Genomic DNA, 72,089 nt, shown 5'->3' with positions numbered 1-72,089 from the left:
CTAACCTTAAGGGTTAAGGTTAGGGTCAGGTATCGAAGAGTCACACATGGGAAATGGAGAGTCCTGCTTCTTTGAATTCTCTGTCTGTCCTCTTCTTATCTGCATATTGTTATGTCTATCCTGGGCAACTTTTATATCTTTATGAATTGACTGCATCTTCTGCTCCATGTTGTCAAGCATCTGTCTGGACATCTCGACCCTAATCAATGGGTTGGACCAAGTTAATGGAGTTACGCAATCTTGTCCATACAGAGCTTTAAAAGGGCTCATCCCGATACTTCGGTGATAAGAAGCATTGTAGGCGAACTCGACCAGGTGCAGATAGCTTAGCCACTTCTTGGTTTCCCTGCCACTTCTTGGTTTCCTTAGCCACTTCTTGGTTTCCCTGCCCACCACAGCATGACCGAAGTATATCTTCGATTACTTGGTTTACCCTTTCACTTTGACCATCGGTCTCAGGGTGATTAGCTGTGTTGAGACCCAAGAAAGTTCCCACTGCTTTGAAAAATGCAGTCCAGAACCTTGAAGTAAACTTGGGATCTCTATCACTTACTATTCTCCTGGGTAGGCCATGTAATCTGAAGATTTCTTTGAGGAACACTCTGGCCACATCCACTATAGTGTAGGTTTCTTTTACTGGAATCAGATGGGCAACTTTGGTTAGTCTGTCAACTACCACGAAAATGGAGTTGTAACTTGATTGCACTGAAGGTAATCCAGTGATAAAGTCCATACTGATACATTCCCACTTCATCTGGGGGATGTCCAATGGATGTAACTTCCCAGGCATTTTTACTCTTTCATCTTTGACTTTCTGGCATGTCAAACATTGACGTACATGATTCAGTACATCCTTTTTTAGACCAGGCCAAAAGAAGCTTTTCTTTATAGACATGTAGGTTTTGATGAAACCTGGATGTCCTGCTATAAGGCTGTCATGGGATTCATTCAAAATTTGACCCTTGGTTCCCTCATCATTGGGAATGCATAGCCTGCTATTATAATACATAATGCCATCATCCAGATTGTACCGTTGAACTCTTTTCAACTCCTAAGGAGTTTTGCTTTCCTGCATAAGTAGGGTAGCAATAGGGCCAAAGAATCTATCCTGCATGATCTTCTCTCTTGCTTCAATAATCATTTGATACTACAATAATTGCAAGCAAGGAGGCTTTTCTGCTAAGGGCATCTACTACAACATTTTCTTTGCCTGGCCGGTACTTAATTTCAAAATCAAACTCCTATAAGGTTTGCATCCACCTTCTTTGGCGCATGTTGAGGTTCTTCTGAGTAAAGATCCACTCTAAGCTCTGATAATCTGTCATCAAAGAGAATCTTTTTCCCAGTAGGTAATGTCTCCACAACTTTAAGGCATAGACTACTGAAAGTAATTCCAGGTCGTGGACAGCAAAATTCCTCTCATGCATTCTGAGCTTTCGGGATTCATAGGCCACTACATGACCTTCCTGCATGAGTGCACCTCCCAGAGCAAAACCACTTGCATCGGTTATTACTACCTCAAAGGGTAGAGAGAAATCTAGCAGCTTCAGAATGAGACTGGCACTCTGGCACCTAGCAAACCACTGAAATGGGGTATTCTTTTTGAGAAGGCTAGTCAGGGGGGACGCTATGAGAGCATACTTTGGTATAAAAATTCTATACCAACCAGTCAATCCCAAGAATCCTCTGACTTCTTTCACTATCTTTGGTTCAAGCCAATGTATGACTGCTTGGACTTTTGTGGAATCTGGAGAAATTCCATCTTTAGATACCAGAAAGACCAAGTATTCAATGTGGTCGGTAGAGAAAGTGCATTTGCTCTTTTTGGCAAAGAGTTGGTGCTTCCTTAGAATCTCAAGAACTTTTCGGACATGAGTCTCAGCCTCATTCTTTGAGTAAATCAGAATGTCATCAAAGAAAACTAGAACAAAATCATCCAAGTATTCTCTGAGGATGTCCTGCATTAGGCGATTGAATGTAGCTAGGGCATTAGTTAATCTGAACGGCATGACAATAAATTCATAATGCCCATAGCGAGTATTGATGGCTGTTTTCGGTATATCTTGATCATTGATCCTGATCTGGTAATACCCGGATTTGAGATCTATCTTTGTGAAGATTTGGGCTCCATTTAGCCTGTCCAGAAGCTCATCAATTCTTGGGATAGGATACTTATTCTAAACTATCTGATTTAGACCTTTGTAGTCCACACAGAGTCTAAGCGTTCCATCTTTCTTTTTCTGAAAGAGAACTAGTGCACCCCAAGGTGAAACACTGAGTCTTACAAACCCTTATTCTAACAGCTGCCTAAGCTGTTCCTTGAGTTTGATGGCTGTTCCTTGAGTTTGATGGCTTCAAGAATTGGCATTTTGTACGTGCGCAAGGCTACTGGCTAAGCTCCGGCGGGGGTCAATTCAATCATATGATCTACTTCTCGGATTGGAGGCATTTCAGTTAGCTTTGCTGGGAATAGATCATCAAATTCATTTAACCATTCTGGTTCTTTAGCCTTAAGCTTTAAGTCTACTGGGTTCATTTTGACAACATAAATTTGCTGCTTCTTTCTAAGTCCTTTGAGCAACCTAGAAGCTTTTACTAACTGAAGGTCTGGGGATCCGGAAACTCCAGTTCCTTGAACTTTGTTCCCGTGAAGGTCATGGAAGGAAATGGTTCCATTGTGACAGTGTATGTCAGCTTGATTTTTGTGGAGCCAATCCATTCCAAGGATCCCGTCAAAAACTCCCAGAGGTAAGACTTTGAACTGACAGTCGGTTACATTACCATCTAGATTGAACTAGATAAGATCTGTCTCATGGTGAGTGAAAAGAGTCTTCCCACTGGCCAATTCAACTTGCATAGGTTTCCCTGGTTTCTGTTCGAAGACTAGCTTACGCAAGCATCCAGGGGAAATGAATGAATGAGAACTGCCTGAATCAATCAAAAGCTTAAAAGGCTTACCTTAATATTCTGCTGGAGTATGGATGACTGAGAGCTGACGGTTAGGTCCTTGGTTTTCAATTGCAGCAAAGATCTGCCCTCTTTCCTCTTCTACTACATCTGAAATTGTGACTACTCTGGCTGCTGCAGTCTGAGGTGGAACTCTTTCTCTTTGGTTGCCCCAGTTCTGGGAAGGAGTTCTGAGGTTACTCTGGACAGAGGCAGATGGCTGAGCTGGAGTTCTTCTAGGGTTTCCTTGGCTTGGGCGAGACGGCGGACCCTGATTAGACTGGTATGAAGGGGTTGGTCTCTGAACTCGGGGTCCCTGACTTCCCTGTCCCCTTGACATGGCAGGAGTCGCGGGCAGTCTTTCAGCTGGTGACCAAAACCTTGGCATCCAAAACATCGGTTTTCACTTCTAAGCTCATCCCTCTGATTTCTTGAAAGAGGTGGGGCTCCTGAGAAACTATTCTGGGGGAAGGGTCTTCCTTCACTTTGGAATCTTTTTGTATCCTGATTCTGATTCGGGCCTTGCGGTGTCTTCGAGGGTGCCAAAGTTTGAATTACTTCCCTGGGCTTGGAATCTTTTAAAGTTAGAGGGTGCAGGCTTTGGCGGGACCTTTACTGCAAAGGCTTTGGCAAAATCCTTTGCCATTCTTACAGCTTCAGCCATGGACACTGGCTTGGCATTTTTGACTAGTGTGTCCAAGGGTTCGTTCATTCCCCGAATGAACCTTGCCATGAGTTGTTCTTCATCTAGAGGTGGTGAATATTTGAGTAGAAGAGCAAAGGCCTTCTGATATTCCTCAATGGTTTTACTCTCTTGCTTTAGCTCTAAGAATTCGTTCATTTTGATTTCCAAAAATCAAGGGGGAAAAAATCTCTTTCTCAAATAGGTTTTTAGGTTGTTCCAGGATTGAGTATTTCTATCTAGACGGTTGGTGTCACAGTGGTTCCTCTGTGCTACCCTGGCTGTTTCCACTATTTTCAGCCGGGCAAGAGCCATTTTGCTCCGCTCATTGTAGCGTGTGACGTCAAAGTATTCTTCCATGGCTTCCACCCATTTCTCCACAGCCTCGCCCTGGTTCTCCCCTTCTCCTTTGAAGGGTCCTGGCTAAGTCCTATGAAGAGCCTTGCGAACATCAGGGTCAAGTTTGTCATCTTCAGAGAGAGGGTCTGGCTGACGGCCACGGTTTCCTCGTCTCATGATTCTGCCAAAAATTTATATATTATTAAATTTTTATTTTGATATCATCCACGAGATCCTAAGACTTAAGAGGTTCGAAAAACAGTTTCTTAAACAAGACAATGATTTTATTGGAGATCTATGACATATGTCCGATAACATACTTTTCTTTATCAGATCGTCCGTAAACAATCACTTATACAACAGGGAATTTTTTTTACAATCACTTATACAACAGGGATTTTTTTTTTCTCCAAAAAACATTTCTATATGTATATAAAAGTTGCAATATGTACATAGAGCAGCTCGGCTCCAGAATCACTACCTCAATCGTAATCGTATAAAGAAGCGAAATTGCGAAGAAGACATACCATGGTACACACGATTCATTACACAAAGAGGTGCTATGATTCTATTTCTAGGAATAAAGCGGCTAAAAAGTCTAAAAAATCAGCATGAAGTTTTGAAGCTCCTGGGTGAATGATCAAAGAGTTGAACATGCTGAACAAGCCCTAGTCTTATCAGAATCATGGCCGAGGAAATATTTTGCATGAGCCTCTGACGACGCTGACTGGTACTAATATTAATACACCGTCCTCCATTGAACCACATATACCGACGTTGCTCAAGAGGATCAGGAAACTAAAGACTCTCAAAATGGCGAGCAAGTCTCACTCTGCTCATTCAGGACGTAGTAGAGTTGATGAGGTGCTCAAATGCAAAAGCTATCATATCCTGACTCTGAGAGAGTCTAGGAATTCCAGATAGGTTTGGGGTGTCCATCTATAAATTTCCAATTCAACTTATAAGTTTTCAATTTTTGAAGTTCACTCACAAAGTATTAACAAGTGAAAAACATTTCTTTCCCAGATTTCTATTAAAAATTTGAGCAATTTCTGCTGATGTTACTTAAATTTACAACAGCGCTCTGATACCAGCTCTGAGGTCCCTCTGCCCTCTCCGCGCGCCACCGGACTCTCGGTAGCTGACAGCGGAAGGAGCTCCCTCTTGCGCGGGGCAGGGTTTCTCACTCGGGGCCTCGCCCTCAAATGTCCGAGCACGAGACTAAGTTGGTGGTCATTCCGAAAACCAAAACTGGGAAATTCCACCTTTTTGAATTTTTCTTAACAAGTTTTCTAACGAGATCAAAATCTAAACTATCCTCCACCTGAGTAAACAAAAAAGAAGAAACTATCACTGATATAATTTGATCATCTGAGCAATTCAACGCTTTTTTCCTAATCAAGATCAGGCACAGCCGTTGATCCACTCAATTGAGAAATTTATCAGGGAATTAACTAACTACTCGAATCCTAGCGTAATCCTAAGATTTTTCAGTTGTTTGATTATTAAAACTCCACTGATTCAAGCTAACCCCATCCGGCCCCTAGGTTAGCCACCACCCTACCCACTGGAATCGGTAGAACCAAACAAGTACTCACCCACCCATAATTGAATGCCTTTCTTAACTTTAGCTTTAGAAAACAGATATGCACACACTCCTCTTTAAAACTTTAATTTATAAAACAATCCATTGACAAAACAATTACTGGGTACAGATGTCACAACTCAAAATTTCCATTCAATCCTTGTTTCTCACAACACAGTATCACTCTGGACTCTCCATTGAGACCAGCCAGTCATAAGTTTCTTATCATCATACATATATATCTTCCACGACATATGCATGGGTGTCCTCGGCACCGCAAGCCCATGCATCGCCTGGTCAGAACCCTCAAGGATCCTCCTTAGGTGTCTTGGCACTTCACTCAGGGACCACTTCGTCAGCCCTCATCCATTGTACCGGAAGCGCACCATTTTAACCATACCGAGGCTGGTCAAGACCTCGCCAGGCTTTGCCGCGTGAGCTGTCCTTTAAGCACTCCCCGCCAGCTATTGCAACCGAACTTCCCTTAGAAAACACATATGCCAAATGCTCCCTCCAACATTCTGGCGTAAGACAGTCCTTTAAGAAAACAGGGTTTCTATGCAAGTTTTTAGTTTTGATTTTGTTTGAATACCATAAATAAATCTTAAATCTGTATCCCAATACTTCTAGATCTAGGTCTGAATTCTAAACAGAATTCCTCGAATTCTGTTAACTTGATCCTCAGATCAAAATCAAAAGTCTTAACTTAGTTTCAGATTCGATGGGTGATTTAAGTGCATTTTTCTTGAACTGGGCACATCGTCATTGCTTGAAATTGACGAGGGAATTAGGTCTTGGTCAATAGTCTGAATCAGAGTTTTGGGTCTGGAAAGGGTCTTCCTAAACTATCTTTCTTGAAAGGTAATATTTCAATTTCTCTTTTTCTAAATTTCATTCATTGAATATTTGCTTACAGATTTCTAAACTAAACATGAATTCCTATGAGGAATAAAATTATCATTTATCTCAATCTCCGACTTCGATAGTTTATTTGAATTTTGTCATTACCATCTTAGTGAATATGAAAGGTACAATTTCCTCTCACAGATTATCTACTTATTCATTTTTCAAATTTTTACGAAAATCAAACAGAGGATTAAAGAGAACCCTTATTTAAATATAAAAATTCTATATGCATCTATTTATGCATAAAATCTAATTCTGATGAAAGTCACACTTTTATCATCATATAAATCATTTATGATGAAAATCACTCTTTTAATATGAAAGAATTTCTTTTATGCATCCATTTATGCATAAAAATCATTTATGATGAAAATCACACTTTTAATATAAAACAAATATCTTTTATGCATATGTTTATGCATGCAAATTATTTATGATGAAAATAACTCTTTTAATAAAAAATTATCTTTTATGCCTATGTTTATGCATACAAATCATTCATGATGAAAATCACTCTTTTAATATAAAAGAATTTCTTTTATGCATAAAAATCATTTATGATAAAAATCACACTTTTAATAAATAAAATATCTTTTATGCATACAAATCATTTATGATGAAAATCACTCTTTTAATATAAAAGAATTTCTTTTATGCATCCATTTATGCATAAAAATTATTTATGATAAAAATCACACTTTTAATATAAAAAATTATCTTTTATGCATAGGTTTATGCATACAAATCATTTATGATGAAAATCACTCTTTTAATATAAAAGAATTTTTTTGATGCATCCATTTATGCATAAAAATCATTTATGATGAAAATAACACTTTTATAATCAAAATAAAAATTTCAATATGCTTCCTTCTATACATAGAATTTAATTCTAAAGAAAGTAATATTTTTTAATAAAATATTTTTAGTATGCATTTTTCTATACCTAGGATGAAAAATAACACTTTAAGAATACATATACGATGGAAATTACTCTTTTTGAATAAAAAAAGTAAAACTTATTTTTCATAATTTTAGAAAATTTTGCTATAACCTCCTTTGTATGGCTAACCATTTTTCAAATTTTAACTCTCTATAATTAATTAGAATTTCACCAAGAGTATTTAAATCATTCTAATGTAAACATTTTCTACCTATCAAAGAGAAACATTATGAAAACTTGATTTTATCCATTAATCATTCATCTAGGATAAAGAATGGTTGGATTTACTAAAGAAGAGAGGGGAATGCCAATGAGGCATAACATCATATTCAATTTAGAGAAGACAAAATCATAAAAAACCATAAAATGAATAGAAGAAAGAGAGAATTTCCAACTTACGAAGGAATTTGAGAGCTTTCCTTTGGCTTGATGGTTTGAGGGCTCTACTCTTGTTTGAAACAAGAGTGGCCACCAATCTTTAGAAGAGGGAAGGTCGAAAACTAATGATTTATGAGTAAATTCATAGTTTTTGGCTCTTGGGAGAAGTAGGGTAACAGTGCAAAAACACTATTAAGCTTCAACAAAGGAAAAGGCTTCTATTTATAGGAAAAAGTGAGCTTCTAACCAAGCCAACTGATTCTAGAATTTTCCAGATCAGTTTGGTCAATTTTTGACCATTTTTGGGTAACTAGTTTAGTTCACTTTTTGGATCTAGTTGAAACAGGAGAGAGGAGAGATAAAAATATCTCATTATTTGGGAGTTTAAAACTCTCCCACACATGTGAAATAGGTGTCTCCTTCATGAGGGGAATTCCCCCATACTGAGGTGTCAAAAATGCATCATTTCTTCTAAATATCTCTCTTTTTGAACTATTAACCTTGTCCTTGGTCAACTCTTCATCTTATGTGAGTATTTACTCATTTTTGGGAGATTTTCCTTTTATTCTTCCATTTATCTCCTCCCTACATTTGGATAAATCTTATTGGTCCATAGGAACCTTAATTTAATTTTTTTCAAAAATCTGGACCCCTAGGATAAGGCCTCTTGAACAGATTATACTTAATTTCTAATGCACCTTTTGGAAGTCTTTTTGAACTTCTATTTCAGGGGAACTTATTTTAATAAGATGAGAAATTTTTCTATCTAAAAATATTCGAAATCTGAATAATCTCTCTCTAGAATATTTTCTCTCTCTAGGCCAAAACTGGTAGAAACAAGATCTTTTATATTTTTGAGGAGGGATTTGATTACAGGGGAAGATGCTGGACTTCTTGATAGGCTAGGGAGGAATTTACATACTATATAAATATAGTGATGTGCCACATAACCATCATAAGTCAACCTCTACACAGGGTTTTTGACTCTTCCAGATCTTCGTAACTTTGTATTCATGGCTTCCATAGCCTTCTTCACACCAGGTGTCCTCATTGCTGGAATCCCAAGCTCCTCATGAAGGCTCATATCCAAGCCACTAGAATTTTTATAATATCAACAACAAGAGAATGCCCTACAGAAATATCAAGCATACTAAGAGGCTCAACCACTTTCTCTTTGCCTTTATGTGATGTACCAACTACATTTTTAGGACTAATATTATGATGCAGCCTGCCACTCCATGGTCTATCACAACACAACCACTAGATGAGGACTCTCCTGGTCCACTCAATGATTGTGATTGCTGACTTGCATTCTTTGCAACCACATTTCCACTCACATAAGCCCCAACAACATCTTCTTCAGCAGCATACCAGCTACTCATCTCATCAAATACAACATCACTGGCTACCCTCAATTCACATGTAGCAGGATTATAACATCTATATCCCTTTTGCTCGAGGTAATACCCAATAAACACACATTCAACAGCATACGAGCTACTCATCTCATCAAATGCAACATCGCTGGCTACTCTCAATTCACATGTAGCAGGATTATAACATCTATATCCCTTTTGCTCGAGGTAATACCCAATAAACACACATTTTTCTACCTTTGGATCCTGCTTGGTACCTAACTCATCTGGCACATGCACATATGCAATACATCCACAAAAACTTTCAAGTGAGACAAATTTGGTTTCCTGCTAGTAAACCTCTCCTCTGGTATTACATCATGTATGGCTATAGTAGGAGTCTTGTTCATGATATAAAATGTTGTAGACATAGCCTCAACCCAATATCTATTCGACATATTCTTCTCTGTCATCAATGCTCGTGCTATTTCTGTAATGTGTCTATTTTTTTGCTTAGCAACCCCATTTTGCTGCGGAGTGTATCTACATGTAAATTGTCTTTGAATGCCATTATTTCACAAGAATTCAGAGAACTCATTGGAGAATTATTCTCCCCCTCCATCTGACCTTAGGCACTTCACATGCTTTCCTATCTGTTTTTCGGCCACCATAACTCTAAAATTCTGAAAAATGAGTGAGCACTCACTCTTCTCCTTCATGAAGTACACCCACACTTTCCTCGTGTGGTCATGAATGTTATGTAGTACCTATAGCCACCCATAGACATAGTCTTCGTAGGACTCCATACATCTGAATGCACAACATCTAGCACATTCCTGCTCCCATTTGTGTCATGTGGAAATGCATGTTTTGTTTGCTTTCCAAATGGACATGCTTCACAAACTTTCTGCATACCTTCGACTTTAAACTTAGGTAGCCCTGTCTCACAATTTCTTTAGTCTGCATAGACTTCATTCTTTGCACATTTACATGCCCAATTCTCTTATGCCAAATGTTTGTATCTGCACCAACTCTTGAACCATTTGTAAACATTGCAGCACACTCACTTCAGGCGTATTTACATTTATTGTAAACATTCTATCCACTCTGTTGCCTTTTGCAACCAACCAACACTTATTTTAAACTCTTCTACATAACAACCATCAGGGTTAAACTAAACCTACAAACCCTACTCAATCATCTAGCCAGCAGAAACCAGATCCTTTATAGTAATGTTTAGAACATGAAGTACATCTGCAAGGTACTTCACTTTACCATCGTGCATAGACAATGGCACATCTTTAACATGGGCAATCAGATGAGCAGTGTCATCCCCTATTTCAACAAAACCTGGTCTTTCAAGACTAGGTTTTGTTAAAATAGGGGATGACACTGCCAATCCCCTTTTTCAACAAAACCTGGTCTTGAAAGACCAAGTTTTAGAAAATGAAGTACATCTGCAAGGTACTTCACTTTACCATCCTACATAAACAACGGCACATCTCCAACATGGGCAATCGGATGAGGAGTGTCATCCCATGTTTCAACAAAACCGTCTTTCCAGACTCTTCATTTCCTTGAACTACTCACCATGACTTGTCATGTGGTTCAAAGCACCTGAATCAATATACCATACATCAACCTTACATGCTGCTACATCATTTCCAGACATAGCATTGACCACATGCAAACAACCTCTCAGTATCCTCATTATTTCTGCTAGAGGATGCATAGTTGTTTTGCTGCACTTTTCCATTTTGCATGTCACTTTGCTTCTTATAGAAATCTTCCTGCACATGCCCAGGCTTACCACAATAAAAACAACCTCGTATATCATTATGCTGCCTTTGCCAATTATCACGACTTCGTTGACTCCCCCTACCTCTTCCACCTATAAGTTATTATTGTGAATCCTCGGATTGTTGCTGATGTGCTGAACATAATTTTGATTACCTGTTCGGCCACCACCTTGGCCACGTCCATGACCTCTACCTCATCCTCTACTTGTACCTGTGTAGAAGGCTTGCTGCTCTAAACTATTTCTGTTTTGTGAAGACTATTGATCTACACCCAAGTTCTTCTCTTCAATGATCAGCATGACACCAAATCTATGAAGTTGGGAATGTTCTCCTCAGTCTGAATAGACGTCTAGAATGCCTTGTAGTGTGGCCTGAGACCATGCAGACACACTTCCACCTTATCATTATCATCAACAGAAACACTAATTGATGCAAGGGATTCCACATGCCCTTAATCTTCAAAGCATAATCATTCATAGACATATTCTTCTTCTCCACAGTATGAAGCTCATTCTTCAACTGAATCTTTTGTGTCTTGTTGTTGGTTTCATACAACTTCACCAAGGTGTCCCATGCCTCCTTAGGTGACTTGGCATCCTGTATATGCCCAATCATAGTGTCTTGTATGCTGATAGAAAGCCAATACATGACTTTCCTTGCTCCTTGATTCCAATCCTTGAACTCTTTTATATCTACAGTAGTTGGATTAATCTCCAGTATCTCCAGTGCCTCTTCATGTTCACCTTCAATGTAGTCTTAGTAACCTTTTCCCATCAGGAAATTGGTCAATCTAAACCTCCAAGAATGGAAGTTGTTCTTGTGAAGCTTCTTTGCAACAATTCGGTTTATTCCATCGTTTGACATCTTTTCTGCAACACAAATTTACCAATAACAACACTCTTGCTTGACCTTCACAAACTGTTGTATTCTCTATAGGCACTAGTAGCGGTACTATACTGCACCCAAATTGTCACAACCAGTGACCTTACTTTGCATACATACACTCAATGGCAACTTTGAGACCTCTTTGCAGTACAAACAATGTTTGCACAACTAATCGCCCTTCTTGCAGTTTAAAAAACAGAGTTCTACAGAGAATCGAAACCTACCCGCAATGCTTGTGAATGCCTGTGCTGTGAATTGAATAACGGAGGTCCAGATGAGCCCAAAACGCATTTTCAGCCCTGAAAAAATTTGACCAACGGGCGATATCATGAAAATATGCAAGGGAGAAGAGAGCTTGAGCTCTTGCAAGCACACACACACTCACATAAACTCTAGAAGAGAACACATGCAAGGTGAGAGGCTGAAAATCCTTCTTCTTCTTTACTCAACAAAAGAGGTCTACAAAGAAGATAAAGTGACTAACACACATAATAGAGTATATAAAAGCGGTCCATAATGTGAACACGCTAAGAGGAGTGGGTAGATGTGGACTAGTTAGTATAGTCTAGCTGTAGAATCTTTGGCGAAGATATGTCAGTGTGCCAGCTACCAAAACCACCAGTGATATAAATGTCAAACGGTCCTGCAGGCACCTCGTGAGTGTCAGCTCATATTGAGCTTGACATCTCAACAAATTATTAACGGTTTTAACCTTTGAACCTTTTTCCCTTAGCCCCAATGTTATTTACAAGATATTTTGGTGTATTATTTTCAACAGATGTGTGTGTGTGTGTGTGTGTGTGTGTGTGTGTGTGTGTGAGAGAGAGAGAGAGAGAGAGAGAGAGAGAGAGAGAGAGAGAGAGAGAGAGGTGAGGTATGTGTGTGTGTGTGTGTGAGAGAGAGAGAGAGAGAGAGGTGATGTGTGTGTGTGTATGTGAGTGAGAAAGAAAGAAAGTTATATTAATGTCTTCAAAAGGCCAAATTGGCCTATGAGACCAAATTGTTAGAATAATATCCATGTTGTTGTGGTCATCAAAAATACAAAGAGAAGAGCTAAAATAAAAATCTAGACTAAGAAGTAGAACATTTGATTCCAATGATGTGTGATCACCTTGGTGTACTCCCTCTAGTAAGCAATGGACCATGTAGAATGTTAACCATGGGGCAATCTATGGCCACTGAGATGAGACCTCCTAGGTCCGTCGGATCCAATGGCTTAGAGCAGAAGACATGGTGCCGCTATGCAATATGTCTCTAATACGGCTTTATCTCCTAGAGGGATTCCTTCATCGTGGGGGATATGGGTATCAAAAAGGTTATGATCATGGCTTGACGAGGTGGCATATAGGGGGAGAGGATCTCTGACAAGAAGCTCCTTATGTCTGTGCACCTCCATAGCAATCCTCATGGCATGTGACATGTGGACATCCATGTAGGTGGGTCTATGGATGAAATCATCCTCAGTGAGCCTAAGAAAGTGATCTCTTTAGAAGGCCATCTTAGTGCCCAACTCCTCTACTAGTGTGATTTAAGTATCTTGTATGTGTTGTTTGAAGAGGTCTAGCTAGGTGGCCCAGTTTATCTCCTCATGTGTGTTTTGCAAAAATAGGAATGTAAGATCATATTCCAGAGTTTGAAGCTCATGCATCTATAGACCATGTAATGTGAACCACTAAAAGACACTAGAAAACCAAGACTGATCTCCCTACTATGCCAGCCGCCCATGAGGACTCCATGGCTAATCTAGGGTATCTATGTGGGCTCACCTCCTCTACTCAATTGATGTATGTGACTGTCTAAAAGAGAGACTCCACCATCACTGGTGGTTCTAGAAACTCTACCCTAATGATAGTATGTGGTACAAATGGTTTACCTCCGATCGTGCATGAGAACATCATGACCTGGGGTCTCTCAATCTTCTACAACATCTCCTTGAAAAGTTTTAGACCCCAAAAGGGTGCACCATATATCAATGTTGGGGTGACTATTGTGTCGAAGAGCCAAGCCCTTGTCCTTAGCTCCAAGAAGTGTGCCTAGAAGGACTTTTGCTCAAGGAGCACTAGAGTTGCATATCTTTATGTGAGGTAAGCCTATGTTGTGTTGGTGTCATAGCGTATTCAGGACCACTGAATACCACACCAAGGTATGTATATGAACTAATAATCTCCACTAGATCTCATCTATATGTAAAGCTACGATCTCCCAAAGATGGGTTGCAGAGCTGTGGAAGACCATTGGTCTTGTCGAGGTTAATTGTCAGATCTCTCTTTGTGCAGAACTCTTGTAAAGAATCTAGGTGTCTCTATAACCCCTCTAGTGAGTCGGAAATAAATACAATGTCATCTGCATATAATAGAAATGGGATGAATATGTCACCTAGGCTCGCTCCATAGCCCTTGGATCTATCTCAATGAAGTCAAAGATCTCATCAATGTATAGCCGAAATAAAGTTGGGGAAAGTGGACAGCCCTGCTTCACCCCAATCATACTAGTTATCTCGTATGACATCCCACCAGGGGCCCACATCCAAAGATGGCCTCATAGAGTGCTATGATGTCCCAAATCATTTCAGATGGCACTCCCATATCCTGTAATCTCCTAAGTAGGCGAGCATGTGGCACAGTGTCAAATGCTTTGCAAAAGCCCACAAAGTAGCAATATACCTTCTTTCCCTATGCTTTCCCCTCCTCAATGATGGCCCTATATGTGCTTCTTTCTGAGCTGGGGATATTTGTATCATTGTTTTATATGTTGATGACCTCATTCCTTAAAAGCTCGTCGGAGACTGAGTTGGTCACACAGGTTTAGATAAAGCTTTCACACGCATTTGAGAAGACTAATCTTGGCCTTCTTCATTATTTTCTTGCTATGGAGGTTTGGTATAGTGAGATGATTGTATTTTCATTTCTCAAGAGAAGTACCTATAGAAGCTTCTTTCCCTTTATGGTTTATCTGATTATACACTTCTCTTGTCCCATCATAAACCCATTTAATGCCAAACTATTCAAGGAGGATGATACACCCTTGGTTGATGCCACAGAGTATTGGGGGCAGATAGTTGTCTCATTTCTTTATTTTTCCAACACACAACCAAATATCTCCTATTCCATGAAGTGCTCTTGGTTAGTTCTCATCAGCATGTAGAGGAAGCATCTGTAACCATAGACATCATGTAGAAGCATGGAAAGAGCATGGGCCTCAATGTTTAACATGTACAAAATTGGTCACAGCCTTTGAAGGTTGTAAGGACCCAAATGGCAACAAGGAGGACTTAAGGAAAAGCTGTCAACAGCCATACAAGAGCCCCACATATCTGCAGCATCACTGAGAGTCTTCTTTCAACCCTAAACACTATCTTGGAACATGTTTATGCAAAACGCATATAGAAGAGAGAGAAGAGAGAGAGAGAGAGAGATAGTTCAGTATCAGTATATTTATAATGTAAAAAAAGGTATTACAATCTTACAGCCATAGACTACCTTCATGAAAAGGTGTAAAACCTAATTTATCCCTAGATCTAGGACCCAATCCAAGGTTGGATTGAATGATAAAAATGATGAGTTTCCTTGCCTTATATAGGCCAGGCGCTGGACAAGCACACATTAAATTGCCAACTGATTTGCCTTCTACTCACTCATGCATTGGCCGACGGGTCTTCCATGTCCTCCACTAGTCATTCCCTACCCAGAGCAGCAACATATGCTCCTAATTTGGTTTTAAGCTAGTTTTTTTTATCTTGTTGCCCTTTAGAATTAGTCATGGGGTCATCCGTGCACGTCTTACATATGACATCCCTCTCTGCTAAACTTGATGATGGGATTCCAATCTCTATTCTTGGATTACCCTCATCATCCCATTATCTATTCCCAGAGTCCCAAACCTATCATCCTTCCCATCTTGCCAACCTTTTCACTAAAAACCCTACCCAATCTCTGAATCCACTCTAACTCTCATGAAGATCTCTGCATCTGTTCCATCTTATCCCCATGCCCTATCCCTGAACACTTTCTCTAGTTTTCTTTCCCGAGGATTGCTGGCTAACGGCTCCTCCATGTCCTCCACAAATCATTCCTATGAACGGGAAGCCATGTCCTCCACACTCCACCAAGAGCTGCCACCATCATCTCTGACTGCTCCGACCCCGCTATCATCACCGTTGTGCTCCAGCCACTCTAAAAGATTCCTCCCTAGCCCCTCAAGATGTCCAGTTTCTTCCCCTGTAATCAATCCCCTTTTTAGAATAATAAAAGATCTTGTTTCTACCTGGCTTAGAGAGAGAAAATATTCTAGAGAGAGGTAACTCAATTTTTAGATATCTTTGGATGGAAAAATATCCTTTCCTATTAAACTAAATTCCCCTGAAAGAGAAGTTTAAAAAGAATTTTCTAAGGTGCATTAGAAATAAATTATAATCTGCTCAAAGGCCTTAGCCTAAGGGTACAGATTTTCTGAAAATTTTGGATTAAGGTTCTCAGGAACCAATTAGATTAATCCAAATGTAGGGAGGAGATAAATTGAAGAAATAAAGAAAAACCCCCCAAAAATGAGTAAATACTCACATAAGATGAAGAGTGGACTAAGGACAAAGGAAAATAGTTAAAAATCTGATTTTTGACACCTCAAAATGGGGATTCCCCCTTATGAAGGAGACACTGCCTCTTTTCTCATCATTGCTTTCCATTTTAAATCAATAAAATGAGATATTTCATCTCTCCTCTCTCCTTATTCAAGTCTAGTTCCAAAAAGTAAGCTAAACTGACCCAAAAATAGTCGAAAATTGATCAAACTGATCTGGAAAATTCTAGAATCAGTTTGCTTGGTTTGAGGCTCACTTTTTCCTATAGATAGAAGCCTCCCGCTTTGTAAAAGCTTAATAGTGTTTATGCACTATTACTCTACTCCTCCCCCCAAAGCCAAAAACATTGAATTCATTTGATAATTCACTTGTTTTTAACTAATTCCTCTACAAAGAATTGGTGAACACTCTTGATCCAAACAAGAGTAGAACCCTCAATCCCTCAAGCCAAAGGAAAGCTCACAAAACTCCATGTAAGTTATTAATTTTACTTTTTTATAATTTTAATCTATGGTTTTCTGAATTCTTTGCTTTTTAATGTGATTACGGATTATAAGCCTTGATGAAAAGGCTTCCCCCTTCTCTTCATTAAGAATTTCAGCCTTTTTTTATCCTAAAATGAGTAACAAAGAAATTGAGTTAAACTTTTCCTATTGATTAAACTGTAGAAGTGAAAAATTGATTAGATTAGAGTGCTTTATTTCATCTTGGGATAAATTTTAAAGTAAATTTAGAATGTATTAAAATTGAGAAATGGTCAGCCATACAAAGGAGGTTATGGTAAAATTTTCTTAAATTTTGTGGAAATAAGTTCTATCTTTATGTTATTCAAAAAGAATAATCCCCACCATTTGTGCATTCTAAAAGAAATTCTTTTTATTTTAAAAGTGTTATTCTTATTTTATGCATAAATAGATGTATAAAAGGATTTTCTTTTATTATAAAAGTGTTATTTTCATTAGATTCAATTTCTATGCATAGAAAGATGCATATTGGTTATTTTTTTATTATAAAAGTGTTATTTTCATCAGATTCAATTTCTATGCATAGAAAGATGCTTATTGGAGATTTTTTTATTATAAAAGTGTTATTTTCATCAGATTCAATTTCTATGCATAGAAAGATGCATATTGGAAATTTTTTTATTATAAAAGTGTTATTTTCATTACATTCAATTTCTATGCACATAAAGATGCATATTGAATTTTTTTTTTGTTATAAAAGTGTTATTTTCATTAGATTCAATTTCTATGCATAGAAAGATGCATATTGGAAATCTTTTTATTTTAAGAGTGTTATTTCTATTAAATTGATTTTATGCATAAATAGATGCATAAAGAATTTTTATATCAAAATTAGATTCTCTTTAATTCTATGTTTAATTTCCATGAATATTTGATAAATGAATAAGTAAATACTCTGAGAGGGAAAATTCTATCGTTCATGTTCACTAGGTTTGTAAAAAAAAAATCAGGAAATATATCGAAGTCGAAATATTCAGATAAATGATGAATTTATTCCTCATCGAAATTTGTGTGATTAATTTAGAAATCAATTAAGGGAATATTTAATGAATGAAATTCAGTAAATTAGTAATTGAAATATCACCCCCCCTTTTCGAGAAAGATAATTCAGGAAGAAAAAGAGATGTGAGGTAAATAGAAGTGATGAGATGTGTGATGTGAATTAGATGGATGTGAATGAAGGGATGAATAGATGTGATGTGAATAGACGTGATGAGATGTGAGGTAAATAGATGTGATGAGATGTGTGATGTGAATTAGATAGATGTGAATAAAGGGATGGATAGATGTGATGTGAATAGAGGTGATGAGATGTGAGGTAAATAGATGTGTGATGTGAATCAAATAGATGTGAATGAAGGGATGGAAAGATGTGATGAGATGTGTGATGTGAATCAGATAGATGTGAATGAAGGGATGGATAGATGTGATGAGAATAGAGGTGATGAGATGTGAGGTGAATAGATGTGATGAGATGTGTGATGTGAATCAGATAGATGTGCATGAATGGATGGATAGATGTGCATGAATGGATAGATGTGATGTGAATAGGGGTGAAGAGATGTGAGTTGAATAGATGTGAGAATAGATGTGATGAGATGTGATGTCATGTGAATCAGGATGTAAATGAATGATATAAGATGTGAGTGGATGTATGTGAAAGAATGGATGTGAATGTGATGTGGATGTGTATGCAAAGGAATGTGATGTGATGAAAAATGATGTGATGTGACATGAATATATGTGGATGTGAAGTTATAGATATGAATGTATAAATAGATGTGGGTACTCGTACAGGTGAATGATTGGATGGATGTGTATGAATGAGATATGGTGTGGAAAGAAGTGATGTGATATAATGTGGATAGAATGTATGTGATGGGATGGTTATGAGAATGTATGTGGTGGTATGAATGAACGAATGTGATGGATATGAATGAATGAGATGTGATGGGTGTAAATGGATGTGATGTAATTGAATGTGACAGACGAGAATTAATATGGTGTCATGTGAATTGTGATGTGATGAGAAAGGGAATACAAACGAAATAAATGAGGAATGATATGGAACAATGTGGAAAGACAAGAGTTCGCTATAGAAACTGTATTTATGACCTGTTTTTTTTTAAGACTATTTTATGTCAGGAATGCTAGGGAAGCATTTTGACCGTCTTGTGAATGAGGTCGTGGAGACCTAATCTGATAAAGTTGTAACAGCTGACGGAGAGTCAATGGAGGACATCTCATGTAGCAACGTTGGCCGAGGTTTTTGACCAGCCTCAGTTTGATAAAAATGGTGAGCTTCCAGTATGGTGGATGAGTAACCCAAGAAGCGGCCTATGAGTGAAGCGCTAGGTGACCTGCGAAGGATCCTAGAGGGTGCTGACCATACGGTGCTTGGGCTCTGGGTCGTTTGAAGGTACCCACATGTGCATCGTGGAAGATATTAGAACAAGGAGTAAGAGTTGTTTCTGAATTCGGGCATGGATCTGGTTGATTGACCTTGCTGGTCCTCAAACGGATGAGTCCATGGTTCTTTTATATGGATCTGTTGGTTGATCTTGATGATCTTCAACGAGGATTCCATTTTGATATGTGAATATTGCCGAGTACTATGAGCTAGGAACCATCGAAAAGACCCCTGAGTGGACAGGTGGTGAGCGTTCTGGTTGCCAATGATGGCATAGGTACACTGAGGAAGGAATGATTGAAAATTAGAATTCAATTGAAAATTTTTTGGAGGATTATGAGTAGTGACTATCATTTCATTAAATGATTATTTTAAAGACAACTGAATCTGTGAAAAAGGCAATTTCATATTGGGTGTGTAAGTGGTGTGACTAGTTTTAAGTTTGCATGAATATCCGGCTAGGGGGCTTGGGAACTCTTTTCCTTGGTACCCGGGACAAAACCTAACTAAATTCCTAATTGGATCCCATCACTACAGTGGTTGGGCGGTTGGCTTAACCCATGGGACTGGATGGGGTTAGGCTGGACTGATGGATCCCTAAATTGAGACTTAATTATGTTATGGTACGATAGATGAAGTAAATCCCAGAAAAAAATTGTTCTATGGAAAATAATAAACGGCTGTGCCCTCTCAATGAGGAAAAAAACATTGGTCTCTATGATCCAAGCGCAATCTTTCCTTGATCTAACTATGGGACTTACGGGTTTGATCAGATCAGTTCAGTTAGTTAAGACTTTTTTACTACGTTAGAAAAAAATTATCTTAGAGGAATCGCCCGTGCTTTCTGGGCAATGGGAAGTTTTTTCGGGTCTGGATTTGAAAGAACCGATGGATTAGTCTCTTGTTCGGATATCCGTGGGCGAGGCCCCGAGTGAGGGACCCTGGCCCGCCACACAAGAAGTGTTACTTCTGCCGCTAGACTACTACTTTCGCTGCTAGCGACCCTAAATTCATTGTGCGGTGGGGACAGGGACCTTACATCTGGTATCAGCGCAAATTTGGCTATAGTGGATCAACTGAGAAGCCAAAAATGTCAAAAATTGATGAAGTAGCAGTAAAAGATTCAAATTATGTGATAAATTCATACAAATTGTTATTTAGACTGAAACTCATAAATTGGTAGTTGTGTCTTCAGATGGAAGTACTGCACTTATATGGAATCCCTGACTTGCTTGAGGCCTAGACATGATGGTATTTACCTTATAATTCCAAGGATCATGACTACCCGTATATACCGAGGGTATAACTACAGCTCTTGACTTACAGTATATACGAGTAAATCTAAGATCTTTAAATTATAAGCAAAAATGCTATCCAGATGATGAATTCGAATGTGGTTGATATGATTTTAAAATTCTGGTTGAGAACTGATGAGTTGATTTGGATTCTGATTGAAAAATGATGATTCCTGAATTTTGGTTGAAATGTAATAAGTTGAACAAAACCTCAATGAGAATGAATGGGACGAGTCCTTGTGATGATGTTCATAACTAGAATGATGATAATGACTTCAGCAAATCACTATGAGATTAGTGGATTGTGCTGAGAAATTGCTACTGTTAACACTTGACCCAGTGGATCAAGCTAAGGGATGACAAATTAAAAATCTGTATAATTGAAATCCCCATGGAGGACTGTTTAGATGGAAATTTTGGTCTAATGGACCATTATTGTATTAAAGATATGAATGAATTGTTATCCGATAATGAGTTCTATATGAATATCTTTATCCCATGATTCTGTGGGAAATTGACCAATCTAAAGAACTTGAGAATCAGTTGAATCTAACATCGGATCTGAATCATAAATAAGGGACTAAATAAGAATTTTCGTATTGTGATAGGAGCATGGATCGAGGTCATGGTGGTAGAAATGATAACCCCCAACTCGACAAGGAAGAGCTTGACTTGGATGTTCGTAAAACTCTTCATAAATCGCAGCCTAGACCTTTCAAGGGTGAAGGGGAAAACTTGGGTGAGGCTGTGGAAAAGTGGATCGAAGCAATGGAAGAGTACTTCGATGTCACTGGGTACAATGAGAAGAGAAAAATGGCTCTTGCAAGACTGAAGATAGTAGAAAAAGCCAAAGTGGCATGTAGAAACCACTGCGAGACAAACCGTCTAGATCGGAATACCCAGACATGGAACGATCTCAAAAAATACCTAAGGATGAGGTTCTGTCCTCCCGGCTTTTTGGAAACAAAGATGAACGAATTCTTAGAGTTAACCCAGGGGAGCATAACTATTGAATTATATCACATTGCATTCGCTCTCCTCCTCAAATTCTTGCCACCACTGGATAAAGAACAGCTGATGTCTAGGTTCATTTGGGGACTGAACGAACCTTTGATTATCCTGGTGAAGAATGCCAAGCTAGTTTCCATGGCTAAAGCAGTGCGGATGGTGAAGGATTTCATCAAGGCCTTTGATGTTAAAGTCCTGCCAAAGCCAGCACCATCACCTTTCAAAAGGTTTTTAATTCCAGAAGGTGATTCCAACCTTCTACCGCCTAAAAGATATCAGGGTCAAGCCCAAGATATGGAAAGTTCCAGAATGGAAGAAATGTCCTTTTCTCGAAACTCAATCCCCTGGAATTCAAAAGTTCCACCCTTGAACAAGGAAGTGAAACACTATAACTGGATTTGGACATCATAGTATGGATTGCTCATTACCTTTTGGATCAAGGTTTTCGGGGAAGGGAAATCAAGGATCAAGATTCTAGACTCCAGCTCCTTCCTTCCAAAAGAGTAATTACGTTTCTTTCTGCCAAAATCAAGAAAATCCCACAGGTAGACCCTCTAACCAAACCGGAGTCTTAATCTAAAGTAATGCAAGACCTCTGTCTCAGAATAGGGAAAGGCAAAGAGATATATTTTCAAATCAGCCGTCCACTTCCAAGGCAGTAATGCTGGAAGTAATTGAAGAAGAAGATGATGATGAAAGAGATCATATTCCACCTGCGAGATGAGGACATCTCACATTTTTCAAGTGGGAGAGAATGTAAGATTCCTCCCCAGCCTCCCCAGTTTCTTCCCATGTAATCAATCCCCTTTTCAGAATAATAAAAGATCTTGTTTCTACTACCTGTTTTGGCTTAAAGAGAGAAAATGTTCTAGAGAGAGGTAACTTAGTTTTTAGATATATTTGGATGGAAAAATATCCTTTCTTACTAAACTAAATTCCCCCGAAACAAAAGTTTAAAAAGAATTTCCTAAGGTGCATTAGAAATAAATTATTATCTGCTCAAAGGCCTTAGCCTAAGGGTCCAGATTTTTTGAAAATTTTGGATTAAGGTTCTGAGGGACCAGTTAGATTAATCCAAATGTAGGGAGGAGATAAATTAAAGAAATAAAGAAAAACCCCCCAAAAATGAGTAAATATTCACATAAGATGAAGAGTGGACTAAGGACCAAGGAAAATAGTTAAAAATCTAATTTTTGACACCTCAAAATGGAGATTCCCCCTCATGAAGGAGGTGCCTTTTTTCTCATCATTACTTTCCATTTTAAATCAATAAACTGAGATATTTCATCTCTCCTCTCTCCTTATTCAAGTCTAGTTTCAAAAAGTAAGCTAAACTGACCCAGAAATAGTCAAAAAATGACCAAACTGATCTAAAAAATTCTAGAATCAGTTTGCTTGGTTTGAGGCTCACTTCTTCCTATAAATAGAAGCCTCCCCCTTTGTAAAAGCTTAATAGTGTTTATGCACTGTTACTCTACTCCTCCTAGAGCCGAAAACATTGAATTCACTTGATAATTCACTTGTTTTTGACTAATTCCTCTACAAAGAATTGGTGGCCACTCTTGATCCAAACAAGAGTACAACCCTCAAGGGAAAGCTCACAAAACTCCATGTAAGTTATTAATTCTACTTTTTTATAATTCTAATCTATCGTTTTCTGAATTCTTTGCTTTTTAATGTGATTATGGATTATAAGCCTTGATGAAAAGGCTTCCCCCTTCTCTTCATTAAGAATTTCAGCCTTTCTTTATCCTAAAATGAGTAACAAATAAATTGAGTTGAACTTTTCCTAGTGATTACTCTTTAGAAGTGAAAAATTGATTAGATTAGAGTGCTTTATTTCATCTTGGGATAAATTTTAAAGTAAATTTAGAATGTAAAAATTGAGAAATGGTCAGCCATACAAAAGAGGTTATGGCAAAATTTTTTGAAATTTTGTGGAAAGAAGTTCTATCTTTATGTTATTCAAAAAGAATAATCCCCACCGTTTATGCATTCTAAAAGAAATTCTTTTTATTTTAAAAGTGTTATTCTTAATTTATGCATAAATAGATGTATAAAAGGATTTTCTTTTATTATAAAAGTGTTATTTTCATTAGATTCAATTTCTATGCATAGAAATATGCATATTGGATATTTTTTATTGTAAAAGTGTTATTTTCATTAGATTCAATTTCTATGCATAGAAAGATGCATATTGGAGATTTTTTTATTATAAAAGTGTTATTTTCATTAGATTCAATTTCTATGCATATAAAGATGCATATTGGAGATTTTTTTATTATAAAAGTGTTATTTTCATTAGATTCAATTTCTATGCATAGAAAGATGCATATTGGAAATTTTTTATTATAAAAGTGTTATTTTCATTACATTCAATTTCTATGCATAGAAAGATGCATATTGGAAATTTTTGTAATTATAAAAGTGTTATTTTCATTAAATCCAATTTCTATGCATAGAAAGATGCATATATTGGAAATCTTTTTATTTTAAAAGTGTTATTCCTATTAAATTGATTTTATGCATAAATAGATGCATAAAGAATTTTTATATCAAAATTAGAGTCTCTTTAATTTTATGTTTAATTTTCATGAATATTTGATAAATGAATAAGTAAATACTTTGAGATGGAAAATTCTATCGTTCATATTCACTAGGTTTGTAAAGAGAAAATTCAAGAAATCTATTCAGATAAATGATTAATTTATTCCTCATCTAAATTCGTGAGAAATCAGTTAAGTGAATATTCAATGAATGAAATTCAATAAATTAGTAATTGAAATATCACTCCCTTTTCAAGAAAGATAATTCAGGAAGAAGAAGAGATGTGAGGTTAATAGAAGTGATGAGATGTGTGATGTGAATCACATGGATGTGAATGAAGGGATGAATAGATGTGATGTGAATAAAGGTGATGAGATGCGAGGTAAATAGATGTGATGAGATGTGTGATGTGAATCAGATAGATGTGAATGAAGGGATGGATAGATGTGATGTGAATAGAGGTGATGAGATGGATAGATGTGATGTGAATAGAGGTGATGAGATGTGAGGTAAATAGATGTGATGAGATGTGTGATGTGAATCAGATAGATGTGAATGAAGGGATGGATAGATGTGATGAGAATAGAGGTGATGAGATGTGAGGTGAATAGATGTGATGAGATGTGTGATGTGAATCAGATAGATGTGCATGAATGGATGGATGGATGTGAGGTGAATAGATGTGATGAGATGTGTGAATAGATGTGATGAGATGTGTGGTGAATAAATGTGATGAGATGTGTGATGTGAATCAGATAAATATGCATGAATGGATGGATGTGATGTGAATAGGGGTGAAGAGGTTTGAGGTGAATAGATGTGATGTCATGTGAATCAAGATGTAAATGAATGATATGGGATGTGAGTGGATGTATGTGAAAGAATGAATGTAAAAGAATGTGATGTGGATGTGTATGCGAAGGAATGTGATGTGATGAAAAATGATGTGATGTTTCATCAAATTTGAATTAAAGAAGAAGATATATTGAAGACTGCCTTGAGGACACACTATGACCATTATGAGTTACCTTTCCGTTTGTCCAATGCCTGTGAAATTTTCATGTGTCTCACAAATAATATTTATCATGAATATCTAGAGGATTTCATTCCTATATTTTTGGATGACATTTTTGTATATTCAGAAAATGAGAGTGATTGTGAGATTCATGTATAGGACCACAAGCTTTAATATGAAGATGTCCTATTGTTTCTTTGTAAAAAAGGATAAGATTATTTAGTTGGGTCATGTGATTTTGAGATATGGTATTCACATGGATCTAGACAAAGTCAAAGCTATGTATACAAAGCTTTCTATGGCTAAGCACAATATAAGAGAAGTTCCATAAGATCCTTTTCAAAGATAGCTATCCTTGGCGACATTTGACCAAACAAGATTCTAAATTTGTTAAGAATCAGTAAATTTTTTAAGACCACATGTTTTACCACATTGATCACCAAATCATAACCGTAGGAGCTATGGATGTTCATAGCCCATGATTGTGCACCCTACATGTGTAGATAGCATGTGCAAACAATGTCAGTAAAATTGTGCTGAAGAAAATGAGAATATGTGCAGATAATGTCAATAGAATATGTGCTAAAGAAAATGAGAAAGAAGACCCTCACACAAACACAACTATAATGTCAAATAGATCACCAAACAAGGAAAGATGGTACACCTTATAGGCATGGCTTGCTAAATATTAATGGATGGTAACAATAATCAGCAAAGCATGCTGACTAATAGATGGAAACAATACTGAGCAAACAAAGCATGCGACTGACTGATTTTGGAAAATAAGCCCACAAAAGCTCAAAGAGCATGTGAAATAAAGAAAAGAAGAGTAGATAGTAGCAAAATCAATCAGTATGCCTGAAACCAACAAACAAGCATTAACAGAAGTAGCACAATAGGTCATAGAGATTCCTGTTGATAAAACCTGATGTTGTCCTCTCTCAATGCTCCTGTTGAAATGTCAAGCTCGTATACAGCTGGAGGATAGCACATGGGTGCTGACAGAGTGACAGTATGGTAGATAGATATCGTGTGGTGTGTTTATGACCGCGTCCAGCTGGTCATGTGTGGTGTGGACATTACATTAGGTTTACTTTGTAGTGTGGACATAACACTATGTTGTGTTCCCCTTTGTGTGTGTGAGAGAGATGGTGACTATGGCTTCTCTCCTTCTTTATGGTTGATGGATATGGATTAGGGTTTGCTTCTCTTGTGTGTGTTACATCCTGCTCCTGTTTTTTATCATGGTATCAGAGCCAAGAGCTCATTAGCTGTGTTGTGAGAGTGAGTGAGAGAAGAGGGAAGAAGAAGAAAAAGCTGTGAAGGAAGCCATTGGAGCTTGGAGCAAAGGAGAAGCTGTGGAGCACACATCGGCATCAAATCTGAGAGCTAAGGACCATTGGTGAGTGTAGCAAGACCCCCTCTGCGGATTGCAGGTATCAAAGAGCAAGTTCAGTGAAGATTGAAGTGCATAAAGCAAGCAGAAAATTTCTGGTTTTGAAGCTTTCATGGAAAGCTTGTGAAGGAATGTATTTTGTCAAAAGTATTGGTGCAAATACAAAGGAAACACAGAGGTTCTCATGTATTGTGAAAGGGCACATGTATTAGCAACACTGGAGCAAACCATTGCATGAAAATTGATGCATTACAGGCAATTTGTGAAGGAAAAAATTCTGGTTTTTTGGACTCTACAAAAACAGAGAACATATGCCCGGTGGAGGATCAATTGTGGCAATTCTACTCAAAATTGAGTCAAACCCTTCATACCCATGATAGATTAGGTCATTGCTAAGAGACCTATCCACTCATTAGTGATTACCCCTCTCTCCTAGAGCTCCAAGAGAAGGCGGCGTTTTTTGGAAGAGTTTCTTGAAAAGTTTGCAATGAATTTGGTCTAATTCACTCATTTGGACACCAAATTGAATGCTTTAAAGCTTGGAGAGTTTAGCAAAGACATTGCTAAGGCCTTGTGATGCTTGGTTGCAGCTCATTTCATGTATTTGGAGCTCATTGAAGTGATTTATCAGAGGTGTGCAGGTTTGTAGAAATTCTGTCCAGAAACAGAGCATTTTTAATCAAGGCATTAATCTTTGCCTATATCAAATTGGCCTAATTCCTTTGGTACAAGTAAAGTCCTATGAGTTGCTAAACTTTTGAATCAAAAAGTTTTGGATTTGGAGAAGATTTGAAGGAGATAGAGCAATTTTAGTGAGAGGTGGTACCTGACAGGTGCAGAAAAATTCAAACCAGAGGTTACAAAAATTGGTGGTTCTCATTCCCCTTGAAGAATTGGATCAAACCCTTCTAGGATATGTTGGAGCAATGTGTTGGGAAGCTAATGCAAGTTGAATCATTGAATTTGGACAAGATTTGAAGGATTTAGAGCATAATCTTGACTGGTTATTACTGGCGAGAATTTACTGGCGAGAAAAAAACCAGAAATTTTTTTGTGAAGGAGTTTCATTTGATTTCAACTTTGATCGAGTGTACATTGTTGGTGAATCATTGTGGGATGTTAATGCACACAATTTGCAAGCATTTGATGTGATTTGGAGAGATTTGGAGCATTACAGGTACTTCGTACATTGTAATCGAAAGGGTACATCTACTCTATTTTTTTTGCAACAATGGGAGATGGTCCGATACAGATTGTTGGCGAGAAGCTTGATCGCACTAACTTTCAAGTGTGGAAGTTTCGAATGAAGAGTTTTTTGAAAGGCAAAGGTTTATGGAGTCTTGTCTCGGAGGAAGATCCGGAGCCATACTTACCTCCTCAACCAAATAATGCTCAGTTACTGGCTCACAAGCAATGGGTAGAGCGGTCTTCGAAGGTGTTGCATTATTTTTCAATATGTGTAACAGATGCCTTGCTTATTCACATCCAAGATGCAGATACACCGAAAGAAGCATGGGGTATATTGTGCCGTATGTATGAGACAGACACACTGGTGCAAGGAAGATACAACTGAAGCAACAGATTCACAGTGTCACACGAAGGAATAGGAGCATACATGAGTATGTTCAGGAAATCAAGGGTTATGCTGACTCCTTGTCATCGATCCATGCCCCGATGGATGATGATGATTTGGTTGCTCTCACATTGCGTGGTTTAGGCAAAGAATACAAATCTTTTGACACTTCCATCTCAGTAAGGTTGGGAGGAATGCCAGACTTTAATGAGCTTGTGTCCTTGCTCATTGTGGAAGAATTGAAGCTTGGCCTTGGTGGTATGAGTGTTACAGGTGGTGCATCCTCGTCAAGCAATGATGAGCATGCAAGGAATCAGGCTTTTTACTCATCTAGAGGCTTTCGAGGCAGGGGGAGATTTACCCCTCGAGGCCGTGGAGGACGTGGTTGGAATGATAGGTCTACTCAACCACAATCAAATCAGAATTTTCAGAATTCACAGTCATCATTTGGATCACGTGGAGGACGTGGATTTCAATCCCATAGGGGGAGATTTGGAGCAGGTGCTCGTGGTAGAGGACGATGGCAAGGTCCTCAACAAAATTTGAATGGGATTGAATGTTACTATTGTGGCAAACTTGGACATTTGGCAAAAGATTGTTACAAAAAGCAGAATGATGCGAGGAATGGAAGACCACAACATGGAAATTATGCATCTACCAGTAACAATGATGGGAGTTCAAACCATCTTTTTGCAATGAAGCATGTTATGGGGACAATGGATTCTCAGAATGCTCGAGATGAGTCATGGTATATGGATTCAGGTGCCTCAAACCACATGACATGTCATGGTGAGTGGTTTGAGAAGATGCAACCATTGGATACAAATGGTTATGTGGTCACAGGAGATGATACTCAGCATCTTATAACACATGTTGGCAGTGTGCCTTTGAAGATGCATGATGGAAATGTGAAAAATATGTCAGAAGTGTTATATGTACCATCCATCACAAAGAGTTTGGCATCAGTAGGACAGATGGTTGAGCAGGGACTACAAGTCAGATTCAATGAGAAAGGCTGTTTTGTGGAAGATTTTAAGCATGGCTGTAGATTGGTTGCCAAGGGCAAGAAGGAAGGAAGGTTGTTCAAATTGGATGCAGGCATACCAGAATTGAGCTCAGCCATGTTTTCAAAGAGCAATGGGATTGTGCAGGACATTGACATGTGGCACAAGAGGATTGGACATGTCAATATACAGAGATTAAAGAACATGCAAACAAGGGGCATTGTCAGTGGATTGCCTCGATTCAAATATGATGGTCATATGCATGTTTGTGAAGCCTGTCAGTTTGGGAAGCAGGCAAGGTTGAGGTTTCCTAGAGAAGGAAACATGAGTAATAGACCACTTGAGATAGTGCACAGTGATGTATGGGGCCCAGCACAAAATCCATCTATCAAAGGAAGTCTATACTATGTGACATTTATAGATGACTTCAGCAGGATGACATGGATATATTTCTTGAGAGAGAAGAGTGAAGTGCTGGAAAAATTCATGGATTTCAAGGCTCTTGTAGAAAAACAATATGGCTGTTGGATTAAGTGCCTGAGAACAGATGGAGGTGGTGAATACACCTCAAAAGCATTTGAGCATTTCTTGCGGAAGCATGGGATAAGAAGACAGTTGACATGCAGGTATACACCTCAGCAGAATGGTGTGGCTGAGAGAAAGAATCGTGTCATATGTGAAGTGGCAAGGGCAATGCTCAATGAAAAGAGCATGCCAGATTACTATTGGGCAGAAGCATGTGCTACTGCAGTGTATATCCTGAACAAATCACCTACAGCAGCCATTCATGGAAGCACGCCTGAGATGCGGCTTACAGGTTACAGGCCAGATATTGGACATCTGAAAGTCTTTGGATGTGTAGCTTATGTTCATGTGCCTGATGAAAGAAGACGGAAGTTGGATCCTAAGGCAGAGAAATGTGTATTTGTTGGATATGCACAGGATCGAAAGGCTTACAAATGCTATAACCCTCAAACTAGACAAGTAGTCATCTCACGAGATGTGGTATTCGATGAGCTTGCTAGTTGGTATAATAAAGCCAAAGATGAGGGAGTCATTGACACACTTGAGGCTAATGTGCCTGTGAACTTGCCCTCACAAGAAAGTTCTAGTTCTACTACTATGTCTGGGCCAGCAGCAGCAGAAGCTGAGAGTAGTAGCAGTGTCCATCCGTGGTGGTCAGGACGTCTGAGACATGAGAGTGTTAGCACTGGCAGTAGTGCTATGGATAAAGGCAAGAAGAAAGTTGAAGGAATTGGGATCACAGGTTATGAGTCTTCTAGCTCAGAGAGTTTGGATGAGGAGCTCGGGATACCTGTTGTACGCACACCTGGTGTTAGGCAGGACAGATATGTGCCACCACATGCTCGAGTTACAGGTGTACAGAGTGACCCGCATGCATTGCGGAGATCCCAGAGAGTCAGATATCCAGTGGAAAGATTGACATATAGAGATTTTGCTATGCATTATGCATACATGACATCTATGGTAAAGCATGTGGAACCTACATGCTATTCAGAGGCTATTGGAGAGCATGTATGGCAGAAAGCCATGGATGAAGAGATGGATGCTTTGGACAAAAATGATACATGGGAATTGGCTGAGTTACCTAAAGGAAAGAATGCAATTGGATGCAAATGGGTGTATAAGGTAAAGTGCAAGTCAGATGGCAGCCTAGAGAGACATAAGGCAAGGCTGGTCGCTAAAGGATATGCACAAACTTATGGTCTTGATTATGATGAAACTTTCAGCCCAGTGGCTAAAATGGCTACAGTGAGGTCTATCATTGCATTAGCAGCACAAAAAGGTTGGGATTTACATCAAATGGATGTAAAGAATGCTTTCTTGAATGGTGAACTACAAGAAGAGGTGTACATGGAACAGCCAGAAGGTTATGTACATCCAAAATATCCGACTTTTGTTTGCAGGTTAAAGAAAGCACTCTATGGTTTGAAACAAGCACCTCGTGCTTGGAGTGACAAGATCAGCAGATATCTTGTCAGTATTGGATTTGTGGTTGGAAATGCAAACTCTTCACTTTATGTGAAGAAGACACATGATGGTATTGTGATGATAGTCATTTATGTTGATGATTTGATTATCACAGGTGATTGTGGGAAAGGCATTGATGAGGTTAAGGCCTCTTTATGCAAAGAGTTTGATATGAAAGACCTTGGTGATTTGAGGTTCTTTCTTGGCATTGAGGTGATTAGAACAGGCAAGGGTATATGGTTGGTGCAAAGGCAATATGCACTTGACATGCTGGCAAAGTATGGTATGACAGCATGCAAACCAATGTTGACACCATTAGAGCAAAACATGAAGCTTAGGGCTGATTTGGGTGATGAGCTTGATGATATCACCATGTACAGGAAAATGGTTGGTAGCCTTATCTACATGACCATTACGAGGCCAGATCTCAGTTATGCAGTTGGTTTGGTGAGTCAGTTTATGCAGAGTCCTCGTAAACCTCACTTGGATGCTGTGAGACGGATTCTGAGATATGTCAAAACTACCGCGCATTATGGTCTTTTCTATGAGGTAGGAAAAGACATGCATGTCTATGGATATACAGATGCAGATTGGGCCGGTAGTGCATATGACAAGAGGTCTACCAGTGGCTATGTTTTCAGCCTTGGGAGTGGAGTTGTGAGTTGGAGTAGTAAAAAGCAACCTACAGTTGCTTTATCTACTACAGAGGCAGAGTATCATGGAGCAGCCATAGCTGCATGTGAGGCTATGTGGTTGAAGAAGCTGCTAGATGATGTCAGGTTACAGAGTGATATGAGGGTTGTCATTCATTGTGACAACATGAGTAGTATTCAGCTTGCTAGCAACCCAGTTTATCATGCCAGGACCAAACATATTGAGGTCCACTATCATTTCATCAGAGAGAAGGTGCTAGATGGGCATGTTGATTTGACATATGTGCAGACAGATGAGCAGGTTGCAGATATCTTTACCAAAGCACTTGGTAAGGATAAGTTCGAGTATTTCCGTACTCGATTGGGAGTCCTAGAGATGGACATGTCGAGCTTGAGGGGGAGTGTTGAAATGTCAAGCTCGTATACAGCTGGAGGATAGCACATGGGTGCTGACAGAGTGACAGTATGGTAGATAGATATCGTGTGGTGTGTTTATGACCGCGTCCAGCTGGTCATGTGTGGTGTGGACATTATTCTTGCTTTAGGTAACCCACAAAAGTTTTTATGTGAGCATATTGCAGAGCTCAATGATAAAGAGGATCAAATTGCACTAAAAGATAGAAAGCAGAGGCTAGCATCACATAGCTACCAATGCGACCAACTAAAACTCCAACTACACTCTAACTGACCAAAGCAAAGATGCTAGCTGAAGACAGAGCATTAGAATTGTAAGATGACAATATACAACTAAAAAAAGTGAGAGTTCACAACTCAACAAGAAGCTCAAAGAATTCCTCACAGACCAACTAAAACTCTAAGTGCACTCCAATTGAGTGCTCGAGGTTACAAAGTGTCAGATTAGGTGCATAGAAAAGGATGTTTATAAGAACACACTATAAGTGATAAATCTTAGACATGAAACTATTCACCAACATGAGAAAAATGAGAAAACAAAGGAAAAACTGGATCTACCCATAGAGGTGATGCATGAGTGTGGGAGGATTTGGTGTAGGATACCATGAGAGATGTCTGGTAGTAGGACCTAAAGGCTTATGAAGTCATGTACCTTCCACCTGTCACCTGTTGTTGCAGAACCCAGTTGTTGATACCCCAAAAGACCCAAACCCTCATGAAGAAAATGAAAGTGAGCAACACCATGCCTTAGCACCAACTTCCAATGTATCAATAGCCAACCACAGATGATGGTGCTAACACAAGCCAATATTAGCAAACGATTCGAAAATGAAAGATCAGCTAGTACAACTACAAGTAGAGCTGGAGGAAGAAAAGAACAAAAATTATCATGTGATAACTGATTTGGCAGAAGCACAATAGAAAGTCACTGTAGCAATGGAAAAAGTAGTTGGGCGCAGTAGGAAACAACCAGGAAGAAACTCCTTGCTCTAATGGCCAATGGATAATAGACTTGGCAAAAGCACAGTAAAAAGTTTTTGCAACAATGGAAAAATCATTTGTGCAAACAAGAAAAAACTAGGAAGAAACTCCTTTCTCTTAAATAGACACACTTAGGATTAGTGTTATGTGATCAAATGTGGATCCACATGCTGAAACAAAAAACAATTGGTGATGAGTTGATCAGGACATATATTTAAATGACCTAACAACTTTTAAAAAGGAGATACTACCAGAGAAAAAGTAGCAACAAGAAGTAATCAGCTACAAACAACATGCTTTCTAAAGAAGAGCTAGAAGAATTACAAGGTGAAACATGAACACCTACCAAAACAAAAGGAAGGAAGAAAAGGGATGCTAATTCCCTTGCTTTGCCATCACCACAATTAAGAAACCCACAGAAGTAGTTAGAAAAGGTCAAACAATCATAAAAAGAGCTAAATTCAGGCAAAGCTAAAAAATAGTATGAAAGCAATTATGGAATTTTTATAAACACTATTGAAAAGAAAAGGGATGACCACCAAAGATGGGGTATGGAAAAAGAAAAGGAGATAAACTTATATTAGATAAATTGGGCAAATGGAGACATTTTGGGAATTTGAAATTGGATGAATTTCATTAAATTTGGAAAAATTTCTACAACTTTGGGAGATTGAATGATCAAATAACGGATGGTTTTCTTCACACCATTTAGGGGTACAATGGAGTTTAATACAAGTTGATAATCACACAAATGAGTGGTGTTTATAAACACCTTTTAATATATGTTCTCCCAGAATTTTACAATGCTTTCCTGCACCATCAATAAAATCAATGAAATACCCTTTTTCAAAATATGTACAAGAAATTATGTAGAATTTGAGAAATGTAAACGGAAGAACACACTACAAGATTAGTTATGAGATTTGCAAGTCTCCAGTTCTAAGAAAGCCTTCTTGTGCTTTTGTATGCACATTCTATGAAATCTTAATCCTCTTAGTATGTGTGACTTTTCACATCCATGACCATATAACTGCATCACCACATTCCCAAACTTGTGGATCCTTCTTATTCTCTACTCAAAACTTGCTCTTCCAACAATTCTCATAGACTTCTATATCACTTAGTTCTTTTTTCTTAGAACAAGGTGCCCAATACTGAATTAGATTAGTACCTTATTGAAATTAGGTGATGTTGCATCTATCTCGATTTTTGATCGGGCAACACTAACATCTATCTCGATTTTTGATTGGCCATATAGGATAAATTGGATCAGATGGCCTCACCAAGATAAAGTTTCCTTTCTTAACATCTATCATTAGGCTAAACTCTTCCCTTGGCTTACCACTTAAAGGACCACAATAGTGATTGTTCCATTCCTCATAGCCTATGAACTCATTATTGTGCCTATCAAAGTTATCCACATGATTTGGCAATTGTGTCTTTGGCCAAAAATCTAAGCACTCTTGTCTCTTATAAAATTGGATGCTCAAGTTCCTCTAGCATATTTTTCTAGTAATCTATGACTGGTATAATATAGGGTTCATATGATGTTGTCTCACCCCTTCTATCTGCACACTTCTCCTAGAACCTAATGTAGTCCTTTATACATGCCATTACTTGCAACTAATCCCTTACAAATTCAGCCATTGGTAGCATGTCTGGAAACCATGTTGCAAGAAGTGGCCGTCCATCAGAATCTTTCTTCCACAACTCAATGCCTCCCTCCCTAGGCATCCATGCAGGTGAACTGGGATGCACTTTGTATTTCATCATTAAGTTTTATTCAAGCATGAAAAAACAAAATTGCAATGGTTTAGAAATGACCCACAAGCATATCCTTCCCATAATTAAGATAACCATCAACAAAACTCTTGAAGTTGGGGATCCTTTTAAGAAGAAATGATGTTGGTTTGGATTTGGAAGAGCATCTAAATGTCTCCATTAGATGTGGAAAAGTGAATGTTTGACCCACTCTCAATTTCTCTCACACACACAATTCTCTCCACCTCTCTCTCTCTCTCGCTCTCTCTCAAACACCTCTCTCTCTCTCTCGCTCTCTCTCAAACACCTACACACACTGAGAATGGCAGTGATGCCATTCTCCCCTTCAATCAAAATGATGGGATGTCCTGACAAAGGCACCTCTCTCTCTCTCTCTCTCTCTCTCTCTCTCTCTCTCTCTCTCTCTCTCTCTCTCTCTCTCTCTCTCTCGCTCACACAGACACATACACATCCACACACACCCACACCCACACACACACACACAATGTTCTCTCCACACCTTTGTCTCTCTCTCGAACACCTACACACACTCCTCTCTCTCTCTCTCTCTCTCTCTCTCTCTCTCTCTCTCTCTCACATGCACACACAAACAATTCTCTTTCTCTCTTTATTCTTTAATTAGTTTCAAGTCTAATTAGTGTTTAGATTCTAGTTTATGTTTAATTAGTATTTACAATCTAATTAGTATTTGATTAGTTTTTTTGATTACTACTTAATTGGTTTAGTTTAGAGTTATCTAGTTTAGATTCTAGTTTGTGTTTAATTAGTATTTACAATCTAATTAGTATTTGATTAGTTTTTTGATTACTACTTAATTGGTTTAGTTTAGAGTTATCTAGTTTAAAATTATTATATGGATACGAATTAATCCTAATCTTATGGAACTTTATTTATGTTTGTATGTGTATGTACATATACATAAAAAAACAATCTACAAAGGAAGTGCACCTATGATTGTAGTTTCACTAGTGTCAATTGTGCATGCGCATTCGCCTTTACATGCCCAAAATTATGAAAATACCGGGAGGGAATCGTTTGGGATATTGGACAGGCAATGTTTGAATTCATGAGGGAAATTTTAAAACTAGGGTTTTGGAATCCAAGGAGGGAAATTCAAAATTCAATGGGTAGACATTGGTGCCATACTCATACTCAAAAGGAGGGAGAATGGGGATTAAAATTAAAATTCAAATTGGGAATACTATTGCCATTCTCCAAAACGCCATCGAGGAGAATGGCAGTGGTGCCATTCTCCCCATGAAGGTGATGAGAGGCCTTGAGAATGGCACCACTGCCATTCTTCCTTGAATGTAAGGGAGAATGATAGTCCTGCCATTCTCCCCTTCAAGGTGATGGGAGTTCTTGAGAATGGTACCACTACCATTCTCCCCTTCAAGGTGATGGGAGTTCTTGAGAATGGTACCACTACCATTCTTCCTTGAATGTACGGAAGAATGACAATGGTTCCATTCTCCCCTTCAAGGTGATGGGAGGTCTTGAGAATGGTACCACTACCATTCTTCCTTGAATGTAAGGGAGAGAGGAACCACTACCATTCTTCCTTGAATGTAAGGGAGAGAGGAACCACTACCATTCTTCTCTTTAAGGTGGTGGGAGGACTTGGGAATGGCACCACTGCCATTCTTCTTTGCATGTAAGTGTTTAGCGCCAATTTCCCTCTTAGGAGGAATGGCAAGACAATGGTTTGAGGTAACAGACTAGTCAAGCAATGCCGTGGGAGGCGTGTAGCCACTCGTTAGAGCTTTTTGGATTCAAAGACATCTCTAGAGTGGTCATGGGGACACTCAGAACACCACTCCGCTTTAGAACTCCACACACTCTCACTATTATCTCACTCTGCTGCATAACTCTCACACTCTTTCACATGCACAACATGTTTATCAAAATAGAGACACATCACTCTTATTCAAGACATTGCCGAGAGTAACACATAGACATAAGGAATGGCAACACTGCTCTTTGTTTACTATATTAGGTCCAGAATCATTATAGGATCATTACAGAGCAACTCCTTGACACAGAGACTACAACTTCCTTAGGACTATGAGCATGTTTTTCTTCTCACTACTCAAGTATTAGCTTTGAGCTATTAGCAACGTGCAACCTATAACCCTCTGCAACATCTCAACCTTTCTACTACCTTGCAATAGTGATCAGCCATCCTTTTAAGCTTTGTCTTCTTGATCTTGGCAATGTCTATTTTGGTGGTTATAGCCCGCCACCTTCACACGTACAATACCGAGGTGGTTCTTCGCACAATGTGGGAATTGGTCCAACTGAGTGCTCTATCGCCAAATGAGCCACTGGGCGCAACACCTAGCATGCCCGATGTTGGAGCTTCTGCTCCGAAACCTGTTCCCTTGGCAAATTTATCTTTAAACCTTATGAACATTTTTGGAGGAGTACAATTTGGAATGTATATATTATCTAAGTAGATGGCATGCTTCTGCATTGTCTTCAGCCTTGTTGCCTACTCTTCTGAGCACCGAAGTATGTAGGTCAAAAACTCTTACCACCTATTGTGGAATGGGGTCTGCCTTAGAATTTCCTTTTCTACCATGGGGATAGGCCTCCACTTGAATTGTGCAACTTCTTCGTATTCTTATGGATTTTCTGGAAGTGGGCTTTGTGACTTTTACGCATCTAGATCTTTAGTGCCCCACTTCCAGACATCGGCGCACTGGTTGGTGGTTGCATCCTTGGTGGCAGCATCTTCCTTCCCTCCAGAGTCTGAGAGAGAACAAGTATTGAGAACATGGATGGTTCGAAGGAAGGGGTTTCCTAGTCAATATGAACCTTATTCTTCTGAAAGTATGTTGGTATTTCTTTGTTAGCCTTCAATAGTTCTGAGAACATTACATGATGGGAGGCTTCAAAGAAAGGATTATTTATGCTAGCCCACGGGGCTGTTGAACTGTTTTCTAGTTTGTCTTTAGGTATACATTTTCTCTATTTAGATCTTGGTTAGCATCCTACAGCTTCTCGACCTCAACTAGTAGCTCTTCGTGCTCTTTCCTTGGCACACTGCCAGCAATATCTTCGAGTTCATTGCTAATTCAGCATCAGCCTTCACCGCTACAAGTTCTGCATCATGTAGCGTGGTAGCATCTTCTTTTGATTCACATAGCTCTAGCTTCCACTATAGTATGGTCTTTTGGGTCTATCGTACCCTTTCTGCCACCCCACTAGACACACCTCCTCTATTTTCTTCTCGAATTCCATCTTGTACTCTATCCAATCTGCATACCTTTCTCTTCTGAGTTGAGCCTCATTCTCCAGACAGTGTTGCATCTCTAATTCCAACACATTTAGTTCATTGGTTATGTCAATTTCAAACTTTGTGCTCCTCTAAAGATTTTCTTTATATTCATCCATTTGTGTCTTGGCCTTGAAAAGATACAGGGAGGAAGAGAGCTTTAGCTCTTACAAGCACACACACACTCACAAAACCCTAATAGAGAACACACAAGGTGAGAGGCTGAAATCTTCTTCTTCACTCAACACTCAACACACCATATACAAAGATAAGAGTACACATAATATGAAAGGTACTCAACCAATACATACACGGGTTCTCTATAGTGTGAACCCAACTAAATGAGCTGGCGCTATAACTATGCCAGTCTCTAGAATGGCTGTCACATAGCCTGTTATCCCACTGGCCGCATATCACCCATGATCTCACCAACCATGCCAGTGGTGTAAGTGTGGGGCCTATCCCCCAGGCGGGTCAAGTGTCCACCACCTCACTAGACGAGCTCGATATCTCAACACTCCCCCTCGAGCTCAACTCCATCTCATGTACACCAAGCAAAGTCCTGAATTTGCGGAGCTTCTCTGTACCCAATGCTTTGGTGAAGATGTCAGCTACCTGATCCTCTGTGCTGACATAAACAAGGTCAAGGTCTCCTGCCAAGACCTTCTCTCTAACGAAATGGTAGTGAACCTCTATGTGCTTCGTACGAGCATGAAAGTCTGGGCTCTTGGCCAACTGTATACTGCTAATGTTGTCATAGAAAATGACAACTTGTCTATCCACACTGATAGACCCAAATCTGCAAGTAGCTTTCTCAACCAAGCTACCTCACATATGCTGCCATAGCAACTCCTTTGTACTCGGCCTCTGTACTGGATAGAGCAACCACAGGCTGCTTCTTGCTGCTCCAAGTCACAGTAGCACTTCCCAAAGAAAACATGAATCCACTGGTAGATCTTCTATCTGAGATACTACCAGCCCAATCAGCATCTGTGTACCCATGTACACATATCTCTGTCCCAGTCTCATAGAATAATCCACAATGCAAAGTAGACCTGACATACCTCAGTATGCGTCTCACTGCATCCAAATGCGGTTTCCATGGAGCCTGCATAAACTGACTCACCAACCCAACAGCATAGCTCAAATCTAGTCTGGTGATCGTCATATAGATCAAGCTTCCTACTATGCACCTATACATAGTAGGATCCTCCAAGATCTCTCCTGAATCTGCACTCAACTTGCCATTCTGATCCAATGGCACAGAAATAGGCTTATAGCCTGTCATACCATACTTAGACAACATGTCCAAGCCATACTGTCTCTGCAATAATCCAATACCATGTGGTGACCTAATCACCTCAATGCCCAAGAAATATGTGAGCTCCCCCAGATCCTTCACCTCGAACTTCTGTCTAAGCAAGATCTTTACATCCAAGATCTCTACATCATGGTCCCCCATAATGATCAAGTCATCTACATAGATGACAACGAGCATAACCCCTCTATCACCATGTCTCACATACAGCGAGAAATTTGCATTGGCTACATGAAAGCCAATAGTGACAAGATATTCAGAAATCTTGTCAGACCATGCTCTTGGTGCTTGTTTTAAGCCATACAAGGCTTTCTTCAACTTGCAAACATACTCGGGGTGACCCACATCCTCATAACGAGGTGGCTGCAACATATACACCTCTTCTTGCAAATCCCCATGCAAGAATGCATTCTTTACATCCATCTGATGTAAAGACCATTGCTTTGACGCAGCCCACTGCTATCACAACTCTCACTGTTGCCATCTTGGCAACTGGGCTAGTTTCCTCATAATCAATGCCATATGTCTGCGCATATCCTTTGGCTACCAATCTAGCCTTGTACCTGTTTATGCTTCCATCACTGTTATGTTTTACTTTGTACACCCACTTGCATCCAATGGCTTTCTTGCCTTCAAGCAATTGCACTAAATCCCAAGTCTCATTTCCATATAGTGCATCCATCTCCTCATCCATAGCTTTCTCCCAACACACATTTCCAACAGCCTCATCAATGCATGTGGGCTCAACAACCTGCACAACCTTTGCCATATATGCATAGTGATGTGCCACATAACCATCATAGGTAAATCTCTGCACAGGATTTTTCACTCTCCCAGATCTTCACAGCTTTGCATTCATGGCTTCCATAGCCTTCTTTACACCAGGTGTTCTCATAGCTGGGATCCCAAGCTCCTCATCAAGGCTCAAATCTGAGCCACTAGACTCTCCATCAACATGAGAATGCCCTGCAGAAATGTCAGGCATACTAAGGGGCACAACCACTTTCTCTTTTCCTTTACGTGATGTACTAATCACATTTGCAGGACTGGTATTATGACGCAGCCTGCCACTCCATGGTCTATCAACAGACCCACTAGATGAGGACTCTCCTGGTCCACTCAAAGATTGTGATTGCTGACTTGAATTCTGTGCAACCACACTTCCACTCACATCAGCCCCAATAGCTTCTTTTTCAGCAGCATACCAGCTGCTCATCTCATTAAAGACAACATCCCTGCTTACCTCCCTCAACTCACGTGTAGCAGGGTTATAACACCTGTATCCCTTTTGATCAAGGGAGTATCCAATAAGCACACATTTTTTAGCTTTTGGATCCAGCTTAGTTCTCAGATCATCTGGCACATGCACATATGCAATGCATGCAAAGACTTTCAGATGAGACAAATCTAGTTTTCTGCCAGTAAACCTCTCCTATGGAGTTACATCATGTATGGCTGCAGTTGGAGTCCTGTTCATGATGTATACTGTTGTAGAAACAGCCTCAGCCCAATAGCTATGCGGCATATTCTTCTCTTCCATCAATGCTCGTGCAATCTCAGCAATGTGCCTGTTTTTTCGCTTAGCAACTCCATTTTGCTGCGGAGTGTATCTGCATGTAAACTGTCTCCGAATACCATTCTTCTTCAAAATTTCAGAGAACTCATTGGAGAAGTACTCTCTCCCTCCATCTGACCTTAGGCACTTTACATATTTCCCTGTTTGCTTTTCAACCAAAACTCTGAAATTCTAAAAGTGAGTGAACACCTCACTCTTCTCCTTCATGAAATATACCCACACTTTCCTTGTGTGGTCATCAATGAAAGTCACATAATACCTGCAGCCTCCCATAGATATGGTCTTCGTAGGACCCCATACATCTGAATGCACAACATCTAGTGCATTTCTGCTCACATATCTGTTACGTGGAAACACATGCTTTGTTTACTTCCCAAATTGGCATGCTTCACATATTTTTTGCATACCTTCCACTTTAAATTTTGGCAGCCCTGTCACAATTCCTTTAGTGTGCATAGACTTCAATCTCTGCACATTCACATGTCCAATCCTTTTATGCCAAATGTTTGTGTCTGCAAAAATTCCTGAACCGTTTGCAAACATTGCAGCACTCATTTCAGGCATGTCTACATTCAATGTAAACATTCTGCCCACTCTATTGCCTTTTGCAACCAACCTGCACTTGTCTTTAAAATCTTCAACATAACAACCATCAGGGTTAAACCAAACCTGCAAACCCTTCTCAATCATCTGGCCAACTGAAACCAGATTCTTCGGAACGTGAAGTACATCTGTAAGGTACTTCACTTTGCCATCTTGCATAGACAATGGCACATCTCCAACATGGGCAATTGGATGAGCAGTGTCATCCCCTGTTTCCACAAAACCTGGTCTTTCCGAGTTTTTCATCTCCTTGAACCACTCCCCATGACTTGTCATGTGGTTCGAAGCACCTGAATCCACATACCATACATCATCTTTTTGTGCTGCATCAACATTTTCAGACATGGCATTCACAACATGCTGCATAACAAACAACCTTTCATTATCCTCATTATTTCTGCTTGAGGAGGATGCATAGTTGTTTTGCTGCACTTTCCCATTTTGCATGTCAGCTTGCTTCTTATAACATTCTGCCTGCACATGTCCAGGCTTACCACAATAATAGCATTCACGTGCATCATTATATTGCCTTTGCCAATTTCCATGGCCTCTTTGACTCCCCCTGCCTCTGAATTTGCCTCTTCCACCTGCGTGTTGTTGTTGTTGTTGTTGATTCTAGGACTGTTGTTGTTGCTGCTACTGTCCATAATTCTGATTACCTATTCGGCCACCTCCTTGACCGCGTCCACGGCCTCCTCTACCTCGTCCTCTTCCTGAACTCGTGTAGAAGGCCTGTTGCTCTAAACTGTTTTTGTTTTGTGAAGACTGTTGGTCTTCACCCAAGCTCCTCTTCTCTATAATCAGCATAGACACCAAATCTGTAAAGTTGGGAATGTTTTCCCGAGTCTGAATAGACGTCTTGAACGCCTTGTATTGTGGCTCGAGACCACGTAGACAGACCTCCACTTTATCATCATCATCTACTGACACACCAATAGATGCAAGGGATTCCACAATACCCTTTATCTTCAACGCATAGTCATTCACAGACATGCTCTTTTTCTCCACAGTATGAAGTTCATTCTTCAATTGTATCTTACGTGCCATGGTATTTGTTTCATAAAGCTTTACCAAGGTGTCCCATGCCTCCTTGGGGGACTTGGCATCCTGAATGTGCCCAATCATGGTGTCTTGTATACTAATGGAGAGCCAATACATGACTTTCCTGGCTCCTTGGTTCCAGTGTTTAAACTCTTTCACATCTGCAGCAGCAGCAGGATTTATGTCTGGTATCTCCGGTGCCTCTTCATGCTCACCTTCTATATGTAGTCCCAATAGCCCTTTCCCATCAGGAAATTCGTCAACCTGAACCTCCAAGCATGGAAGTTATTCTTATCTAGCTTCTCAGCCACAATCTGTGTTATCCCATCATTTGACATCTTGCCAAACACACAATTTTACAGAAAACAGCACTCTGGTTTGTCCTGCACAAACTACTGTATTTCCTGTAGCGGTACTGTAGTACTCTCAAATGTCACAACCAGTGACTTCAATGTGCATACATACACCCAATGGTAACTGTAGACCTCTTTACAGCACCCACAGTGTCTGCACAGTCAATCTGTCTTCCTGCAGTTCTTAAAACAGAGTTCTGCAGAGAATCGATGACTTACCCGTAGTGCTCGAAATCGCCTGCTTTCTGAAAAACGGAGGTCCAGACGCGCTCGAAATGCATTTTCGCCCTTGAAAATATCATCCGCCGATAGGACAAAATAGTTGCCCTATAGCTTTACTCCCGCGAAGAAAGCTCCTCAATCAAAGATCATTGCCGGTGCCTCCCATAGAGCTCCCGACAAGGGTGTAGTCACCAACACAAATAGGGAAGAGTAGTTGAAGCTCTTACCCTCGTACCGCTTCCTGTGGTTCCCTTGCTTGCAGCTCAGCCCTCAGCACAAACCAGGCTCTGATACCATGAAAAGATGTAGGGAGGAAGAGAGTTTGAGCTCTTACAAGCACACACACACTCATAAAACCCTAATAGAGAACACACAAGGTGAGAGGCTGAAATCTTCTTCTTCTTCACTCAACACTCAACACACCATATACAAAGATAAGAGTACACATAATATGAAAGGTACTCAACCAATACATACACGGGTTCTCTATAGTGTAAACCCAACTAAATGAGTTGGCGCTATAACTATGCCAGTCTTTAGAATGGTACTCAACCAATACATACACGGGTTCTCTATAGTGTAAACCCAACTAAATGAGCTGGCGCTATAACTATGCCAGTCTTTAGAATGGCTGTCACACAGCCTGTTATCCCACTGGCCGATCACCCATGATCTCACCAACCATGCCAGTGGTGTAAGTGTGGGGCCTATCCCCCAAGCGGGTCATCAGTGTCCACCGCCTCACTAGACGAGCTCGATATCTCAACAGGCCTTGTCTTTGTCCTTCATGGCTTCTCTCAAAATCTCTGCATACTCTTGGAAGGGTGTGGCATCCTACAATTCCTAGTGTAACTCCTTATTTCTTTCTGCTAGATTTTTAGCTTCCTTATCCAACCTTCCAAGCAATGGCCTTCAAGGCTAGGACCAGGTTATGGTCCTCATCTTCTACTTTCTTCTCCTTCATTAGGAATTTTTTAGACCCAAAGAGGGCCTCTTGGATTACCTTTTGATTAGGAATGGACCAATAGGAAGAGGGCTGGGTGCACATTTTTTACTTCTTTGACCCTAGGGGGCCTAGGCTTTGGTTTGCTAATGGGGCCTAATTACTACTCTTGTCCCCCTACCTCCTGGGCCCAAACTTAGAGGTCCCCCCCATCTAGAATCGCGCAGATTAAAAACCCAAAAAACTAAAAAATTTTAATTTTCTCCCAAAAGTGTGTTTTCCCTCTCAAACTTCCCCCCAACATACTCTACGTTTGGAAAGCTCATTTTGAACCTCTTTCTTCCTCTTCTAAGCTCTCCATTGCTGCAGAAACTGTATACCTCTCAAGCTCTCCCTCCTTCTCAAGCTCCCTCAGTCTCAAGCTCCCTCTCCCTCTTTCTTCCTTTTCTAAGCTCTCCATTGCTGCTTCCTCTCAAGCTCCCTCCCTCATTCTCAAGCTCCCTCCCTCTCTCTCTGTCTCAAGCTCCCTCCCTCTCCATTGCTACAGAAACTCTATCCCTCTTTAGTCTACTCTAGGTTCAGGAAGCTTATTCTCAAACTCTAACCCTCTTTTAAGCTTTCCATGCACTAAGAACCTTGAACTTTCTCTCCTCCCCACTCCTCTATTGTAAAACAAACTTTTCTTTTCCCTTCTTTTGTTTTCTTACCACCATGGCCTCTTCCAGTAATGTGAGAAGACCTAGGGAGAAGGTGGAAGATTTTGTGCTATATAACACAAGAGATGAGAATGGAGTTTGGGCTCCAACAAGATTCAGGGTTGGGGCTTGGGTCTACATGCATCCAAGCTCTAAGGGACCACATTGAGTGCGTCAACTGGGGAATATGCTACATCATTGGAAGGGGCGGCTACAAGGCTTCAAGCATACTGAGAAGGAAGGACTGGTTGCCATAGTGCAACATGTGTATACCCTTGGAGACATGTACATTCAAGGCCAATGACCAAGGTTTCCTTCAAATTGTCAGTGTAATATAAACACAGCTTTTACAACATGCTAATATTGGATTTTTTGTTTTAAATTTTCTTATGATTCTCCATTTTCTTATGTCTCTATCTCCAGATATTTTCCCCTCTAATTATGTTGAGGAACAACCACTCCAAAGCCTCACTAGAGTTTTCTATGCTATGCATGCATCCATTGAAGAGGCAATGTTTGTATCTCAAAGCCCAAGTCATCTTGTACAGAACAATATCTTTTTCTTTTCTCACTCATATTTTATAGATAAAAAACCAGGTTTATTTGGCAAGCTAGAAGAGATCCCCAACCCCTCTCTTAACAATCTCGAATGGCCCAAACCTGATGCTTGGACCATCTTATGCTTAAAGTTTAAGATGGTAAGTGATATCAAGACATCACTCAAGTTTTTAAAGGCATCTAGGTCAGTAGGGCTAAATTGGTTTTTTCCTTTACATGTTTTTGTGCACATGTTCAATTCCATACGAATGCACCAAACAAAAACAATGTATATTTGTAAGGAGGTACGGTCTGACCTCATTCAAGGATTACTAGGAGAGGGTTGGGAGGTTAATCACATCAAAGTGATGTGTACAAGTGTAATGTAGTAGATTCTACAGTGTCTTTCAGGTTCTTGAAGGCACGCTCTATTTTGTACATGCGTCTGCACTACCAAAGATGGATGGAAAAGCACGGGACATGGATCCCACTTCAAGCCTCAAAAGAAGAAATTGTGCCTATTGAGGTAGCTCTGATGATGCAAAATGGATGGATTGAGCAAGTGGCAGCAAGCATTGGAGCCTAGCATACCTGCGTTAACACTTTAGCATCATGGGCTTTGACAATGTGGAAGAGTCAAGTTTCAAGTTTCAAGCAAGCATTGGAGCCTAACAGACCTGCGTCAACACTTTAGCATCATGGGCTTTGACAATGTGGAAGAGTCAAGTTTCAAGTTTCAAGCAAGCATTGGAGACTAGCAGACCTGCGTCAACACTTTAGCATTATGGGCTTTGACAATGTGGAAGAGTCAAGTTTCAAGTTGATGAGAAGAAAGGTATATCTTATTCCACTACATGTCTAGAATTAACCCTTACACTTTCTGGTTATTGTGCCACTTTCTATATTTTCACAGATTGGGAAGCGTAAGGAGGGGACAATCATGGTCTCAAAATTATGGCAAATGGGGGACCTTGAATTTTCAGCAGCAAGGTGCATAGCCCTACCACCAACACATAGTAGGCATGTGGAAGAGCTTGAAGATGAACTGGGTATATGGGAAAATAGCCTCTGTTCTGATGCACGTAAGGGGCAAGAGTTCCAGGAACGAGGTGAAGGCAATGACGAGCTTTCAATTCAACAAGGACATGGAGATCAACATGAAGTAAATGTCACAAGAGAGGCAAAAAATGAGAACAATACTTGGCTCCCCACTCCATCTCCTTTCCCCATTGCCCCAATGATCGATGGGTGCCTGTTGTTGTGAAAGATCCCTACCCCCTCCACGCAACAGATTCGAGGGTGCTAGCAATGAAAGTAGCACTTCTTGCACGGGGCAGGATCCCTCACTCGGGGTCTCGCCCACGGATATCCAGACAAGAGACTAATCCCTTGGTTCTTCAAAAACCGAACCCGAAAAAACTTCCCCCTACAAGAAAGCACAAGAAATTCCTCCATGATATTTGTACTCTAACATAGTCAGGGTCATTACTGACCAAACTGACCAAACTGATCCGACGGAACCTGTGAGTCACTTGGTCAGATCAAGGAAACTTGCACTTGGATCATAGAAACCAATGCTTTTTTCCCCATCGAGAGAGGCACAACCGTTGATTCTTTTTCCAAAGAACAATTACTCTTCAAGATTTACTTCATCTATCGCACTATAACAGAATTGAGTCTCATTTTACGGATCTATCAGTCCAGCCTAACCCCATCCACAGTCCCATGGGTTTGCCAACCACCCAATCAATGTAGTGATGGGATCCAATTAGGAATTTAGTTAGGTTTTATCTCGGGTACCTGGGAAAAGAGTTCCCAGGCCCCCTAGACAGATATTTATGCAAATTTAACGCCAGTCACACCACTTACACACCCAATATGAAATTGCCTTTTTCACAGATTTAGCTATCTTTAAAACAATCATTTATGAGACCATAGTGTCACTGATCATAATCCTCTAAAATATCCGATTGAATCCTGATTTCCAATCATTCCTTCATCGGTGTACCTATGGCATCATTGGTAACCAGAACGCTCACCACTTGTCCCTCAGGGGCCTTTTCGACAATTCCTAGCTCATAGTACCCGACAATATATTCACTTATAAAATCAAGATGGAATCTCCATTGAAGATCAACAAGATCAACCAACAGATCCATATAAAAGAGCCATGGACTCATCCATTTGAGGACCAGCAACAAGGTCAATCAACCAAATCCATGGGCACCCAGTTTCAAAAAACAACTCTTACTCCTTGTTCCAATATCTTCCGTGTGGGTATCTTTGATGACCCAGAGCGCGAGCACCGTATGGTCAGCACCCTCTAGGATCCTTTGCAAGTCACCTAGCGCTTCACTCATAGGCCGCTTCCTTGGTCCCTCATCCACCGTACTGGAAGCTCACCATTTAAATCGAACCAAGACTGGTCAAGACCTCGGCCGGCCTGGTATGCGAGACGTCCTTTGGCAAGAATTCCTCTTTCATCATTTAAATCTATCTATGCAAAAAGGTAAATTTAACTAAAATCCTTCTTTAATTTTTAATTAGAATATACATTATTTTAGCATCCCAATTTTTCTCTTGCTTCATTGGAATACATGGATTTCCATTGTCATGGTGGGGATTACCTAGATTACTTGATTCTTTAATCAATGTAGAGGCCCCCAACCAATCAATTGGTTTGGTATGTTAATGAAGACTCCAAGGAAGATTGAAGAGAGAGAGAAACTCTAATCTCTCCAATTTGTAGAGGATTTTTAGAGGATTTTTAGAGGATAATAGAAAATATCTTTATTTCAGTATAATACTGGCATGGTATAGAGCTCATATTTTTTTACAAAGGGCTAAGGATCTATTTATAGGTGAGGGAGGCCTCTAAGTCCAACTAGTTTCTAGAATTTTTCAGGTTCAGTTTGGCTGATTTTGGACAAGATTTGGACCTAGTTTGGCTCCCTTTTTTATTTGGTTTGATCCAAGAGAGAGGAGAGATAAAAATATCACAATACTTTTGAGTTTAAAACTCCACCACACATGTGAAATAGGTGCCTCCTTCAAGAGCCCTCTTCTCCAATGTGTCAAAATTGAATCATTATACCCAAAATATCTCATTTTTTAAGTAATATTCATAGTTTTTTACTAATAAACCTTGTACTCAGTCAACTCTTCATCTTAAGTGGGCATTTACTCATTTTTGGGTATTTTTCTTTTATAAATTGGATTTATCTCCTCCCCACACTTGGATTGATCCTATTGGCCCATAGGAACCTTAATGGAACCATAATCCAAAAATTTCTGAAAATCTAGACCCTTAGGCTAAGGTCCTTTATACTTATTTTCAATTAATTCCAAATGCACATTCGAAAGTTCTTTTTGAATTTCTGTTTCAAGGAAAACCATTTTAGATACTAGGAGGATTTTTATATCCAAAAATATCTCAATTTTGGATTATCTCCTCTAGATATTTTCTCTCTCTAGGTCAAAACAAGGTAAAAAAGAATGGAGGTTCTTACCCCTGTACACCTCAAAAGCTCGAGGGAGGAATCTTACATCCTACCCCACTTAAAAAAACACGAGATGTCCTCATCTCTAGGTGGAGTATGATCTCTTTCATCTTCTTCTTCTTCTTCAATCACTTCCAACGTTACTGCCTTGGAAGTGGATGGCAGATTTGGAAAAATCTCTCTTTGACTTCCCCTATTTTGAGGCGAAGGTCTTGCATTACTTTGGATTAAAACTGCCGGTTGGTTAGAGGGTCTACCTCTGGGATTTCTCTGATTTTGGCGAAAAGAAACCTGATTACTCTAGAAGGAAGGAGCTGGAGTCTGGAATCTTGATCCCTGATTTTCCCACCCTGAAAACCTTGTTCCAAAAGGAGTTGGGCAATCGATACTGCGATGTCCAAATCCTTGACAATTATAGCATTTCACTCCCTTGTTCAAGGGTGGAACTTCTGAAGTTGAATTCCAAGGGATTGAGTTCTGGAGGAAAAGGACATTTCTTCCATTCTGGAACTTCCCATATCCTGGGCTTGACCCTTATATCTCTTAGATGTTGGAAGGTTGGAATCACCTTCTGGAGTTAAAAACCTTTTGAAAGGTGATGGTGCTGCCTTCGGCGGGACCTTGACATCAAAGGCCTTGGCGAAATCCTTCGCCACCTGCACTGCTTTGGCCATGGAAACTGGCTTGGCAATCTTCACTAGGATATTCAAAGGTTTTTTCAGTCCCTGAATGAACCTGGCCATCAGCTGTTCTTCATCTAGCGGTGGTAAGTATTTGAGGAGGAGAGCAAATTCTTGGTGATATACTTCAATAGTTATGCTCCCCTGGGTTAGCTCTAAGAATTCGTTCATCTTTGTTTCCAAAAAGTCGGGAGGACAGAATCTCTTCCTTAGGTAAATTTTGAGATCATTCCATGTCTAAGTGTTTCGTTCCACACGATTTGTCTCGCAATGGTTTCTCCATGCTACTCTGGCTGTTTCTACTATCTTTAGCCTTGCAAGAGCCATTTTGCTCTTCTCATTGTACCCGATGACATTGAAGTACTCTTCCATTGCTTCGATCCACTTCTCCACAATCTTGCCCAAGTTTTTCCCTTCACCCTTGAAAGGCCCAGGCGCTGCGATCTATGAAGAGTTTTACGAACATCCAAATCTAGCTCTTCCTCATCGAGTTGGGGGTTATCATTCCTACCACAACGACCTCAATCCATGATCCTATCAATACAAAAATTCTTGTTAAGTCCTTTTATTTACAATTCAAATCCGACTTTAGATCGAATTGATTCTGGGGTTCTTTAGATTGGTCAGCTCTCCACAGAATCATGGGATAAAGATCCCTTATATAGAACTCATTATCAGATAACAATTCATTTAGAACATATCATCCATATTCTTAACATAATAATGGTCCATCAGACCAAAAATTCCATCAGAACATTCCTCCATGAAAGTTTCAGTTATGCAGGTTTTTAATTTGTCATCCCTTAACTGGATCCACTAGGTCAAGTGTTAATAGTAGCAATCTGTCAGCACAATCCACTAATCTTGTAGCAATTTGCTGAAGTCATTATTGTCATTCAAGTTACGAGCATCATCACAAGGACTTGTCCCATTCATCCTCATTGTGGCTTTGTTCAACTGATCGCTTTTCAACCAAAATTCACAAATCATCTTTTTTTTTCAACCAGAATGTAAATCAACTCATCAATTCTCAACCAGAATTTTAAAATCATATCAACCACATTCGAATTCATCATCTGGATAGCATTTTTACTTATAATTTCAAGGTCTTAGATTTACTCATATATACTGTCAGTATAGAGCTGCAGTTATACCCTTTGGTATATACGGGTAGTCACGGTCCTTGGAATTATAAGGTAAATACCATCATGACTAGGCCTTAAGCAAGTCAGGGATTTCCATACAATTGGGATACTTCATTTGAAGACCCACTTTCAATTTTATGAATCTTCATTCTGAATATCAATTTGTATGAATTTTATCACACAATTATAACCTTTTATTGTTACTTCACAAATTTTTGACATTTTTGGCTTTTTAGTTGATCCACTTTAGTCAATTCGCTCTCTGATACCAGCTGAAAGATCCCTACCCCCTCCGCGCAATGGATTTGGGGGTGCTAGTAGCGGAAGTAGCACTTCTTGCACGGGACAGGAGCCCTCACTCGGGGCCTCGCCCACGGATATCCGGTCAAGAGACTAATCCCTTGGTTCTTCAAAAATCGAACCGAAAAAACTTCCCCCTACTGGAAAGCACGGGCGATTTCTCCAGAATATTTGTACTCTAACGTAGTCAGGGTCATTATTGACTAAACTGATCCGACCGAACCTGTGAGTCACTTGGTCAGATCAAGGAAGAAACTTGCACTTGGATCATAGAAACCAACGCTTTTTTCCCCATCGAGAGGCACATCCATTGATTCTTTTTCCATAGAACCATTACTATTCGGGATTTACTTCATCTATCGTACTATAAAAGAATTGAGTCTCATCTTACGGATCCATCAGTCCAGCCTAACCCCATCCAGCTCCATGGGTTAGCCAACCGCCCATGGTGATGGGATTCAATTAAGAATTTGGTTAGGTTTTGTCCCAGGTACCAGGGAAAAGAGTTCCCAGGCCCCCTAGCCGAATATTTATGCAAATTTAATGCTAGTCACACCACTTACACACCCAATATAAAATTGCCTTTTTCACAGACTCAGCTATCTTGAAAACAATCATTTAATGAAACCATAGTGTCACTGATCATAATCCTCCAAAATATCTGGTTGAATCCTAATTTCCAATCATTCTTTCATCGGTGTACCTTTGGCATCATTGGCAACAACCAGAATGCTCACCACGATAGTTCCTAGCTCATAGTACCCGACAATATATTCACTTATAAAAATCAAGATGGAATCTCCGTTGAAGATCAGCAAGATTAACCAACAGATCCATATAAAAGAGCCATGAACTCATCCCTTGATGAGGACCAGCAACTAGATCCATGTCCGTTTCAAGAATTATTTGCATTCCAATGTCATGGGAATTTCTCTTTTATCATCAATATTTCTCATAATAAAATACCCATTAATTTAATATGCTAGGAATTTTTCTTTTCTCATCTAAATGATGGAATTCCAAATGTCATAGGAATTCCTCTTTTACCATTTAAATATTTCTCATAGATAAAATAAATTTATCTAAAATTTATCTTTGAATTTAAATAAAATACCCATTAATTTCAATATGCTAGGAATTTCTCTTTTCCCATCTAAATGATGGAATTACAAGTGTCATAGGAATTCCTCTTTTACCATTTAAATATTTCTCATAGATAAAATAAATTTATCTAAAATTCATCTTTGAATTTAAATAAAATACCCATTAATTTCAATATGCTAAAAATTACACTTTCCTCATTTGAATATTTGAATTCCAATATGGTGGGAATTCCTCTTTCATCATTTAAATTTATCTATGCAAAAAGATAAATTTAACTAAAATCCTTCTTTAATTTGTAAATAGAATATACAATATTTTACCATCCCAATTTTTCTCTTACTTCATTGGAATACATGGATTTCCATTGTCATGGGGATTACTCTTTTAACATAAAAATGAACTACTAGAAATTCCTCTTTTTCGTAATTAACTATTTATGCATAAACTTAAAAATTAATTTTTCCATGATTATAATGAGAATCATCCAATTAACCTAAGATGATCAATCCTAGAATATGGTAGGAAGTACTTTTTTCATATTATGAATGAAAATGATTTATGTGTTAATTTTTGAGAAATTTTACCATAGCTTTGCTGCTATTACAGATAATTCTCAATAATTTTGAAAACATAAAAGAATAACCATTAATTGGATCAATATCCAAATATGGACTTGATTCCTAATTTTTCCATGAATTAAATAGCATAAAAGCATTAAAAAGCCACTTATTTGGCCTCAATTTGACAAGCATAGAAATTACTTTCAGACTAGAGAATTGCTTCATGAGAAGCTTCATTTGAATATAGAATAAGTCATAGGAATGACCATTCTTTGGGAGACAGAGAGACATGCTTTTAAAAAAAACATTATAATTTAAGCATAAATGGAAATTTATGTGTTTTATCACTACAATTCATTAAAGAACTTCAATTGTTTTAAAAAGCCATTCAATTGAATGCTTCTCAAGCTTGAGAGGGGTTAAGAAGAGAGAACATTTAGAGATTAAAACAAAAGACCATAAACTTTACCTCCTAGATTGCTTGATTATTTAATCAAGGTAGAGGCCCCCAACCAATCAATTGGTTTGGTATGTTGATGAAGACTCCAAGGAAAATTGAAGAGAGAGAGAAACTCCAATCTCTCCAATTTGTAGAGGATTTCTAGAGGATAATAGAAAATATCATTATTTGAGTATAATACTGGCATGGTATAGTTCTAGTATTTTTTTACAAAGGGCTAAGGATCTATTTATAGGTGAGGGAGGCCTCTAACCAAGTCCAACTATTTTCTAAAATTTTCTAGGTTAAGTTTGGCTGAATTTGAATAAGATTTGGAACTAGTTTGGCTCCCTTTTGATTTGGTTTGATCCAGGAGAGAGGAGAGATAAAAATATCACAATATTTTTGAGTTTAAAACTCCACCACACATGTGAAATAGGCACCTCCTTCAAGAGCCCCCTTCTCCTTAACAAGGTGTCAAAATTGAATCATTATACCCAAAATATCTCATTTTTTTAGTAATATTCATAGTTTTTTACTAATAAACTTTGTACTCAGTCAACTCTTCATCTTAAGTGGAAATTCACAAAATCCAACACTTTGGCAAAAGAAGACATTGAGAAAGAGGTAATAATCGACCTTTTATAACTTAGAAACATTTTTAATTATGTATAGGAAAATATTTTGATTTTTCCTTTGATTGCAAAGGGTGGTTGAAATTGACGCATTTGCTTGGAGAGGCGGGCGGCAGCAGAGACCAGGCCAAGGTCCATGGACATGATGCTGCATTGGCGCACTATCTTGGTCGACTTCCTGTGTGTGGCATCACCATTATCCATAGGGACTACACCCCTCAATTTGCCTTCACTCTCTTCTTTTTGAAAGCCCTCTCTAAGGTGCTCTGTGTAGCCTCTATGGCGTAAAGCACCAAATGTATAGTTATGATTAAAAAATCCCTTGCCTTCTTCGACATTTTTGGTTTTGGATTTAGGGGTAAGCTTCTTGCTCGTATAGATATAGCCAAAAGCATAGGCATAGAGGATCCTCAAGAAATAGTCGAATCACTCCTTGAGCACACTCTTCCCAATAACAAGAGAAGGAATCTCAATATTGTAAGAAAGCTTTTGTAAAGATGATGTATCACTTCTTATTATGAATACAATATAGTTTTTGCAAACTTATTTTCAACAAGTATATCATTGTTTTTTCTAGTTTGTACCATCAATTTTTTTGTAAATGAATCAGAAATGACCCTGGGGGCCTAGGGGAGAAGTGCCAGAACAGTGCAAATTTTGAGCCTGCACCGCTGCTGTAGAGCCCAAATTTGCACTATTTCAGCACAGCTTTCCCAACCCTTCAGGAGCAATTCAGATAAATTGGATGACAAATAATGCATTTTTACACATGATTAAAGGTGTTTTTATCTTGTAAATTAATGTTTTTTAATCAATGTACTCAACGTCATTATAAATGCATCAAAAATAATCCTCAGTGGTGGTTGGGGGAGCAGTGCCAGAACAGTGAGAATTTTGAGCCTGCACCGCCGCTGCAGAGCCTAAATTTGTACTATTTTGGCATAGCTGCCCCAGTCCTCCAGGAGCAATTCGTATGCATTAGATGACGAACAATGTATTTTTACACATGATTAAAGGTGTTTTTCTCTTGTAAACTTTTGTTTCTCACAATGAGTCTACTCAACTTCATTATAAATGCATTAATGTACCCAACTTCATTATAAATGCATCAATGTATTCAACTTCATTATAAATGCATCATGTACTCAACTTCATTATAAATGCATCAGAAATGATCCTCAGTGGCTAGGGGATAAGTGCCAGAACAGTGCGAATTTTTAGTCTACATCGTCGTTTGCAGAGGCCAAATTTGCACTGTTCTAGCACAGCTTCCTCAGTCCTCCACGAGCATTTCTGATGCCTTGGGTGACAAACTGGCACATGATAGACACTCCATGTTAAACAAACATGATGACATTAAGACATTGTAAGAGAAACTTAAAATTTTAATTATCAGAAGGTTACAAATGAAAACCAGATAGGCTTGTTACAAAGGGGGGTTTGAAACAAAAGAGTTGCTTCAAAAAGTAGGTTAACATCTAAGATCTCTAGATCATGTCTCGCTCACCTCGAATACACCGAGCTAGTTGCATGTCCTTTGCAAAAATGGTAATCCTCTTTGCATGTATTGCAAGGAGGTTGCTGTCTTCAAAAAGCCCAACAAAGTAAGCCTTGGTGGTTTTCAATGCTTCAAGGGCAATCCCCTGCACACGGAACTCTGTTCTATATTGTTGGAGAATCTCCTTCACTGTGCAAGCGAAGGGGCTCTTCTTATCAGCAACTCAGTGTTCCTCTGATAAAACTTGATTTCTTGTAGAGCCCTATGCCCTTGGCACATCCTTCTCCTTGGAGCTCTCTATGTTGTGTTGGTGCATTTTGTGGCGAGATTCAGACTTCGTTGGCTTGAAGAGCTTGACCTTTCTACGCTTTCGCGCACTTGCATGAACCTCCTCTTGGTCTCTATCATAGTCTGAATCCTCCTCCTCCTACTGTTGTGGTACCTGTGTATCAAGTTCCTTCCGGGTAGGTAGGGGACCCTATCGTGGTAGTAGGGTCTTGCCACCTATGGTGTTGCGCAATGTAGGAATGTTTTCAACAACCCAGTCGAACTGCTCATCATCGGCCTCTCTGTTTTGATCTCTGGGATGGCTGCATTTTGGGGTCTTCTTCACGCGCTTGCTCCCACTAGAAGGGCCAGCATGTGTGTGCATTGGTGTTTCTGTGTGGGAGGAGGGTTGGGTCTCTGGTGATCCCATTGGGCATGTCCTAGAATCCAAGGGGTCACTCTCGTCCGTGTGTCACCAAGTATGTGGTCGTTGGGTGCCTTGCACTGTGTTTCTGAAGGCATGGTAACACGTGCGGTGTTCTTAGTGTGTGCCATATCCATGTACGACTATGCCTATTATGCTAACGTGGTGATGTGCTGGTGTCCTTACGTGGGTGCCTACATAGATCTTGAGCTCAAGCTCTGTAAAAAAAATGAAATGAAAATCCAATTCCTTGAACTTTACTCCCGTGAAGGTTAAGGAAAGAGATGGTTCCTTTGTGACAATGAATGTCAGCCTGATTCTTTTTGGAGCCAATCCATTCTAAGGATTCCATCATATATTCCCAGGGGTAGGACTCTGAACTAGCACTCTGTTACGTTCCCATCTAGGCTAAAATGAATAAGGTCAATCTCAAGGTGAGTGAAAAGAATCTTCCCACTCGCTAATTCCACTTGCATAGGTTTCCCTGATTTTGATTTAGGACTAATTTACGTAAACATCCTGGGGAAATAAAAGAATGAGTACTTCTTGAATCAATCAAAAGCTTGAATTACTTACCTTAGTACTCTGCTGGAGTCTGGAGGACTGAAAATTGACAGTTCTTCCCCTGATGCTCTATTGCTACATAGATCTGTCCTTTCTCTTCCTCTACTTCCTTAGCTATGGTGACTGCTCTAGTTGCTGCAGTCTGAGGTGGAACTCTCTCTCTCTGTCACAAGAGGCGTGGACATACTGCCCTGCAAACCACTTATGATGTCCTCTCTTCGCTGGGTCAGGAAAATATAAATCTTTGAAATGGCGTGCGAGTCTGACTCGGCTTGTTCGAGTTGCAGCGTGGAAGAGATGAGATGTTCGAAGGCGAACGCAATCATGTCTTGTGACTGGGTAAGGTTGGGAATACCAGATAAGTATTGAACTTCCATCTTTTAAAAAAAATCTTTGATTAAAAATTCTTTATTAATGAGACTTGCGGAATGAAAATACATTATGAAAAATATTTTTTCTGAGTTTTTGTTATCAATTTCTGATAAGAATTCGTTTATCCTTATCAGCTTTCAACAAGGCTCTGATACCAGCTATGAGGTCCTTGCCCCCTCCGCGGTGCACCTGCGCCGCCGAGACGGCAGAAGCAGCATCGACCTCCTGTGCGGGGAGAGGATCCACATTCGGGGCCTCACCTCTAGATGTCCAGGATGAGAGGCTAGCTTAGGCGGTCCCTCTGAGACCGGGTCTGAAAGACCCCCCCGCCCGGAAAGCACGAGCGATTCCACCATGGGAAAAATTTTTAACGGGAAAATATAGGTGTCCTAGCACTTCACTCAGGGACCGCTTCGTCGATCCTCGCCCATCGTACCGAAAGAGCACCATTTTAACCATACTGAGGCTGGTCAAGACCTTGACCAGCCTTTGCGCGAGCGACGTCCCACTCCCCGCCAGTTGTTCCAACGAAACTCCTCTTAGAAAAACATAAGCCAAATGCTTCCTCCAGCATTCTGGCTTACAATAGTCCTTTGAATTTAAAAAAATAGAGGTTCCAATGCAAGTAAAATTCCAATTTGAGATTGGTTTCAAAAACCCTTTTTCCATAATTCCCAATTTCATAATGAGGATCCTTGATCTCTCATCAGGGTACCCATCATTCAGTCTGATTTTCCAACTAGATTCTCGGTGAGTTCGGTCAGGAAAAACTAGTTTAGTTCCGGTAGTCTATTCTTTGTGATTAGAAACTGGAATTGGTCACATGAAGTTTTTACTTGATTCAGATTGAGAGATGGACAAGTAGGTTTACTGTCCGTCCCTCTCGTAGTCTAACCAAATTCATTCGGTTTAGTTTTACAAGGATTCCCTTTAGATAAACATCTAGTTTTGGGTAAATATCCATTTAGTGATTTTACCAATTTAAATATCCAAAGATATTCCTCCTATCACATAATTTCTTAACCTGAATTCATTAGGTAGAATTATGGTAGAAATTCATCTTTTGACACTAAAATTTAATTCAAATCCATCTTTTCTTAAATATTATAAAAATTCTTCTTTTTAATTAAATATGATACCTTTTTAAAAAAAATACATTTTTTTAATAAACTTGAAATCTCTCTTTTTCTCATTTTAATGAGTGCAATCCAATTATCATGGGAATTCCTCTTTTACCATAAATTTAATCTGTTTAAAATTCTTCTTAAAAATTACATAAAAATATCCATTAATTCCATTCAACAAAAAATTCCACTTTTCTCATTTAAATATTTGAATTCCAATATGGTGGGAATTCCTCTTTCATCATTTAAACTTATCTATGCAAAAAGATAAATTTAGCTAAATTTTCTCTTAAAATTTAAATAAAAATCTCCATTAATTTCTTTACACTAGGAATTACACTTTCCTTATTTAAATATTTAAAATTTCAATATGGTGGGAATTCCTCTTTCATCATTTAAACTTATCTATGCAAAAAGATAAATTTAACTAAAATTTCTCTTAAAATTTAAATAAATATCTCTATTAATTCCTTTACACTAGGAATTACACTTTCCTTATTTAAATATTTTAATTCCAATATGGTGGGAATTCCTCTTTCATCATTTAAACTTATCTATACAAAAAGATAAATTTAACTAGAATCCTTCTTGAATTTTTAAATAAAATATTTATTATTTTAGCATCATAATTTTTCTCTTACTTCATTGGAATACATGGATTTCCATTGTCATGGGGATTACTCTTTTAACATAAAAATGGATTACTAGAAATTTCTCTTTTTCCTAATTAACTATTTATGTATAAACATAAAAATCAAATTTTTCATGATTATAATAAGAATCACTCAATTAATCTAGGATGAAAAATTCCTAGAATATGGTAGGAAGTCCTCTTTTCATATTATGAATGAAAATGATTTATGTGTTAAATTTTTAAAAATTTTACCATAGCTCCGCTGAAAGCATAAAGTTTAGTAATATCCCTATGATTAGAATAACCATCAATTGGATCAATATCCAATTATGGACTTAATTCTTAATTTTTTCATAAATTAAATAGCATAAAAGAGTAATAAAAAGCCACTTATTTGGCCTCTAATTTGACAAGCATAGAAATTACTTTTAGATTAGAGAATTCTTTAAAGAACTTCAATTGTATTAAAAATCCATTCAATTGAATGCTTCTCAAGCTTGAGAGGGGTTGAGAAGAGAGAAACATTTGGAGATTAAAGAAAAAAAGACCATAAACCACATTTTACCTCCTAGATTACTCGATTCTTTGATCAAAGTAGAGGCCCCCAACCAATCAATTGGTTTGGTATGTTGATAAAGTCTCCAAGGAAGATTGAAGAGAGAAAGAAGCTCCAATAGAAAATAAGCTTATCTTAGAGTAATAGTGGCATAGTTTAGTTCATAGATGAGAATACAAAAGAATGAGGGTCTATTTATACGTGAGGTGGGCCACTAACTGAGTCCAACTGAGTTCTAGAATTTTCGAGCTTCAGTTTGGCTGAATTTGGATAAGTTTTGGACCAATTTGGCTACTTTTTTTATTTGGTTTGATCTAGGAGAAAATATCCTATTATTTTTTAGTTTAAAACTCATCCACACATATGAAATAGGCGTCTCCTTGAAGGGCCCCCTTCTCCTTACCACCAATGTGTCAAAAATGAATGATTACTCCAAAATATCTCATTTTTTTATTAATACTTCATAATTTTTAACTAATAAATCTAGTACTTAGTCAGCTCTTCATCTTTTGTGGGCATTTACTCATTTTTGGGTATTTTCTTTTATTCTTTGGATTTATCTTATCCTAGCACTTGGATCAATCTTATTGGTCCATAGGAACCTTAATAAAAAATTTTCAGAAAATCTTGACCCTTAGGTGCTAAGGTCTTCTAAATCATTTTTAATTAATTCCAATTGCACCTTGGAAAATCTATTTTGATTTTCTATTTCAAGGAAATTTTTTGATATTTGTAGAATTTATTTATCCAAAAATATCTCAATATTGATTTACCAATCTCTAGAAATTTTTATCTCTCTAGGCCAAATAAGAAAAAATAATATTTTCTTGTATTTAGAAACATAGAATGATTACAAGGGATTGAAGTACACGCTTATTTATTATTCAAGCTGAGGAGGAATCTTAAAAAAAGTGAATATTCTTTAGTGGAAAATTAATGATGGGGCTCCAATTTGAATTCTTGTTTGGTTCTCCTAGCATATTAGGAGAGACATGACACCTTCCACCCATGTTGCATTTGGTTGTTCCTCGTCTTCATCATCAGTTGACTCGGTTGGATCTACTACATCGTCCTGTTGCTTATTCCTTTTCTTGGGACCTTTCGAGGCATCCTTCCCAACAGAACCAACCTTTTGCATACCTTTTCCATTTGTCTTTTTCTACCTAGGAGTATCAATCTGAGCATTGCAATATGGACAAGGCTATCTTGATGTCGCGCCTTGAGCACAACCCATCATGCATTTAATTATCTTCAAATCTCCCTCAAGATGCCAATCCACCTTGAACTTTCCTATGTTTTCTACATCTAAAAGTTGACCATCAATTGCTTTTTGATTACATCTGTTATCTAGGGAGTCCTTTCAAACATCCATGTCAATACTTCATGTGTCTCCTTCGGTACCTCGAATGCACCAAGCCACCAGATCTCTTTCTCACCAGACCTCTTTCTCAGATTACACACTAAAACTTGGTTTAGTAGTCTTTTCCCATGCACATATCATGGCCTCATTCATGAGCGTAATGCTCATACATTCCAACTTCCGACCTTTCACAATTTGGCACTCATCTACCCTAAGCAGAGATGAAAGTGTGCTCCCCAAAACTACAAATAAATGGTAATCTATAATATTCAAAACAAAATAATCGTCTTCATTTTCCTCTGAAAAACATGAATAGTAGCAGTTGTTGCAAGTTCTCACCTTCTGGTGAAAGACCATAGAACTTCACCATAGCTTGTTGTAGTCTCTCAATATGAACAAAGATGCTATTGTAAACATCATAGTGAAATTCTATACTTGTTGTCCTGATTTTCTTTTTGCTCAACCTTGTGTCTAATGTTAGTGTGCCCTCAACGTGCCAGTGATTCCTTGTCTTAAAAATGCATCTTTTACAACCTCACGGATTGCTTGTTGGTACCCTTTCATGCTGATTCCAACTACATCACAAGCATGTTGAATTAATATGGAGGTGGTAATCTCACTCACCACATTGCTGACAACAGCTTAGCATATTTTAGGACGATGAGGGTCAGTAATAATTGAGAGAATATCCTTGGTATTCAGAATGGCTTTGACCAAATCCTTCCATCCCTCTTCGTTAGAACCACACACCTCTTTGCAGAAAATTCCTGGCAAAACACAAATCATGACTATTTTGTTTAAATCACCTAGTGCATAATGAAAGTTTATGTTACTTACTTTGTTGTACGAATCCTTTTCTTCCGTGCTCCACCTTTAAACGTAAGAGATTCTATACCAGCCAATGTCTTTTTGCGTTTACGAGCACCATTTGGTGTTGCTTTGAGTCGTTTGATAAGTTCCTCTAGCCTTTGAATATGCTTGCATAAGATTGGAGAATATGGGTTTGCCAAGCTCCACTTGTAGTCAATCTTCTATAGGATCCTAACAAGCCAAGCTCTCCTTCACCAACCAATTGCATAAAAGATGATAAATCAGAAAGGAGGGTTTTCTCTTAATGGAGGGTCAATTGGATAGAGACGCCCACATCAACCCAAAGATCTAAATTTTTCTCCTTAGCTATCCTACGAGCTTGGACAGATTGTGCATCAGTAGGATGGGTTTTTTTAGAGCTGCGATACTCTTCAGGAATACGAATGTGTAAATCAACCTTCCGTTTTCTAGCTTCACAACAAGGAGCTACACACAAAACTTGCAAAGGCTCCATAGCTAAGCAGCAGAGGAAGAAGCTAAAGCAGTGAGATCCTGAGAGAGAGAGAGAGAGAGAGAGAGAGAGAGAGAGAGAGAGAGAGAGAGAGAGAGAGTGTCAAAGCTTTGCTATTGGAGGTTTGTTGTTGGAGGTTTGACACAAATCCGTTTTTCTAACTAAAAGAATGATACATTTATGGGAAAAATTAAAAAATAATACATTTTGGGGTCCCCACAATTTTGGGATCTCATGGATGTAGTTAGTTATGTTTATGGGTTGTGGGGACCTGACAGTAAGGTATGGATGTATTGGCTCTCCTGATAGGCTTCTGACGACATGACCCTTGAATTACAAGCTTTGTGGAGGGAAATTTTTATTTTCATCATACATATTGGTTGGGTGGTGTTTTTTTCACCTCAAAATGTTTAAAAAATCACTTTTTGGGACCCACCTAAATACGAGAATGTTTTGCTGATGTGGAAGGGAGATATGGTGGGAGTTAATGAGGAAGAAGATTTCAAACTGACAAGAAAGATTCAATTTGTAGAGATTGAAGATAAAAATTTCAAAAAGTAAGAAAGTATGAGAAAAGTCAAAGAGTAAGATATTAGAGAGTATGAGAATATTCCCTTTCAAAAGTGAAACTAGGGGGGTATGGCTGATGTGGCAAGGCAAAAAATAGGGGTCATCATAGCCTTTGTCTCCCTTAAGCCCAACTTTTTAAGCTCTAATCCACACCATTAAGATTTTGCAAAGGGGGAGGCTTCTATTTATAGGAAAAAATGAGCCTCTAACCAAACGGATTCTAGAATTTTCCAGATCAGTTTGGTCAATTTTTGACCATTTTTTGGTCAGTTCAGCTTACTTTTTTGGATCTAGTTTTGAAACAGGAGAGAGGAGAGATGAAAATATCTCATTTTATTGGATTAAGAATTGGGGGTAATGATGAGAAAAAGGCACCTACTTCATGAGGGGAGATCCCCACACTGAGGTGTCAAAATTCAGGTTTTTAATTGTTTTCTTTGGTCAGTCCACTCTTCATCTTATGTGAACATTTACTCATTTTTGGGGAGGGGGGTTCCTTTATTCTTCAATTTATCTCCTCCCTACATTTGGATTATTCTTTTTGGTCCATAGGAACCTTAATTGGACCATAATCCAAAAAATTCTGAAAATTTGGACCCTTAGGCTAAGGTCCTTCAATTAATTCCAATTGCACATTGGAAAGTTCTTTTTGAATTTCTTTTTCAGGGGGAAACCATTTTAGACACTAGGAGGATTTTTATATCCAAAAATATCTCAATTTTGAATTACCTCCCTTTAGACATTTTCTCTCTCCAGGCCAAAATAGGATCTTTCTTTTATTTCAAAGAGGGGAATAACTATAAGATCAGAAGAAAAGGTTGTTACACTTGCACACCTCAAAAGCTGGAGGGAGAAATCTTACATCCTACCCCACTTAAAAAACGCGAGATGTCCTCATCTCGCAAATTAGAGGACAATTCTTTCCCTTAAGATCCAAGTGATTCTGAGGTTTCTTATAGTCAGGTGAACCCAACAGAATCCTGGGATAGAGATCCCTTATATAGAACTCATCATCAGATAACAATTCATTCAGACCATATCATTCATATCCTTAACACAATAATGGTCCATTAGACCAAAATTTTCATCTGAACATTCCTCCATGGGAATTTCAATTATACAGGTTTTTAATTTGTCAACCCTTAACTTGATCCACTAGGTCGTGTTAATAGTAGCAATCTGTCAGCACAATCCACTAATCTCATAGTGATTTGTTGAAGTCATTATCGTCATTCCAGTTACGAACATCATCACAGGGACTTGTCCCATTCATCCTCATTGTGGTTTTACTCAATTTATCGCTTTTCAATCAAAATTCAAGAATCATCATTTTTCAATCAGAATCCAAATCAACTCATCAGTTCTCAACCAGAATTTTAAAATCATATCAACCACATTCGAATTCATCATTTGGATAACATTTTTGCTTATAATTTCAAGGTCTTAGATTTACTCATATATACTGCCAATAAAGAGCTATAGTTATACCCTCGATATATACGGGTAGTCACGGTCCTTGGAATTATAAGGTTAATACAATCATGTCTAGGTCTCAAGCAAGTCAGGGATTTCATGCAATTACGGTACTTCCATCTAAAGACCCAATTATTAATTTATGAATTTCAGTCTGAATATCAATTTGTATGAATTTCATCACACATTTCTAACTTTTTATTGTTACTTCATAAATTTTTGTAAATTTTTGATATTTATGGCTTCTCGGTTGATCCACTTTAGCCAATTCGCACTAATACCAGCTGAAAGATCCGTGTCCCCTCCGTGCAACGAATCTTGGGGTGCTAGTAGCAGAGGAAGTAGCACTTCTTGCGTGGGGCAAGGTCCTCCACTCGGGGCCTCGCCCACGTATATCCGGACAAGAGACTAATCCCTCGGTTCTTCAAAAACCGAACTCGGAAAAACTTCCCTCGCCCGGAAAGCACGGGCGATTCCTCCAAGATATTTTTACTCTAACATAGTCAAGAGTCTTAACTAACTGAACTGATCTGACTGAACCCATAAGTTCCCATAATTAGATCAAGGAAAAGACTTGCACTTGGATCATAGAGACCAACGCTTTTTTCCTCATTGAGAGGCACAACTGTTGATTCTTTTCCATAGAACAATTTTTATCCGGGATTTACTTCATCTATCATACCATAACAGAATTGAGTCTCAATTTAGGGATCCATCAATCCATCAATCCGGGATTTACTTCATCTATCATACCATAACAGAATTGAGTCTCAATTTAGGGATCCATCAATCCAGCCTAACCCCATCCAGTCTCATGGGTTAGCCAACCGCCCAACCACTGTAGTGATGGGATCCATTTAAGAATTTGGTTAGGTTTTGTCCTGGGTATCAGGGAAAACAGTTCCCAGGCCCCCTAGCCGGATATTCATGCTAACTTAAAACTAGTCACACCACTTACACACCCAATATGAAATTGCCTTTCTCACAGATTCAGCTATCTTTAAAACAATCTTTTCATGAAACTATAGTATCACTGATCATAATCCTCCAAAATATCCGGTTGAATCCTAATTTCTAATTTTTCCTTCATCGGTGTACCTATGGCATCATTGGCAACTAGAACGCTCACCACCTGTCCACTCAAGGGCCTCTTTGATAGCTCCTAGCTCATAGTACCCGAAAATATATTCACTTATAAAAATCAAAATGGAATCTCCATTGAAGATTCAACAAGATCAACGAAAAAATCCATATAAAAGAGCCATGGACTAATCTGTTGAAGATTCAGCAAAATCAACCAACAAATCCATATAAAAGAGCCATGGACTAATATGTTGAGGATCAACCAACAAATCCATATAAAAGAGCCATGGACTAATATGTTGAGGATCAACAAGGTCAATCAACCATATCCATGCCCGAATTCAGAAAACAACTCTTACTCCTTGTTCCAATATCCCCACGACGTACGTGTGGGTATCTTCGGCGGCAACCCAGAGCCTAAGCACTGTATTGTAAACACCCTCTGGGATCCTTCGCAGGTCACCTAGCGCTTCACTCATAGGCCGCTTCCTTAGTCTCTCATCCACCGTACCGAAAGCTCACCATTTAAATCGGGTCAAGACCTCGGCGGACCTTGCTGCTATGCGAAACGTCCTCCGTTGACTCTCCGTTAGCTGTTGCAACTTTATCAGATAGGTCTCCACGACCTCATTCACAAGACGGTCAAAATGCTTCCCCAGCATTTTTGACATAAAATAGTAATTTAAAAACAGGTCATAAATACAGTTTCTATAACGAACTCTCATCTTTCCACACTGTTTCACATCAATGCTCATTTATTTCATATGTATTCCCATTCTCATCACATCATTTTCTATCTTCTCACATGTTTTCTCATTTATCCGCATTAGATCTCATCCACTCGCATCTACCCATATCCACATCTCATCACATCATATTCATTCACATCATATATCACATCTTTCCCAATTTACATCACACCTCATTCACTCACATCCCGATTCACATGACATCACATCTCATTCATTCACATCCTGATTCACATCTATTCACATCCATCACATTCATTTACATCACATCCATTTACATCCATCACATCACATTCATTCATTCATATCCATCACATCCATTTACATCCATCACATCACATTCATTCATTCATATCCACCACATTCATTCTCATAACCATCCCATCACATACATTCTATCCACATTATATCACATCACTTCTATCCACATCATATCTCAACATATAACCGTTTCAAAATACAACAGGGCGTGAGGTGTAGTTTTGGTCCCTCCAAAAAAACACCTAAAATCACCTAAAAATGTGAAAAAAAACTAATAATTTATGTGGAAAAAAATTAGTAACCTTATTTTAGACAGTTTTAATGACATTTTTGTTTCAAATGGCTCAAACACTTTTTTAAGTTCCAAACTCCACTCAAAATTGGTCACTTTCATGACAAATATTAATTTTCATCTTAAAAAAGCTTACAAATTTGGTCTAAAACAATCATTTGTTATTACCAATCAATGGAGAGTTCAATTTAAATCAAAATTTTAGGAATTAAAATCATTGTTATTTTTTAAAAATTAAAAAACAAAGATTTTCACATCTTCTTAAGATATAAATACTACAAAAACATTGTTATAACAAAAAAATATCTTTAGATAATGTGGGACAGGGGGTGAACGTCATCAATTATACTTTTCACCATGTGTTTTTTTATTTATGACCGCTTTTGACAAGATCTATGATAAATTTATATTAGAGAAGAGATTTTCATCACAAAAACAATCGCGCTTTCCAAAAAGCAAAAAGTGCTTTTCAAAAAGCAAATGTGCTTTCTTTGCTTTTCTCTAAGAGGACGAGATCCTAATGAAGAATCTATTTTCAGATAAGAAATTTGACTTTGTTAAGTGATTGCTTTCCACAATTAAAGATTTGCATATTTTTTGGTTATTTATAGCATACCATGCCAAATTAAGCATGGTTGCTTTTCTGCATGTATGCTAAAAATAACTAAAAAGCATACAAATCACTAATTATGGAAAGCAAGCACTGAACACAGTGATATTTCTTATTTGATCTCATCCTCTTCGAGTAAATCATGAAAAGCACATTTACTTTTTGGAAAGATCAGTTGCTTTTGTGATGAATATATCTTTTGTAATGTAAATTTATGAACTCATTAAAAATCAAAGTCTTGCCTACTCCCCACCACACCAACCCCCCCTGCGCTCCCTTCGCCCACCCCACATCACCCCCACCGCCCTACCCCCTCCTCCCACAATCCACACTGCACCTCCTCTCCCCCTGCGCCCCCCCACCAACTGCTCCTTGTACCCCACATCACCCCCACCGCCCTACCCCCTCCTCCCACAATCCACATTGCACCTCCTCTCCCCCTGTGCCCCCCCCAACTGCTCCTTGTACCCCCCTCTGCTCCCGGCCTGCTCCCCTCTCACACGGCTCCCTCCCAGCACTACACTGCCTCCCCTCCCCTCCCCCCCACAAACTCGGCACCCCCGCATTCCCACCCTGCCCCGCCCCGCCCCGACCCTTCGCCCTCCCACTTGTCCCACCCTCTCCATTCCCCACCCCTCCCCCCCAACTTAACCACCTCCCTCCCTCCCCCCCCCCCAAAAAAAGCTATGCAACCCCACCGTGCCCTGCCATCCCCCCCAACTTGCTCCACCCCCTCCATTCCCCGCCCCTTCCGCCCACACCCCCACCCCTCCCATTTGTGGCCTGTACCTCCATCCCCCCTGCCCCCCAACAAAAAAAAGCATCCCCACACCTCCTCCCCCCTCCCCCTCCCCTTTTCCCTCTGAAATGTGCCATTAACCACCCATTTCCTCTCAAATGTGCCATTAACCACCCATTTCCTCTCAAATGTGCCACCAATCACCCATCTCCTCCCAAACGTGCCACCAACCACCCATCTCCTCCTTGCTCCTCCTCTAAATTTTAGGAGGTGCAGGGCAGAGTTGTATTCCAGAATACAGCCCTCCCCTAGAGCTCGAAAAAATGTAAGATTTGGAGTCACTATCTCATTTTGAGTTCTGGAAGCCGCCTCCTTCCTGTATTCTGGAACACGAGCTCTAGAGGGCTGTATTCTGGAATACAGGAAGGAGGCGGCTTCCGGAACTCAAAATGAGATAGTGACTCCAAATCTTGCATTTTTTCGAGCTCAAGGGGAGGGCTGTATTCTGGAATACAACTTTGCCCTGCACCTCCTAAAATTTAGAGGATGAGCAAGGAGGAGATGGGTGGTTGGTGGCACGTTTGGGAGGAGATGGGTGGTTGGTGGCACATTTGGGAGGAAATGGGTGGTTAATGGCACATTTTGGAGGGAAAAAGGGGGGGATGCAAGGCCGGGGGTTGGGCGAGGGGGGAGGGGCTCTATTCTGGAATACAACTCTTCCCTAGACCACCTCAATTTAGAGGAGGAGATGGGTGGTTGGTGACACATGTGGCACTTTTGGGAGGAAAAAGATGGTTAGTAACTTTTTTGGTAGGGGAAAAAGGGGTGCAAGGGGGGGACTATGATCATTTAATGATTGCTTTTGATGAGACACGTGATGAACTCTTTTTATAAAAGACATCTTCATCACAAAAGGAATCGCGCTTTTCAAAAAGCAAATGTGTTTTTTGTGCTTTTCTCAAAGAGGATGAGATCATAAAAGAAATCTCACTGCTTAAGTGCTTGTTTTTCACAATTAAAGATTTGTATTTTTTTTGTTATTTAAAGCATGTAAGAAAGCAACCATGCTTAATTTGGTCAAATTAAGCATTGTTGCTTTCCTTCATTCTTTAAATAACCAAAAAGCATGCAAATCACCAAATTGTGAAAAGCAAGCACTTAACAAAGTCAAATTTCTTATTTGAAAAATAGAATTGTGATCAGGATCTTGTCCTCTTTGAGAAAATTACAAAAACCACATTTAGTTTTTGGAAAGCATGGTTATTTGTGTGATGGAAATGTCTTCATTACTATAAATTCATCATAAATCTCATCAAAAGCAATCAAGAATCATAAAAAGGACATGGTGAAAAGTATAATTAATGACATTTAGTCCCCCCGCATTATTTTAAGAGATTTTTTTGTTATAATATTTTTTTTTAGTATTCAATTCAAATTTAGAGAAGTTATCTTAAGAATTTGATTTAAAGATGTGAAAATCTTTGTTTTTAAAAAACAATCATTTTTATTTATGAAATTTTGATGTAAATTGAAGTCTCCATTGATTTGGTAGTAACAAATGATGGTTTTACAACAAATTTTTAAGATTTTTTAAGGTGAAATTTATTTTATGTCATGAAAGTGTAAAATTTTGAGTGGATTTTGGAACTTGAAAAATGTGTCAGAGCAATTTGAAATAAAAATATTAGCAGCATTTCTTTGGCATGTGCATCACTGAGGTATCGAAGAAGAGAGAATAATCTCTAGAATTAATTGAAGAGCTAGAGAGACTTATGTATGGAGAGACTCAAGAAGCTTATATTGGTGTAAGAAAAACAAGCAAATGACTCCAATAAGAGAACAAAATGTGGAAAGAAAATGTTAATCAGCTCACAATGGGGATTATAATTATTGTCTTAGCAGAAAATGATGAGAGTGGATATCCCTTTTGATTCACAAAGATCATCAAAATTCAAGAAGAGAATCAAAGGGTATAGTCAATTGATGTGCACTAGTTCAAAACAAGCGGAGATGATGCACTAGCAAGAAAGTATACCTAGAGATAATTAAGGCAAGCCCAAAGGGAAAGAAAATAGAGGACAGTCACCATGACACATAATATCAATCAAGATGATGTGAAAATTCTTATTTATGGCTTCACTCAAAAGAAATCTAGTTACCTTCGACAACAAACCATACAAATTTTATGGGAGGAAGTGAAGGATCTTTTGAACAAGGAATGCTAGATCTTTAGATGTCACTTTTTGATAATGTATTTTATTTTCAATAAAAATGATGGTTTTATACGTCCAAATTTGCATGACTTTTTGAAGTTCAAAAAGTTAATTTTGAGTATTTAAGTATGAAATTTTAGTTTTTTTTTGTATTTTTTAAGAGGTTCATTCTAATTTTTACCTTTTTGGGCAAAAAATAGCATTTTTGGAGTTTTTTTGGTAGAATAAAAAATGAGTTGTAGTTTTGGCGGTTTAGGTGTACTTTCAAATGACCGACTGTTTCTCATTCATACACATCTCATCTCATTCATCCACATCCATCCAATCGTTCACATGTATGACTACTCACATATACCCATACATTCATATCTATCACTTCACATCCACATATATTCATGTCACATCACATCTCTTTACATCCACATATATTCATGTCACATCACATCTCTTTACATCACATTACATTCTTTCACATACACATCCACATCCATTCCTTCACATACATCCACATACATTCTTTCACATACTCATCCACATATATTCTTTCACATACTCATTCACATCCATTCTTCACATACACATCCACATCCATTCTTCACATACACATCCACATCCATTCTTCCCATACACATCCACATCCATTCTTCACATACACATCCACATCCATTCTTCACATACACATTCACATCCATTTTCACATACACATTCACATCCATTCTTCACATACACATCCATATTTATTCTTCACATACACATTCACATCCATTTTCACATACACATTCACATCCATTCTTCACATACACATCCATATCCATTCTTCACATACACATTCACATCCATTCACATCCCATATCATTCATTTACATCACGATTCCCATGACATCACATCACATTCTTTCACATCCCATTTCACATCTCATCTATTCATTCATTCACATCTATCTTGATTCACATGTCATCACATCTCATTCATTCACATCACATTACATCTCATCCATTCATTCACATCACATTACATCTCATCCATTCATTCACATCACATCTCATCCATTCATTCACATCTATCTGATTCTCATCGCATCTCATCACATCTATTCACATCACATATCATCACATCTATTCTCATCGCATCTCATCACATCTATTTACATCACATATCATCACATCTATTCACATCACATCTCATTTGTATGCAAGTTTTGAGTTTGATTTTCTTTTGAATACAAGTATTTCTTGAATCAGTATTTCCAAAACTTCTTGATCAGAATTCTAAATTTCATACCAGAATTCCTCGAATTCTATAACTTTGATCCACAGATCAATTCGAAGGGTCTCAAACTTAGTTTCAGATTTGGCGGGAGTTTTGAGTGTATTTTTCTAAACTGGTCACACCTTCTTTCCTTAAAACTGATGAAAGAGTTTGGTCTTGGTCATAGTCTGATTCAAGGTTCGAGTCAGATAAGATTTTTCTTAAACTATCTTTCTCGAAAAGGTTTGATAGTTCAGTTACTATTTTACTGAATTTCTTTCTTTGAATATTCACTTAACTGATTTCTAAATTAGTTACGAATTCCAATGAGGAATAGATTAATCATTTAACTGAATATTTTGATCTCGATAGATTTTCTGAATTCTCTTTTTATAATCCGTGTGAATATAAAACGATAGAAATTTCTCTCTTAGAGTATTTAATTATTCATTTATCAAATACTCATAGAATTTTAAAATAGAAGTTTAACATAGAATTTAAGAGAATTCTAATTTTGATATAAAAATTCTTTATGTATCTATTATGCATAAAAATCAACTTCACTGGGAATAACACTTTTATTTTAAAAAAAATCCTTTTATGCATCTATTTATGCATAAAAATCAACTTCAATAGGAATAACACTTTTAAAAAAAATCCTTTTATGCATCTATTTATGCATAAAATCAAATTTAATAGGAATAACACTTTTAAAATAAAAAGAATTTCTTTATGCATTTATTTATGCATAAAAATTAATTTTTATAAGAATAATGCTTTTATAAAAAAAATTCCTTTATGCATCTTTCTATGC

The sequence above is a fragment of the Cibotium barometz genome, chromosome 7 (genome assembly GCF_041138505.1).
Source record: "Cibotium barometz isolate CiBa-2024 chromosome 7, ASM4113850v1, whole genome shotgun sequence".
NCBI lineage: Eukaryota > Viridiplantae > Streptophyta > Polypodiopsida > Cyatheales > Cibotiaceae > Cibotium > Cibotium barometz.
Note: the sequence above shows the minus strand (reverse complement) of the source record.